This window comes from Fundulus heteroclitus, chromosome 24 (assembly GCF_011125445.2).
Source record: "Fundulus heteroclitus isolate FHET01 chromosome 24, MU-UCD_Fhet_4.1, whole genome shotgun sequence".
Classification (NCBI taxonomy): domain Eukaryota; kingdom Metazoa; phylum Chordata; class Actinopteri; order Cyprinodontiformes; family Fundulidae; genus Fundulus; species Fundulus heteroclitus.
Genome location: NC_046384.1, coordinates 23,643,821 through 23,715,909, shown reverse-complemented (window position 1 = coordinate 23,715,909; position 72,089 = coordinate 23,643,821). Strand labels below are relative to the sequence as shown.

Genomic DNA, 72,089 nt, shown 5'->3' with positions numbered 1-72,089 from the left:
CGTTACATTAACTGTGACTGTGAGTCAACCCAAAAAGCCTGATTCCAACCATGAGCTCCACAAGGGATTTCTCCAAAAATTTAATACAATAAATTTTGCACTTTTTATTTTTGAGGTATAAGATGAATGCATGGGTGAGTGGGAGGAAGTTTTAAAAGCCTGATTTCTGTAGTCTTTGGGGAGCAGGTATGACATTTCCTGTTATTTGGTATTTGGAAGTTTATACTGCAACCTTTAGATGCTGAAAAACTCACTGTCTGGTTGTAATAAACACTCTATCCATCTTATTTTAACACTGTAGACAAGGGAACACGTGCCAAACAATAGTGTAGCTTTATAGCAATGTCAAGATTGTGAATAAATGTTACAATCAAGGATAAAAGTGTCACCTTTGTGACCTGATGGGAACATTGATGGGAAAAAATAGTGTTGAACTCAACTAAGAGCCCTGTCCACCAATCAGACTGTGGCACAATCTGTATGTTTTAGAAAGTGAACTACTAAAGTGGCAGCACTGCGTAATGAGGATCTGGATCACCTGCTGTCATATGGGTCACAATGTAAGAATCGCGTAAATAACGAGGGCAGTTCTGTATCTGTCCCGTCGGTAATCTGCACACCAGTAGAGAAATCAGAGATGATATAAAATCCACAGTTTAACCGCACCAAAGAGCCCCTAAATACATTGAAACACCTCACTGTATAACTGGTGCAAAACTGAATTGGGTATATGGGTTCCTTCCGGCACTTTCATCTTTTTGTTGTGATCAGTCACATACCTTGGATCATGTTCCATGTTCAGTCGTGTTAGAGCTAGAAACCTAGTGTGGCGTTCTCAGTATGGGGATTGTCTGCCGTCATCCAGAGTAAAAGTAACTTCAGCTGAGGAACAAATGCAAATTAAAGACACAGGGAAAAAGTCAAACAGTCGTTCTTTGGTGCCCATAATGGTGCATAGCATTCTCCTGCTTTGGAGGCTAAAAGCTACGATGGCGTCTCCGAGTTACTTGTGAGGAATGTGGAAATTGTTTGTATTTAAGGGTCAATTTTAGACATTTAAATCACAATTTACTACAAAGAACAAATCCAACTGCTTACAGTAGGTGAACAACAATTTATTTGAATTTGAAATCTAAGCCAAAACATTTTGAGATGAAGAAATTTCTGAAATGCAAAGCAAATTTAAGGTTGTGTATAATCCAGTCCAATTTCCCGTAAAAAAGTGTTGCAACCATAAGTTGGCCAGTGAAGTTGAATTTTACTTTAAATTAACAACTTTGCTGTAAAGCACTTAAAATGTAGTTTTAATTAAACAAAAATATGAGCCATATGTTTATCTGAACTCTAATACTATTACATATATCATATTTTTAAAAGCTTTTCAAAGAATATAAAATATGTTTAAACAGTCAAGTTTGGCTCGAGTCAGATAATCATTGCCAAGCTTCAAGGAGGGAATCACACCACTAAATACAAATAGGCACAATCAAAAATCTGCTATGGATTTGTTCTGTCCTTCCTCTCATTAGGTGGATGAAAATCAAATTTTACACCAGATCCTTCCATTATGCCACCCACATCCACCGAGGGGAATTAAATCCTTTGTAAATATCAAACTAAGACCTCCCAGTCACAACAAGGACTCTCCTTGATGGCTGTCTCAAAAGCGCGAGCTATCAGATGAGACGGGTTGCTTGTTTGGGGGGGGCTGGTGAAAAGAGTGACTAGGATGAGAGGCAATTTTTCTTAGTGTCAGCGATAAAAATCCATCTGATTGAAATTGCAGGCCATTATGATATGAGGAGTAGAGTGCTAGAGAGACGGGCAGAAAGAGAGAGTGGCTGCACAATTGCTGAGCTGCTCCTTTCTTTTCATTTTCAGATGAAAGCTAATTACTCTGTGTGGCGAGAAGACAGGGCGGCGTGCACGTCGCAGGAAACGGGGAACCGAGGTGGTTAATTGGGGTATGTGATTACACAGAGCTGTAGTTAGAGGGAATTAGGCAACAACACACTCAGTGGCACAGCTCATCATGGCAAGAGTGAAAGGAGCAGGCAATAACTGGCTGATATCATCTGTACTCAGCAGACCTTGCCCTCAGCAGGCACTCCATGAGCCCTACAAACTGGGATTTGACTTGTAGATTTTAAAGGAACTATGAGCTTTGGAGATAATATCCACCTGCTTTGGCCTCCATTTTGTAATGTTCTCCATTTATACGAGATCTCGTGACTTAAGAGACAGTTGTCCAAAATGATGGACATCAAGATGCAAATGAAATGGTGAAGGTCTTTGTAATAGAGCGATGAACTGAGGATGCCAGTCATTTTGAAATTATATTGTAATTTTGTGTCCCCCCCCTCGATAAAACTCAGACAGTTAAGTAAAAATGCCATTGTAATCAAAAAAAAAAAAAAAAAGATTGATTAATGAAGGACTGGTAATTTTGGAACGGAATAATTGTGTTGATATACCGGCACTGCATCATGACAGAAAGGTGAGTCGTCTTGCGTCACATCAGTTCTAGCTGCTCATTTATCTTTAACATATTGAATCATAAGCAGCTGTCGAGATGCACGCTTCTACCACCGGAGAAAAAATTGCTTATTAGAAGCAAAAACATGGATGAGCAAAAAAAAAAAATTGAATGATTGTGTGTTTACTGATTAGAGCTGACTGTGTAGGTAAACAAGACGGTCAGAGACATGGCGTCAGGGAGCTGATTTATACTCAAGAACACGGGAAGAAGAAGAAGAATCAGAGATAACTAAAATATGGTAACAATCATCAGCTAATGCTGTTAGCTTAGTAGCTAAACACGTGTCAAGGCGTTGTTCCACAGCTGGTTCAAGGTAAAAGGTTGCAAAGAACTGACAAAATATCGCAGAGTTACATTAAATATGCTATATAGGTATTCGTCCCAACTTCAGTTGATTGTGGCTATGGCATCTATTAGATGAACAAAACTAGATGTTTTTATATTTGACTAAGTTTTAACTGATTCTAGACATCTAATCAAAACTGACATGTTGCTAAAGTGAAACAAGGTTAGTGGGAGCTTAATGTCTCATTAGAATTTCCTCATCTTTCCCTAAACGGAGAGTTGCTGTCCGGTGCAAGCACAATACTGAGTTTCCAATATATATATATATGTATATATATATATATATATATATATATATATATATATATATATATATATATATATATATATATATAGATATATATATATATATTGAAAAGTATAGTTCCAAGAGAGCTAGAGACTGTAGCAAAACAGACCCGCGCTCACTGTTGCACAGACTGTTTATTTAATGCGACTTTGGGCTTGTTTTTTTTCTAAAGGCGCTTGTACAGTCACGGGTTGCGTTTTTTTTTTGGGCACGTTTCTGAAAGTGAAATCGCTTATTTGGGCTCTAAAATAAGTGACGAAACAGCGGTTATTAAGAGACCTGCCTGCACTAGACACTTTGAGGGTATCCAGCTGAAATGTCCCTCCGCCATAGGAGCCGACGGTAGTAAAGGCAGACAGAGCAACTCTGCATGTATTTTCTGCAGTTTACGGTGCAATAACCGGTGATAACTGCTGAAAGTAGATTACTTGGTGCAGATCACCAATTTGAGCAAACATTGGTTCTGAAGATGAGTTTTTAACATGCTGATAACATTGCAGAAACCCAACCCATAAACCGTACTTTAATGCTTATTAATTTGTTTTGTCTGTATTTGACAAACTAAGGCTGAATTACGTTGCCAAACGAAGGACCTGGAGTTACTAAACAGTTGCTAAACAGTCTCATTCAAGGTATTAAGCTCCTGCCCAGTTGCAAGAAAAGTGTAAGACTGGAATGACCTGGAGATTTAAAACCTTTTTCCAGGCTTAAACTGTATGAATATGGATATAAACAGCAAGCAAAAATATTCAAAGAAGTTTGTTGGTGTGAAAGCTCAGAATTAGATGTGTGTGTGTGAGAGAGAGTGAAAAAGCGAACTATAAAACTTATGACTTTATTGAAATGTAAAATTTTTATTAATGCCTAATACCATGTTTTTCTTTGTTTAAGAGGCAAAAAAATATATCGGCATGGCATTTATTTACAAATTTATTTACACATTGTGTAAACATCAGGGCGTCATGATTAGTCATTTAGCCATCATAGTCCAGAGTTTAACATGGACTATCATGTATTTTATTAGTGTCATTTATTGCAAAATTGCATATTAAAATGCCCAAACAGGCTATTACACTTTCAGAAATAAAAGGATAAAACATACAATATATATATATATATATATATATATATATTATATATATATATATATATATATATATATATATTATATATATATATATATATATATATATATATATATATATATATATATATATTATAGTAACATCCATCCATCCATCCATCCATCCATCCATCCATCCATCCATCCATCCATCCATCCATCCATCCATCCATCCATCCACTGATCTACCTGGATGTCCCATGGAGGACTGAAACGCCTCAGTCAGAGACGTATGTGGGTCTGTCGGCAGTTAGAGAAGTTTCGTCTCCTCTCTCCGTTTCTGGGGCTCGACGTTTTCATGTTTTTTCACGTGCTTAGATAAATTTGTTGTGTTTCCACTGAAATGAACCGGCTTTTTACAAAACATACAGCTTGATTTCATTTACGGTATTAAAATAAAGCCAAACGGTGCTACTTCCCCGTTCATGTTTTTTCGCTGCTGCGGTCTCTCTCAGCTGTTTGTGTATTAAGTTTGTGTGAGAGCTGAGTGGGCGGGCCAGGCTGAGCCTGCGTGCTGATTGGCTGGCGCCGCTGAGCCATGTACGAGAGGGGAGGGGGAGCGCGCTGCAGTCAGCGCGCGTGCTGACTGACACTGACTATATATATATATATATATATATATATATATATATATATATATATATATAATATATATATATATATATATTTAAGCAAGGCTTTTTTAAGATAAAAAAAGATAAAACACCTGTATAACCAATTGTGGCACAAAATCTTGGCTATCTGCTCTTACAAATAGTTTAATGTCAAGGGTCTCTTCTACAGTGTGCAAAGGGAGGCTTGATTAACATCAACAGCAAAAGTAGCGGCTATGATAGGACTTTCCATCAACACTTTGGGCCGCTGTAGCTCTATTGGAAAAATAGTTGTTTTGCAATCATTATTATGTAGATTCCACCCTATGTTGATGTGTCCATGGGAGACTTGCTCGTCCTATAGTTGCCTGCCTATCCTTACATCGGTGTGTGAATACGGAGAGTGCGACTCAAATATAGAAGCTCTTTTAGTGATGACCATTTTTAACTGACAGGTTCAAACACTGATTCTTAAACATTTTGATGCTCAATGATAGTAAAAGCTTGGCCTGCCATAAGCCGTGGCTTGCTAAGTTTTTTTCCTAATTAGCCTACCATGATTCCAATTAGTAGATAGAAATATTCAACAGCATTAAGCATTTAACCCTGTTAGGTCACCTCAACAGCTGGCACTCTCCAGAGCCCTCTCCGTTTTAGATGGTTTCTATTGATTACCATGTTTGTCAATGTCTCCTTACCTCTTCATGTTGACTTCCTACCCTTTTATTTCTAAAAACAAAAGAACCGGCTTTGAAAAGACATTTGAGGAGTGAGTTAAAGGTAGTTACCAGTCTGGTACAAAAGGGAAAGGAGGTTTCGACCATGTGTCACTGGTTCAAAGATCAAAGCTCTGTCATGGACGTATATATAAAGGTGGAAGAGAACAAACCCTTACAGTAGGAACATTCGTCTTCCAAAGACTTTATTAATGTCTTCACAAGTGCTTTCTGGCATCATTCAGCCCTTGTCAATATGGATCACCTGTGAATGCTTTAAGTGGATAGAGTTTGAATGAAAAGGGACCTTTCTTTCATGTTAAATGAAGCAAAACTAGAGATCAATTACCTCTTTTTACCACCTCCGTCTGTGTGCATGTGTGAGTGTGTGGAACAGGTTCTAGAAGTCAATATTATTAGTCACCAAGGGGTTTGAAAGAAACTGTTAAAATGTTTATTTACAGTTTTGTTTTGCCATGAATCTTATAGTCAACTGATACTGAAGTTTATACCCCTGGAATGCCTTACAGAAATACATTTAGCATGTCCTCCATAAAGGTCTATATGCGTATCCCCTGAAGAGATCTACTTGGTGCACACTGACTTGCCACTTGACCAGGTACACCTTGCTGGTACTGGATTGAACCCCCTTTTGCCTTCAGAAGTTCCTTAATTCTTGATGGGACTCAGAGCTGGGGTCAGAGGAGATTGGGTCTAGTGTAGAGCAGGGTGCTCTCGTCTTAGGAAGGCTGGAAGTTTCCTGGTTTCAGCAGCCCACTGCTCCTTAAATGATGGGTTAAACACAGAAGACAAATTTCAGTGGAAAGTACAAAGTCCCAATGATAAATACAGACGACCATAGCTTCAACAAGGTGTCAAAACCAATCTCCAGAGATCTCAGTATTTATTACCGTGAGAGCATCATGCAGTTGCTTTGGATCTGCTTGTCCAGTTGCACTACTTCCCAATGATATGTCAGATTAAACTGTGGTGACATAGAAGACCGTTGGTGTACAGTAAACTAATCGTCATCTTCACGGAACCTGTTTAAATTAATTTGATTGTTTTGACATGTAGCGTTTTCCTGGTGGAAGAAGCCATCAGGTGATTGGTATGTTGTGGCCATAAGGGACAGTACATGGCCAGCAACAGTACTGGCATTTAAACAATACTTTACAGTTACTTAAGGACGCAATGTATGCCAAGACAAAATCCCATACTATCGTAACACCACAACCTGCCTGAATAGTTGATATATTGCAAGATAGATCCATATTTTTTGTTGTCTACACCAGATTTTGATCCTGCTATCTGAACATCAGAGGTGATACTGAGACCCATTGGACCAGGGAATATTTTTCCAGTCAGGTTTTAACAGTCGCCCCAGTTTTAATGACCTTAGCGGACATGTGAAGCATTCATTTTAGCCTTCTGTGGCTGTAGCCCATCTGCTCACCAATGTCCAACATTGAAAAAGAAAATGGGCCAGGACGGACTATAATGAATTTGTAGATGTTTTTCTTCAATTGGAAAAAACAACATTTTCCTGAAAAAAGCATTCCATTTAAATAATGACATGACTAGATGTCATTTTTAGATGTTTTGTGTTTTTTCATCACAGAGAGGTTATGGAAACCAGTATAAATTGCTCTAGGTTTGATTGAATGATTTTTATTGATTGATTTATTTCTGGCTTTTGGTTCAATCAGTATCCTCCCAATAAATGTGGTGACTTCCATTCCTTCTAGTGGTCATATTTTTGGCCAATGAAAGTGAAATAAATAAATAACAGTTATTTGTAAGTATAGCACAATTTCCAGCTAATATGCTTTGTATTATAAGTTTCATTTAAAAACAGAATTTAAGAGTAATATCCCTCATTACCTTCACTTTGGCTCGCTTAATCAAATCCCTATAATAGCTGCCGTATATTATATATATAATGTATATATATATATATATATATATATATATATATATATATATTATAGATATATATATATATATATAATATATAAAAATATATATAATATACATATAAATATAAATATATATATATATATATCTATATAATCTATCTATATATCTATATATATATATCTATATATCTATCTATATATATATATATATATATATATAAAGTTAATCAAAACTACTGAAACCCCCGTCAATTTCTTTTACAAGGAATGACAAAAGAGTCATGAGAGACTTTATGGTACATTTGAAAGGAATCCTATTCATTCTTTAAATTGATAATTTAACAATATTGTTCCCTTTGGGGCTTGTTTATGCCTCTAGGTCTGTCTCCTGTTCACTCAACAGTAAAGTCTGTTGAGCTCTTTTCTTCCAAGCCCGCTCAGCTTGGGTTTACAGGCATGGGGAGTGACGTCTCCAGGCCTTATTGCCTAAATAAGGTTTTGTGGGACCTTACCCTCCCCTCTGTCCCTATTGGAGGTGACTGAATATCCCCTCTGGATTGGGAATGCATAGGGTTCCCAAAGAATGAGCCTCGGTGGGTTTACTTGCTGTTATCGCCATACAATGTCAGATAAATGCAAACAGTGAATTAAAAGATAGAAACCTTTTTTCTTTTTTTCATTTTAAATTAAAAACCTCTTTTTCAAGGGAGTTACATATTGAACAGAGATACATCAGATTAAATGACAGGTGCATAAAAAACATATCAAGTAAAACAATTACAGATAATTGAGTCCTTCTCAAATCTGAGGGCATAAGAGGCCATGCTTTTCTGTGAAAGTAAGGTACAAATTTAAGAGAGCAGTAATCCAACAAGGGCCTTTTAAATAAAAGTGTAACAATGACACTGCCTCCTCGTAGAGAGGGAAGGCCAACCCACCTGAGAGTACAGGTCACAGTGACGTGTCATGGCTCTACAGTTTGTGATGAACCTCAATAAAGCATGGTAAACAGAGTCCAACATTTGATGACATGAAGAAGTAGCATTCTTAAAAAAAAAAGGTCTCCATAATTTAAAACCGATAAAAACGTGGCAGAGACGAGGCGCTTTTTTACTCCAAAAGAAAAACATGTCTTATTACGAAAGAAGAAACCCAATTTAAGTTTTCATTTCTTCACAAGTTTATCAATAAAAGGTTTTAAGGTGAGGGAGTCATAAATTCCAATTCCAAGGTATTTATATTCATATACCACTTCAATGACATTCCCCTGCAGAGTGGACACTACTGGCAGGGTTTGAGGCACCTTCTTATGATTTGAAAACATTAACTTTGTCATGTCAGCATTAAGAATAATTTAAGATTAATAAATGAATACTGTACAGCAACAAAGAGTTGCTGTAGGGAATTAACCGCCTGTCCAAGAGATGACCCAAAGCAATACATAGTAATGCTAGTATCATCAGCATAAAAATGCATATTAGCATCAGAGACATTTTGTTCAACATTGTTGATGTACAAGATAAATAAGAGGGGCCCCAAAACAGATCCTTGTGGAACACCCTTGTGAACAGTAACAAAGTCAGAACAAAGACCCTCACATTTTATACACTGGGACCTGCTTTCTAAATAGTTTGACAACCAAGCATCCGCATGCTCTGACAGTCCAGTCCAGAAGTAGCATGCGTTTTAAGATAGCATGGTCTGCAGTGTCAAAAGCTTTTGAAAGATCAATAAAGAGTGAAGTACAGTACTGTTTTTCATCAAGTGCTACAATTATGTAATTTATCACCTTCATAGTAGCAGTGATAGTGCTTTAGTTAAACTTGATATTTAGAAAGGATTTCATTTAAATAGAGGAACTCTTTCAAAGAGACTTGAGAATTTTGGATAAAACATATAAATTTGAAATTGGCCTATAATTCATAAGAACTGATAGATCACCTCCTTTTAATAAAGGAAGGACAAAAGCAGATTTCAAAATAGATGGGATGTCCTTGTTTTCAATTGAAAGATTAAAAAATGGACTCTGCTATAAAATCAGCTGCCAGTTTTAAGAAGGAAGGCTCAATCAAGTCAGGTCCTGGGAGCTTTCTGTGGTAATAAAGTAATATTTAGAGTAAAATAACTCTTACAAAAAATTCCAGCCTCCCCCACATTAACATAAGAAATGTGGAGCATCCTGTAAAGCTATAGTTTGATGTCTGTTTCACAAATAAGGAAATGCTAAATCTTTGTAGCACATCACCATCAAATCATCTCATGACCCTGCAAGAGGTGTTTCGTGACCTCCTACTTTTGGAACCCCTGATCTAAGTCTCTTACGCGCTATCCTCTTCCATATTTCCTGTGCTTACCTTGTGTCTCTTGGTCACTGGAATTTACATCAAGCCTCCATTGGATACCTAAGTTCGCATCCATCTTACCCAAACTATAACAGCTTAACTCAATCCACTGGAGCCAAACCCTACCTTGACTACATTCCACGGCTGTCGGCGTCTTTTTGTGTTTGGGTCCCACAACAAACCTTCCATCATGAAAAGTTTCCTGTTTCTAGAAGCTGCTTCTGAGTAATGTCTTTATTATGGAAAGGAAATGATAGAGTCAATATACCCCTGTGTTTACAGGGATCCCTGAGAATGAATATGAATCCCAGCCACTTCAGCACCCTTGTGTTCTTCCCTCTTGTCTCCTGTCATGTCCCAGCCTCTCCTCTTTCCCAGATACCGACTGTGTCCGCCAAGGCCTCTCCAACACCAATGCCGACCTCTTGTATCAAAGCCCCGCACGCAGAAGAAGCAGCCCACATCAAAGGTGGCGAGCCGTGTGTTGTCGCCGGACCCCCGCTAGCCTTTGAAGCTTCCCCGCCGCCGATCTACGTGACAAAGCTTCAATTAGGCGGCATCGAAACACAGGAAACGGCGGTACCGTGCTTCTGTTGCCTTGGTCTCTCATGGCGGGCCCTCTTGATTTACAGATGCTTTGTTTTTGGTGAATTATTCCTGCTCAGTCAGCTGCTGTTATTGTTAATCAATCCTAACCACCCACACGGCGATAGAGGTAACACACAGGCAAGAGCAAACAGAAGCAGATTAGGCAGAATCTATTAGAGGTGTGGAAGTGAATGTGCGGCTACGTTATGCTATATTCCTGGTATGTTCTTTTAAGTTTCTTTTTTGTTTGTTGGTTTTTTGCAGTAAAAAAATGAGGGCAAGATTTGATTCAAAAATGCACAACAGAAAATCTCTAGAGCTGTTTCAAGGAGTGGGAAATACAAAACAAACTAAAAGAGGTTTGTTCTAAAAATTTCTAAGATGTTAAATGCAAAGCATGATTAATATGAGAGAGAAAAATAGTTGGTTGTAAATATTCGGAAACAGGTTCCCCACTCTATATATTTAAAACCAATTTTTTAACTGTCATTTGAAAAAAGGGTATCCCTTTTAAGTAAAAAGAAAATAAAAAGATTTAGAAGAGGATGAAATTCATATGCTGTCACTTCACTAAACACATTACTTGATGTAAAATTACTTCCAAATTTTGTTTTGAGTTTTTTTTATACATAGTAGTTTACCTAATTAAGCTGTTGATAATAAAACCATCTTCCGCTTTGCAATAAAAAATATTTTGAAAATCTAGAACCAGTCTTACTGTTAAAGCCAGAGATGTTCCTAAATTTGATATATTTCCAGCTCAAATGGGGCTAGCAGAAAATCCTGAAGGAGAATGCCTGGCCGTCAGTTCAGCATGCACATTTGGATGGATATTTATTTCTGAATGACTCAAAACAAAACACAAAGAAGGTGTTGGAGTGTTCTAATCAAAGTCTGGGCTTGAATCTAATTGCAATGCAGTAGCATGACCCTAAACAGGCAGTTCATCCTGGAAAACCCTCCAATATGGCTTCATTAAAACAATTCTGCAATAAAGAGTGGGCCAACGGTCCCCCATAGGGATGTAAACAGTTCATCTATTGCAATTGCTTTTCACACTTGTGTCCAAGGGTGGCACAGCCAGTTTTTAGCTTTAGGGGGAAATTACTTTTTCAAATACTTTGATTGGGTTATTTTCCATCTAAAAATGGTTAAAAAAACACAAAACTACTGGACTTCTATTCTGAAGCTGAAGGCGTTTTGCTTCCCATCCAGGAAGCTTTCTTAATTGGAAATGCCTGGAGTAGTGTGGAGATCCAAGCTTTATAGAGCTTTATAGACCTGTTGTCTTTACTAAAGATATGGTAAAGCAGGCTGAAACCCAAACCACCACTGAACAACAGCCGTGAAACATCAAGACTGGGCCAAGAAATATCTAAAGACGTATTTTTTTAAAAGGATTTGTGGAGTGATGAGAGGAGAGTGACTCTTGAAAGGCCAGGCTGGATGGGAGCGATGCTGGACAAGTGATTGTCAGAGAGCTCTACTTCAGGTCTGACTCTAGCAAGGTGGAGGTTGGTATTATTGAAGAGGAGCTAGTTGGATCTTTTCGGGTTGAAGATGGGCTCAAAATCAACACCAAAACCTATTGGCAGTTTTAACTAGACACCCTCTTCAAGCAGACCAGGACTTTTGAGCAGGACGGTGCTCCACCACATATACCGAAGAGCTTCATTGCATGGTCAGCAAGTAAAGATAACATAACTAATATTTATGTAAACGTCCGTCAGATGTTGTGGATCTCTTTAGTGTATATAATTGGGTAGCCCAAATACAAACATGGAAGCTGTAAAAGCCAGAGATACTGAGGATGCAAGCAAAGACATTAAGGGAAAAGGGAGAGAGGACACAAAGAAAGAAAACAGCAGAAATAAGGAAATAATACATAGAGGGAGAAGGAACAAGCAAAGGAAGAAGAACTTAAATGAGGAAAGTACATGAGGAAAGAAGTGAGGAAGGGTAAGGAATGGAGGACATGAGGAAAAGACATGAGGAAACATAGAAAGGAGGGAGGAAGGACACAAGTAAGGAAAGAAGCACAGAAGAAGAAGGGCCTCAGAAAGGAATTAGAAGGAGAGATGAAGGATGTTCAAGGATGTCCTTATTTGGACATAAGGAAGGTAGGGTGGAAGGACACAAGGAAAGGAAGGAAGAGGGAGAGGGAAATAGGAAAGAAAACAAGAAAGAAAGGGAGGGAAAGAGAAAGGGATTGAAGGAATGGCATGAGTAAAGGAATGAAAAAAGGACACAATGAAGGACACAAAGAAGGAATGATCAAATAAATGACAGCTTTTAGACAGCGGAACAGGGAATAAAGTGTGGAAATATTTTTTTTCATACTCTTATGTTCTGTTTCCATACTAATCCAGAAGTACTAAAATCAAATTCCATACCACAGAGGAACCCAGTCAACTTGACGAGAATCTAAAGGTTCAATTAATGTTATTGTTTTTATTTAGCTTCTTTCAGAGTCTCTTAAACTGAGCATATCTGCAATTAGACTTGAAAAGAGCTACATAATGTAGAGTAGACGTTGGGTGCCGTTCCATCAGTGGCCACTAGATGTCAGTCTAAGATGAGAGAAAACTCAAAAGACCAGCCTGTTGAGCGAAGACTCCCTGCAGAAGTAATAATGTTTCCCTCAGAGAACAAGCAAAACACATATGAAAGGAAAGATATATATATATATATATATATATATATATATATATATATATATATATATATATATATATATATATATATATGTATATATATAACGGTGGTGAAAGTTAGGAAATAGTGATTGAAAAAAGTTAGGAAATAGTGATTGAAAAACGAGGGAAACATTTAATTGTCACCACTTGTAATGCTTTAGAACAAGTATTGAGAACTTGTTCCAAAAAATCTACTTCATACTGAAACTCAACAGAGAAAATATATTTACAGATGCTCCACTTGTGGCGTGGCTGAGGTATAACTTCTCACCTCTTGTTGTGAAAGCAGATGTCTTTTATTACCCCACTCAGACCTTTTCTTCAGCAGATTGCCATTCCTACTAATTTATGCAGGGTAACCTTTTGTAAAATGTCCATATGCCTGATATGCCTCCCCTCCGCGCAGGCGCTCACTAAGCAGCCCACTGTAAACACAGATGGACCCGGCTGCTGCAGAAACCGCTCCGAACATCTGCATGTGAACTCCAACGCTACCATATAACCTAAACAGTGGTTTAAGGGCTCATATTTGCTGTTTTATTTGAATAATTTAAATGGAAAGATATATATTTTTGTGGCGAACATCCTCCCCCACGATAGCTGACTGAAGACGTAGGCTACTAAGGGCACTTCGGAGCACCTTCAGGGGTCGCCACAGTCAAAACGCTCCTAAAGACTTGGGCACTGCGCGTTACACGACTGGGATTCGAACCCGCGTCATCCATATTAAAGGCTTTTTCGTCCATTCACACGTCGCATCTCTCTGAATGAAGATGATCGTGTTAGAATTTGCCAAAAAAAAAAAAAAGAAGGAAAGAAAAAAGGGCCCGCCGGGGTGAATGGCAGGAATTGCATTATCCGCTCTCTTTCTTTTTTTTTTTCTTCTTTCAAGAAGCTGCAGGTTTAAAACTGCCAGTTAATGACTGAATTATTTCAACAAAAATTAAATGATGTTTCATTGTAAAATAAAATAAATAAATAAAGAACCAATTCTTCAGGTGCCATATCAGCTCACAGAAAAAAAGGGGGGAAGGAAGCACTCGAAGCACCCCGGTTCAGGAGTCACCCAAATTGAACATAATAAATACGCTGTTTATAAAATGTGGATAAACCCGTGTGACATTTTAAGTGTAAATTCTCGTTTAAAGTGGGACACCCTGCCTCGGAGTAACGCAAACGTGTTGGAATAATGCGCATTCTGTTACAGCCGCGGAGCGCGTTTTACATAATTCCACTGACTGGCGGAGAAAATGAATAAACAAAGAATTATGTAAAATGTTGTGATCTGGATTGCCGGAATAATGCACATGATTAAGATGCGTGGAAAAGCGGAGAGGAGGGGAGAGGAGCAAGGGGAGGTGGAGTTGGAGAAGCAACGGAGGAAGGAGGCAGATGGGACACGGAAGGAAAAGTTTAGTGAGGTAATGAAACCAACACTTGTGCAAATTTAAAAAAACAAACAAAAAAAAAAACTTTAAGAGTCTCAAATATTACTCGATAAGTTATTTTTGTTTTAGATTTCCAATAACCTCCCTGGAAAGCAGAACCACAACCCCTTTGTAAGAAAAGTAGAAAAACTCCAGCTTTAGCTTAAGTTCATGTGTTTAGCAGCGGGGAAAAACACTCCACCATAAAATAAAACAATTATTTAAAATACAAATATCGGTGCCATAAATGGTGGGACTTAAAAAATGCCAATAAATTGAGTGTTGCATATATTTTCCATATGGAGGTTGATCAGATTGTCCTGTAAATTTGTAAATTTGGAAAGTTACATGAACCACCTGAGGACCCACGTCTTGTTTTTCAACATTCATTCAAGATCTATGTTGAATTATCAACCCACCGCAACAGACTTGGTGTCTCCTGCAATTATAAATGGCGTGTCTTTCACTCAGTCTTCAAGATGGGAAAGACAAGAGGACATGCCATTCAGGTAAAGTACTTGTGCATTGACAATTACAACACTACAGGAGAAATAACCTAGTGGCTCAACTACAGTCAGATAATAATTATATATGGTTTCAAACAACTTAAACCGTGAGAAACAAGGTTGGATTTGGACTTTATCCTCCTAGAATGAGGGTAAAAAAAACCTAAATGCAAATCTCCAGTCTCTTATTTATGACGAGGAAAAAACGAGTTGCTAGAACTGTTGTTCATTATCATAAATGTGCCCTCATTTCCATTTGAAATCCGGATTTTTTTGCCATAAAAGTTCAGCATCTGGTAAAATGCATTCTGAATGAAAATAATGCCAGCTGCAGTTGGGATAATTTGAGTTCTGCATCCCATTTTGAAGGTAAAAACATTTGGTTATAGAGTAATTACTTTTTTTTATTCTTGTGAATCAATGTTGCTAATTTAAGCATCGCCTTGTTTTAAATTTCATACTGTAAGTGATCTGCTAAAATCGGATCACTAATGGAGATTCCGAGAGAGTGCTGCGTGTAATTTTGTTAATGTTAAGCATTACCTGGTAATTTGGTCACAAATCTTTAGATAATAGTGTAAACAAGTCGTAATGCTCTAAAGTTTCTAGGTCTTTTTTTTTTATATACTTTGAAGGTAAAGAAAAACGGATTCATAGTTAAAAGTCGATGCAATGACCTATTTATTTATTCATTGCTGTTAACATTGTGAAATTTCACCATCCAAGCAGTTTTTATTTTTATTTTTTATATATTTATTTATTTTTGGCAAATGATTTGTGTATCTGGTAAAACACTAACAGGAATCTGCAAGCTTTTGATTTGTCTTTAAATGTGCAAACACTCTAAATGAGACCCACAGAACGTAAGCAAAGACGGTTTAATTAGCAAATGTTGTAAAACGTTATGAGGGTTCGGTGTCCCTGGTAAAACCTTGATGCTTAAGGGAGTCGGATTTCTAAGCTTTCCATCTTCTTCTGAGAGTAAAAACACTCCAAAACAAAGAAAAGTACCATTTTTGTTATGAACATCATTTCTGAGAGTTTTACCATCCTGTTTTTGGAATCACACCAAAAACAAGGGCATTTCATCGTCTGCTTTAAATGTCTTTTTCCTAAAATAAAAGTTTTTACCAATAGCCGTAATAAGCTACATTTGAATGCATTACGTTGTAACTAGAATATAATCAGGACGTATGTGACTGACTGTAAATCTGTCAGTATCACTGGGTTTATCTCATGGTATGCCTCTGAATATCAATTAGATCGGTCTATCCTGTAAAGTGCATTGAGGCAGTATTTGTTGTTAATTGGCACGCTGCTGCAAAGTCCTGTAATTGTTATAGAGATTTATGTCTTATTTGCAGGTAAAAACACTCATAAAGCAAAAGCTTTTGGTGGTTTTGTGCAAATTTTTCCATCGTATTTGAAAGGCAATTCTGCGTCCGCCTCACAAAACGCGGATATTACTTTATTTTTTTTTCCAAATCCACCTTTTATATTTCCGCTGTGACCGTTTTCTACCTGTGCAGCAGCTGGAGTCGGCGCTGAACTTTTCCGCTGTACATCAAGGCCTGTATCCAAAACAAGATGATTGAACTTTGCCACTGGCCCCCGCTGTTGTTTTTAATGGTGATGCATGGATTTTCTTTAACGTGCTGCCAAGCGGCTCGCATTAGCATGCCATTTAGGAACCCGCGATCTTGCCTAAAATAACACTCATTGCATAATATCCCCGACGAACAAGCTCCGGTAATACGCCACAATTAAGCCGGAAAGCGTTTTGCATCTGCCAACCCTTCTACTAGCTGCCATTATTTGGCAGTAGGTACACAAAAGGGTTATGGGCAGTCGTTTGATGGACACACAGGGCTTTTGATTTTTAATTGTAATTGTAATCCTCTCCACTTGAGGACTTGGAAATCGTTTGAACCCCCCACCACCACCACCACCACAGCCCCCCGCCGCCGCCTCCTCCCTGCTCTTCTGGTGGGGATGTAGAACATTCACCGGCTGCCTACTTCTCAACCCGCGCGTAGCTCTAAAAGGTGTAATCCCGATGAAATGTAAATCACAGTTCTTGAAAACAAATTACGCCCAAAGATAACAGGGCCAGCACTCCATCCATAAAGCATCAAAAATAGCCAAAGAAGCTTCTCGGTGGTTTTCTTTTTAATATATATTTTCTTTCAGGGTCCAAATTGTGGCAGACCTGTTATCAAGGGGTAATGGTGAGCTGTCAACCAAGCCAGGTTGATTACAAGGTTATATAGTAAACAATCCTGTCTAATTGTGGTGGCCAAACATCACATTCATCAAGCAGATATAAAGAAACGGCAGAATCAACTGATGCCATCAGCGGCAGCCCCCTTTTCGCTAAGTCGGGATAACTGCCTCTATTTCCAACGCTGCTGGTTTTCCTCTCTCTGCAAACGCGTCACTCTGTTAGGAAGCAGCTCCATCAAGCCATAGAGAGAAGAAGTTCGGCCTGAAAATGATAAAAAGACAGTTAGTGCGACGCTGCCGGTTGACTTCCAAGACGTGAAATGGACCTCTGGTACTGAGACGGCGCTTTTGTTGAGCTCAATCAGCTCCTTGTTAGTGGCAAAGTCGGTCAATTAAAGAGAGCTGGGGGAGCAAATTTGCTACAAATGGAGCCCGTTGATGTCCCTCGGTGCCGGGGGCGGGAGGTGACGATGTGGGGGGGGGGGGGGGGGGGGTGGGGGTTCACTTTGCTGAGGTCTGCCCTCCGTTTCGAGTCGTAGCCCCGATAGAAAAGATACACAGGCAGCAAGGGGTAAGAAGCCAGGTTTTCTTGGGCCTTCTCCATTAGGCGGGCGGTTGGAACAATCGGCTCCGTTGTTCAGACCGGGGGAAAGTGATGAGGTTGCAAATGGATTCCTGCGGAGGGAAACAAAAGATGAGGAGATCGTTTAGTGTAACCGGACTCTCCGGTAGGTGCCCCTCTTGGACACGTTAATTGATCTCATTTGTTACCTATACCTGCCCGATCAAGCTCCTATCATTGGCGGGGAGAGGGGGGTAGCGGGGCAGCTGAGTGTCAATGTCCTGTGCAACAGAAAGAAAAGTAAATTATAAATGCTAAAGCAGGCAAAAACAGAGAAGTGGAAATAGAAAAATGAAGGCAGTAAAGAGGAATGAAGCAAAGAGGTAAGACAAAGGGTCTTTGCCGCTCTAATCTTACAGGCTTCATTTCCCCGCTGCTCAGATGGGGCCTGAAACTAAACCCTCCCAAATATCCCAATTACACCTGCACGTCTTGTCCTTTTGTAACAGGAATTCCTGCCTCTTCCCTCTCTGCCCTCCGAATCTTGGCAAACACAAAGCGAACGATTGTCTGGCGGCGGGGCTGAGACGACCCCGCTCAAACATCCGTGTCTGTTTTTACTCGAGGCGTCCGGATCAAATTTACATTTAATGGCCCTAATTGGACACTGTATTGGTCTGGCATTCAGGAAAAATGATGGGCTTTCAGCTCTCTCATTGTGTACTTCATTTTTGTTAATTTCCCACACCTTTGGTGAGATTCTAAAGAAGTGCAAAGAACGTCAAATTCCCAAAGGTAAGACAACGAACAGAGTTAGATAGATAGATAGATAGATAGATAGATAGATAGATAGATAGATAGATAGATAGATAGATAGATAGATAGATAGATAGATAGATAGATAGATAGATAGATAGATAGATAGATAGATAGATAGATAGATCGATCGATCGATCGATCGATCGATCAAAGGATAAATAAAATGATAGATGGGTCGAGAGACAGATGGATGAATGGATGGACAAAAAGGTGAATAAATGAATAGATGGATGGACAGATTAACAGAAAGATGGACCTATACGCAAAAAGATGATTCGATGAACTCATGAATAAATAAATGGAAAGACCAACTGATCACTGGAGGATGCTTAAACTGACAAATAGATGAATGAAAGGATAAATAAGTGAAAGCTAGCTGGTTAGACGTAGGCCTCAATAGACAGACAGTTAAATGGATGGTTAGCAGGCTTGATGGATGGATGGATGGATGGATGGATGGGCAAACAGATGACTGCAACTTTCAGGATTGAGAAAGAAACTCTGGAATTGCAAATATTTTTTCATGCTTTATTTTGTCTCCACATTCACCAAGTGCAGGAAAAAACAACCAAATTCCATACTTTTCCACACTTTGTATGGAATCCTGAATCAGGGTTATTGAGCTTTTGCTAGCTAAGAATATGCTGCTTTGGTATTAGTTTTACACTCCCACTCTCCACTGTTGATATGTTCCCCTAAAACCGATGCAGCGAGTTGCTCCTCCCTGACTGAAGCAACGACGGACACAACTTCTTGCCCTCGGCGACACAAAGTGCAAGTTTGTTTGTTCAAGGTCCCTGAAAAGTGAGCGCCCAATCTCTAGCTGTGCTCTTTTGTCTCAGCGTGTCTTTCGCAACTTTCGCCCCCCTCCTGCCGGCGTGTCTTCTGATTCTGGCATGGCAGGGTGAGAGCTCTCCAAGCTGCCCGCAGCTTCTCATGCATCCTGCTTGGCTGTCACAAGACGAGATGGGCGCCATTCAACCCAATTAGTGAGATCCACTCTGATGTTGGGAAGAAAAGGGAAAAAAAAAAAAAACGAGGAAGAAATCACGTTTTTATTTTGCCCCTGTCTATCATCTGCCAATTTCACTGGAAGTAAGCGAGTGGCATCAATTAATGACCGTGGGCCGGAGGCGGCAACGGCACTGGCACAGACGCAGCATGTTTCAGGCGTCGGGTGGCATCTTGTGTATCCCGCGTCTTTGCCGAAGCTAAAGCAAATGAAATGAGACTAATAGGGAGCTCGTTTCCAGCCACTGATTAAAAGGCCCTGGAGCTCCTGAGGCATCGCCCAGGTCCAGGTCCTGGCCTGGTGTCACGTTGCTCCTGTAATGTCATTTTGGACATCCCAACGTCTGTCTCCCCGAGGTCATCTTTCTTCAGACTCTGGTTTTTTTGTGCTTATTCTGCAGCAAAGCTGGGTTAGGAAATCTACTTTCTCCTTTGGGGGTGTTAATTAAGGGAAGCATCAGAAATTAATCAACAAATTCACTAGGGCGAAGGACGATGTGTCTGAAGGCCTGGAAACGGACTCCACGGAGCGCCCACGGAGAAAGAGGCCCTCGGCTATGGCCGGGCAGATAAACAAGTGCACAGACGGTGATCTGACACAAAAATTCATGTAAGTATAAAATTTTACACTCATTTTCCCTGTCAGCTTGTCACAATGAATTATAAAGGTTGATTCGATTATCTGGCTAAGGGACATCATCCACGGCCGGTCATCTGAACACCGTCATATGGTCAATGTCTGCTGGTAGAGGCCTGTGATAGAACCAGCACTGCATCTGCAGGAGCGCGGGAGTTGGGCGACCACTTTGGTTTGCTCATCGCCCACCGAGGATCTAACTCATTCAGTAAACTTAAAAAAAGGCAATATTCCATGCAACTTCTATTGTTTGAGTCTCCCTTTGATGGGTCTGCCCACTTCCCTTTCCCTTTTATTCACTTCATCGCCACCTTCATTAAGTTAGTACTCTTAGATAACTCTCCAGTTTTGTCTTTCAATTTATCTTTGGAGTTTTTTTTTGCCACATTCTCTAATTAGCACAGTGCCTGCAGGCTATTTGTGACCTTTCCATATGTAAATAGACGAATGCTTCCCTCCCCTCTCCCTTCTTCTTCTTCTTCTTCCTCTTCCTCTCTATGACTTGCAGTGACAGGATAGTGACCCCGCGCTTTCTGTACGCGAGCCGGATGAATGACACCACCGAAGGCGCGTTTTGGCGGGGGCCCCTGCGATATCAGGGACGTGAGGTGTTTTTTTTCTTCTTGCACCAGCGCGGTGATTGACAGCTGCCAGGTGTGACACCACCAGCTTGCCGCAGTGTGCAGCAACTGTCTGCTGTCACTTCCCCTCTTCTCAGCACCGCTTGCGCCCAAGCGGTGCGTCACTCATGCCGTTCTTTAAGTCCTCTCGCCCGCGGTGCTTCAGCAGCTGGAGAGCACTAACTGCGGAGTGCATTTTGGAGAGGTCTGTCTACTGCTATCTTTGTCTCAACCCAGGGTTTGTTTTATACTTGCATTAAAACTGGAAATCGACTGTCTTAAAAGTTCTGTCGGATCATTTCCGTCTCAACCATTGAAGACAATCATGTCATATCACAATGCTGCTACAGTAGAGGTCTCCTGCTTCTAGTTTGGATCTTATTCAAACTTGCTAATAAATTACCTAAAAACTCTCCAGAGCAGAACCACTTTTCTTTGAAGGACACACTACTATTGCTCAGTTTGCCCAGTTGTGCTGGCTGAATGGGATAGATCACACCCACATGAACTAGAAATACAAAACAAATGCCATACCTTCCATTGCAACTTTCCATTAAAATGTTGTATTTTATTCAAGTTTATGATTTATACATTTCAACAATCAATGATACTACAGCTAAGGGCCACCTTACAGATATGCTTTTAGTGGCACAGTAGTTGTAAGACATGGGAAGCAACCATTTCAGTGCTGGCTGCTTTGATCTCATTTTAAACGGACAGTCCTTTGGCTTTCATAGTGATACGCACCTCTAGAAAAACAGCATTTTTGTGACGGAATAAATATGAAAGCATGTTCAATCACTTCCAAACTTTTTCTGTCTTATATGTGGCCAAGGGTCTGTTCAATTCAATTGCAAAACAAGGCAATATGTTAGGAACTAATGTAATAAAAACTGAAATGCTGCAATAACCTGGTTGGATCATTGTGCACCACCTTAAATAAATCCTTTGTTGAAACTTGTTTCAGCTCCATTTGGCAGTGATTCATCTTTGGTACACACCTACCATCAATTTCATAGCATTTAATTAACCAGAAATACAGTTCAGCTCTCCTGGTTGAATGTCACTGACATTTGCTGATGTGAAACCTTTAGCTAAAGCCACAAACCGATAGTGTGCAAAAGAAAACCATACCCAAAGTGAAAAAAGGTACTGGCAGCACCATGCTGTGGGGTGACCTTTCTTCAGACTGAACAGGGTTTTTGTCAAGATAAATGAAATCCTCAACAGTTCTAAATATAGTCGTTTAGAAAAAAAAAAAAAAAGCAAACAGCTAATGAAGGAACAAATTCTAAAATGAAATAATATGCCTAAAAGTTTCCATTAAACATTTGTTGTTCCGACAATCCTAAATGTTTTACTTGCAGGCGCAGTACAGATATGATCCTACATCTATGGCTTGAACAGTGTTGAGTTAGACAACTGCTGCCAGGATTGTGTAAAAAACTTCAAAGGCAATGTTTTATCATAATTAACTAATGTCACACAGAAAAATATACAACTCTTAATTTGCTATAATTGATTCAATGTAGAAAAAACACTCATGTTGAGAAACCTTTTTAACATAAAATCACATGTACCATACTTGATACCCTTCCAGTTAATAACTTTTGCCACAAGTCATGACAGCGCAACAGTTGTTTAGTGCGTTTCACAATGTTGGTTCATAAAAAGGGAGCATCTAATACACAGCATTAAAACTCTGACCAGTTTCCCTGTCCATGTTAAACCATCCACCACAGCATGATGCTACCACCACCATGTTTCATTATGGTGATGATGTATTTAAGCTGGTATACATTGGTAGTGTTCCACCACAAGTTAGCTTTTGCTTGGAGGTTGAAAGTTCAGTTTTCTTCTCACCTGATTAGACCGCCAGAATTTTTGTAAACCATTTTTATTTTATCTTCCCCCTCCCAACTACTAACTTCCCCTACCCACACTACTCAGTGTTGTTTCAGGTCTTCAGCAGGTTTTTCTTCAAGGATTACGTGATCCATCTTCTCATCAACTGTGACCAGCCTCCATTTTTTTTTTTTTTTACTTTTTTTCCTCATAACATGATGCTGCCACCACCATGTTTCACCATAGGGTTTTTTTTTTTAATGGGGTGAATACAAATCCATCCAATAGTTTTCAGATTTCTATGTAAATGCCACTTTGTCTTGATCTTCTGAAAGTCTAATAAAATGTGTTTACATTTGAAATTGTGATGAGACAAATGGGTAAGAGCTCTATGGTTATGAATATTTTCCGCCATGCCAATGTCTCTTGTACTCACAGGTCTTCACTCAGGGAAGGAAAACGTGAGGAAATCATACAAATAGAATGCATTACAAAATTAGTGAGACAAACTGGATGCTGAAGAAGTTTTCTCAGTTGCATAAAAGGAACATGCCGCCAGCACGGGGGCGGTATAGATTCTTATTCCTCAGAGACGATCCGCAGTGTTTTAACTCACATTAGCATACATTAGAGAGGAGGCGGCTGGATTGCCAAACCGGATCACTTTAAAAGACAAATGCATACAGTGCATATGAAAGTGAAGCCAGTGATTATGGCATATTAATTGATGATAATGTTTTGTGCCAGCTCACCACTTAGAAATGGGTAAGCTCTGACCTGTGCTAATTATAAATATAGAAAAAGATAAACATGAATGGGCCCACACACATATTTACAGCTAATAACTTTGAAGAGTTGTCATCTTCTTTGCACACAAAAAGTAAAGCTGAAATCCACGTGACATAATTGCTTTGCGTTCAATGCTTGGAGGATGTCTAGAAATGGCAGGTCCCCTTGTTTTACTCAGCATAGGGAAGTGTATTTATGGACTGCCGGTGGTCCCCTGAGGCCCCCGTTTTCTCCTCTCAGCAGTATTTAATACCTCTAAAGTGCATAATTGCTGATCAGAGAGTCTGCAATGCTCTGTTTGGTGTGTAAAGGACTTCTTTCAACAAGGGGAGGAGAAGGAATGCTACACCTCTGGTATCATGTGCCGTGCTTGTCCACAGCGGCAGGTAGTGGCAGGGACAAGCACAACAGCGGAGTGGCGGTCTCAATAGCTGGCTGGTGTCTCTTTACCAGCTTCTATTTGTGCGGGAGAGCAGGTTTAGTTGACGTGTAACGCTGGCTGACCACTGGGTGCACAGAAAGCCACTTAATAAGTAAAGGCCCAGTGTGATTGTGATCTGGCACAGTGACCTCTAGAGAGGCACACCCACAGGCTCTCTGTGTCCCTCGGTGTCCATGTACCCCCCACCAACCCAACCCCCACCCACCCACAATGGTTGGCAAGGGGCGTTACATCAACATTATTTTCCCCCTTGCTCCCTAACTGAGCACCTGCTCAGACAAGCACCACCACAACTGCAACCTCATCCCCCCCCTCCCCTCCTTCAACCCCCTGAGTGGTGTCCCTCGACCGGGGCCGGGGCCACGGCACATTCCAGCCGAACATTGATGCGAGGTGACCGAAATGGCCGGTTCACACGGCCCCTCCAGTGGCGATGGGGCTGCAGCCAGAGTCATAATGCAGACAGCTGGAGGACACGGGAGAAGAGGAGGAGGATGAAGGAGGACGCAGGGCACAAACAGCCACAAGAGGGAACAAGTGGAGTTAAACTTGACAGGTTCAGTAGAGCAGCTGAATGTCAGTAACTGCAGCCAAAGCAGAGCTCAAGAATAAACAGACAAAACGTATTAAAAGTCCTCACCCTGGGTGTCGATTTGTTCTTATTCGAAGAAAACAATCTGGTACCAAGTTTTTGTGCTTCAAATGAAAAATGGTTAAACATGTGACACATTGTTTCTTTTATTATCAGTTTAATGGCTAATATCAATTCTTATAAATGGCACCTGATAATCTTGGCCAATGTATTTGTCATTTTTGTATTTCTTTTTTTTTTTTACAAAATTGCAAAAGCCACTGTTAGATAGTTAAAACAAAAACTTAATATGTCAATATTTGTTATTCTACATCTAAACTGTTAACACGTCGAAGCTAACGCTCATGTTAGTTAAGTAAATAAAAAGTAAAAATAAAAGCCTGCTAATACAAGCTTCAGCAGCAGCATTCTATAGCTCAAATCCACTAATGAATATGTACATATACATATATATATATATATATATATATATATATATATATATATATATATATATATATATATACACACACACATATACATATAGATAGATAGATAGATAGATAGATAGATAGATAGATAGATAGATAGATAGATAGATAGATAGATAGATAGATAGATAGATGTGCTAAAATATATAAGTGTTTTTAGTGTTTAGAGTTAAGATTTGAGTTATTTTTTGAAAAAAAAAAATAGTATACTATGTCTACATAGCTAAGCCTAGTAATCACCGCTATAAGCTTACACTATAAAACCATTGAGAGATTATTGTGAGGTAAATAAACGTATTCTACAACCCAGCAGCTGAACTGTTTCTACGTCAGAGCTAAAGCACATGTTAGTATGGTGTAAAACAGCAATTTAACACAAACTTTAGCTTTTTTTACGAAAGAAATCTAATAATGGCTTTTACTTATACGTTTTAATTTAACAAGTAAATACATAGATAATTATTATTCTATAACACACAGTGAGAATATGGGAGCTAACTCTGATGGATTGTTCAGTATTTTTAAGTTAAAAAAGCAAGCTAAAACTAAATTCCCTTCATCTTCTAAACTTTTTATGTCAATAAATTTCATTCAATGAAGTAAACAGATGAATAATTGTTTGTATTCGTTGCATAAAGTATTCTTTTCTGCAAAGGTTAGAACTATTTGTACTTTGAAAAAACTTGCAATCCATATTTTAATTTAAAAATCTGCTTATGTCAGATTTTTATTTTCAATAAAATGTAATAAAAAAAAGGCTTGTCAAAAATTATTTATACCCTTCTCAGTGATCAATTGACAGATCTTTATTAGCCGTACACCAATCAAACTGTTCAGAATTTTCCAATTTTTTTTGTCATATTTCTATGAGTTTTTTTTTCTTAAGATTTGTAAACTAATCTTTTACTTCAGGTCAGTAATCTGAATACGAAACATTCATTTTACTTTCAGTCAGAAGAAGAAACCTGTTAAAATTAAAAGATTACTTTAAACTTCAATCTTCAGTAAGTATCTTGTTATTTATGCTTTAAAGCTAAAACAAGCTAATTTACAAAATATTTTTGTTAAACTGTTTATCAACTAAAAATAAAGCAAGAAATAGAATAAAGTTTTATTGCGAATAAAACCAATCTAATTGTAAAATGGCATAAAAAATCCTCAAGTTAAACACAAAAACAGAAAAATTGTAGTTTGCTTCAAGCATCCACAAAAATGTCAAGCAAGAGCAAACAAATTGACAAACGATCAACCGCACTTATTCAGTGACCTATATAAAAAATGTAACAAAGAAGCTATTAAATAACAGAAAAAAAAAAACATCTGTTTACTTTGGTTTGGTGTTGGAGTCACAGTCAGGTTTATTCTTAAAAAAACAACAAATTAACCATTAAGAAAGCTGCAGCTTTGTTATTTACACACCTCTACAGCAACAACAAAAGGAGCAATTTACTGTACTTTTTTATAAACTAAACTAATGAATAATAATGCAAATATAAAAGAAATCCGACGCTGTGTCTTAATTAAATATGTCTGCTTGAAGGCAAATTTTGTCGACCCGACGAAAAATTTCGATCCTCCTTGAATGCAAAGATCAGTAGCATTGAGGAAGTGTTAATTAACGAGAGACAAACCTTCCCCGGCTTTGTGCACATATGCAGGCGGAACCCCTGCTCCTTCTCTCCGGCAGCCGCTCACAAACCCACAGACGCAACCCTATTAGCCGCCTTCCTTATGTGGACCAACTGTTTGTTGGTGAGCCGTCGCACCACGTTTTTTTTTTTTTTCTTTTTTTTGTGAAGTATAAAATGAATCAAGAGAAGAGAGGCATGAAATAATTTGTTTAATTTGGAGCAGTTCCAACTCAGCAGGTGAGAAGAAGATGGGTGGGGTGGGGGTGCATGGGGGGTATTTGTGTTGCTTTTTGTTATTGTTCGTGTCCTCTCAATGTGTATTCGACCACTGTGGTGGGTGGTGGGGGTGTTTTGGACAGCAGGTCAGGGTCTTACTTCACTTGCCTCAGCTGCAAAACCTTCTATTTGTTGGGTTGGGTCAGGAAGACATGAGGAAATCCCCCCCACACCCCCACCCCACCCCCACAAATACTCTTCCTCTGCCCTCCAACCTCCCCCACCCCCTTCCTTACCACCGCGTCCCCACCACCACAAACCAGCTCCTAATTATCTCTGAATAGCAATTTTATTGAACCCTAATTTGTGGTAATGAATTGTGATAGGTGGCACGGCTGACTAAAGAAAAGAAAAACTTCAACACGGGCTCACACCCTCACCCACGGCCCATGGTGATAATCACCGTTATTGTTCACGCTTGACCCTCGCTGACCAGATAAGACGTTCACGTGTTGTTCAGTTCGGGTTTGCTTACATTGGAACAAAAGGAAGCGGATGTGGTGGATGCAGGATCGATAAACAGAAAAATCAGGGGGCCCCCCGCAGTAAACGACACATCTCCAAATGTAGCATTTTTGATTCAAGAATTTCGGAAACCTCAAAAACCTGTGTGTAGAGTCAACAACTGCATTACACGTTCTCTATAAGAAAAACAAAAACAAAAGCCCCATGTGTACCTACACGGACAAGCCAGTGTGAATGGATGGCAAGATCCTATTGTCTCAGTTACAAAATGAAAATAAAACTGTTTATAGCATTTTATGAAGAATTATTTTTATGTATTTCTGGTAATTACTACTTTTAGAAGGCTTTGAAGGACCCACAGCAAAGCCAACTCCCTTCTGCCCATGTGGACGAAGCTTTGATCCAGAGGAAGTGGTGACATTTTGTCTTATTGTCTAGATTGTCCTATTGTCTAGATTGTCAAATTTGTAATAAAAGATACACATTTAATATGTATTTTATTTTCACCAGGTAGCAGATTTTCAATATAAAGTTGGTATCATAACAAAATGTCTCAAGAGTCTCTCACCATTATGCCCTAACCTAAACCAAGACGTTTTTTATTGGCTTAACCTAACCAGAAACATATGTGTCTCATGGTTTAACCCTACATTTCTGTTTTAGAGTATCAGAGTATCAGAAATTAATTTAGCAAATAGTGGTCACTTGACATATTTTTTATTTAGAGCCACTTAAAAATGGATTATAATCATTTTCATCCACATGAATAAGACAGGAACCCTAACCCGGAACACTGGTCTCAAATCTAATCAAGATATGTTGGCAAACTTAAATTAGCCAAAAAGCAACAGAAAGCAATAGAGCTGCAGAAATAATCTCGAAAAAATATTAAGAAATTTGTGCTTTCTTGAAATCTGACCAAAATATTTAGGGTATTGAAGCAAAGGTGTGGTGTTGACTACTTCTCTATATTTCAAATAAAGGAAGAACTTTGCCCTTAGAATTGGGAAAAACATTGACATTGGCTCCAAATCTGCTCTGTTGCTTACAGTACCAAAAAACATATCAAATAAAACTGAAGGCCAAAGTGAACAGAGAAATCAAACGTCCAATTTTTGACCAAATGAAATAAACAGTAAAAAGTACTGAATTCAAAGGAAGGCTAAATGTTAGCCTCTCCTTCAACTCCAAAACTGGTGAAGGGAATCATTATTTACCCGAGATCGCCTCAAGATGTTTTGGTATGAAGATGTAATAAGAAGTGTGGAAAGCACCTCCCATACTGGATGACCAGATGCTGCCTATAGTCTTTCATCCTGAAACTTTCAAATTTGGGAAAAAATATTATTAATTCCTAACAGCCCTTAATTATTATTATTTGTTTAATATATCTAAGCGTAGCCATAAATGGACAATCAACATGTTGATGCCTCTATTTCCACAGATAACAGGGAGTATCTTTACAGTAAAAAGTTGTAATATAATAATGATAATAATAATAATATTAAGTAATATTAATATTAGTAATATTAAGGTAGTGACCTTAAAACTGATAAAAATGTTTGATGGTGTTAACTTGAAAAAGTACTGAATCCACCAGAAAAACCTCCATCTTGAGAAAAAGTTGAAGTAGTGTGTATTTGAACCACATGTGAACACATTTTCTAGGTTTCCAGACTTATTAAGAAGTGTGGAAAGTACTAGATCTAATGGTAGAGTAATCCATCTCTAAAAATACAACTGAAAAAAATCCCATTAAAACTTAAGATTGAATATTTATTAGCTTTAAATTCTATTTCATTTGTTTGAATGTCTAAATGCATCCAGAGGTGCAGAAATATTGATTCCAACTGGAGAAAACCATCAACCCAGACACCGTCCACCAGAAGCTCACCCAGCCCCACTACCGCTGTCCACCTGTCAATTGAAAACAGGGTTCCTGACTAACCGGCAGCAGCGGGGGGATGCTGGGGAGCATCTTCTCTCTCACAAGAACTATCAGCACCGGTGCCCCCAGGGTTGGTATCTCTCCCCACTCCCCTCCTCTCTGTACACATGAGTGCACCTCAGCGCTCCCATCTGTGAAACTCCTGAAACTTCTTAAACACCCACCCTCACAAACACTGCCTCCCCTCACCATCTTTAACAACACTGTTTCTGATGTGAATCACTTCCGGGTCCCCACGAACCACCCAGATCTGGGACCTGAGATGGTCCTCATGCATGGACACTGCTTGCAAGAAGCCCCAACAGAGATTGGACTTCCGGCAACTCAAGAAGTCCATCCTTCCACAGGAGCTGCTACTCATCTTTTCCACTGCCCTCATTCAGCCTGTCCTGTGTTCGTCCATCTCTGTGTGGTGTGGCTCATCCACAAAACAGGACAGGTCCAAACTGTAGCGAACAATCAGGTGTGCAGAATGGATCATCAGGTCTGGCCTTCCCTGCATCCACAACTTGTAATGGTCTAGAGTCAAGAAAAGGGTAGCTAACATCTCGGGAGACCTCACACATCATGCTCTAAAGAGCCCTATTTACAAAAAAACAGCCACCACAGAGACAGTGGCTGCATCCATAAAAAGGTCTAATGGGTAAGGACTCTTTAGCCAAAGTGGAAGTGTGTCAGCAGTTGCCATGATAAGTGCTGTCTGAATAGTGCTGTGAGTAGAGAAGGATATAGGAGGAGGAGCCTGTATGCTTCCTTTCATAGCTCCTTTAGCATAGGAACCTTGCTGTGTCCCTTAGCGGTGCTAAGGAATCCCACAATCCTTTGCGTGACATGACGTATAAGCATATCCCACCTCACGGAAATTAACAAAAAATGTCCGGTGAGAAGAAAGCGTGCACTTGTAGTAAATCTTCGGAAAGGCTGTAGGCCCGGATTTCACTACGATCACTCATGTGCGTTTCTGTCGCATAATAACCTATGAATTAAAGGCTGTAGTAAATCGTCATAGCAGTCCGAAGCTCCTTTTCCCCCCAAAAGAGTTCTTACTGTTGACCTCATGAAAGGTCAGTGAACAGGAGCTAGGAGCTACAATTAGAACATTTCAGATGCAGCCAGAGTACCCAGATTGATACCATGCGTATTTACATCAATCCAGCCATGTTTTCCTTTTTTGTAGAAACATGCACATATATATATATATAAAGATCTGCAAAAACTCTTTATTTTCCTTTTTGTATAGTTGTACTTCAAATAGCAGTACTGAGAGCAAAGTGGAACTGAAGTCGCATTCCTTGTTTGTGTGCAAAAAACTTGCCGGTTCAAGTTGATTCAGATTCTGAACAGTAATTTTCCAGAACTTCACCTTCAAAAATCAATATTTAACTTTAAATCCAATCAATTTAATTTTCTAAACACCAGACCAGTAGAAACAACTAAACCCAACAATACTTCTGTTGGACGTCACTGATTTATCTTAATAAATACAAGCAGAACATTTATTCAACTAAAAAAAGAACAAAAAAACTAATGAAAATATTTTCATCAAGCTTATATTTTTCAGAAATAAAGGGGACACTATAAACCTTGAAATAGAAAGGAAATGGTATTAACCATGGATCTGATAAATTGATCAAATGTTCTGGGAATGTTCAGGATTAGGGAAAGTTTAAATTAGCATAAAGCCAGTTTTGAGCAGGAGAAGAAGGTAACTGTCCATATCCAGTAGCCGGCTATATGCATACACTGGTCAAAATTATAATAATGTTAATAAAAACTACACTTTTTCTAGTTGGTTCTTGATAGTGAAAACACTGTAAAAACAGAAATGAAGCCAATCTCAAAGGACATTATCTTGGGCTATAGCGTCTGAAAGCAGAGCAGAGAGTGAATGTAATTGGGGCTTAAAGAATAACGTATAAACGGTGAAATATCTGAAAGTCTGGCTTTGTTTCATTTTTCCCCTACTCAGAGTGGACAAAGCCCCGACACAGCCGCATGATTGCAACGGATCTCCAGCCTATATCTGGTCATACAGACACTGTTTGCTCTGGGCTTCCTGTCTGTGGGCTTACATTACAATGTGTAGATTTAGAGATTGGGGAACTAAAGTCGTCGGGCTTTTCAGCTGGATAAGGTTTTTCTCTCTGCCTCTCAGACCCCGCCGTGCCGCCTCCTCCTCCTCTTTCCGCAGCCCCCTGTCTGTCACACTGTCGTCCAATACCAGATGGTAGGCGTTCAACACGGAGAGCTGAGCTAAAATACCTGATTACAATTCACCAATACAATTCAAATATCATGGGCAGGCTTAGGGATAATTCCTCTGTAACAATATCATTTATTTCCCCCCCTGTTTCGTTTATCCTTGTTTTACCCGGAGAGGAGACAGCAAAGCCCTTCCTCAAACAGATAAAAGAAAAGATAGCCTATTTTCTTCTGTACTCTTCCTCTGATTCTGACCGTTGCAATAACTATAAAACCACTAAGAAAATCACACAGCAGTTTCTCACTTCTGCTATATTTAAAAGAAATGAACGTAATTAAGATGAAAATATTTATAGGATGCAAATCGTGCCCTCGCTGACATTTTGGAGCCATGACAATAATGAATGAAAATTTTATTCCAAATTCATATTTATGTGGTTTATTCATATTTGACGAATATATTCAGCTCCAGAGCAGTCATACATATACATTGTAGTCTTGTAAATGCATGAAGTACACCATAATAATTAAAGCTCACATTAGTTGTGACACACTGAAGGAAACCCATGGGCATTTTGCCTTTTATTGAGATGATAATACATTGTATTATCATGTAATAATGTTGTTGAATATTCGGATATACCCTGAGATCATACACTCTGGGTAGAAGGGCATTTACATTTTAAGGATGTTTTATTCAATAGTAAAAGGTTTTGTTTGTGAGGCTAAAGATCACAAAATGATAAATAATTTGACTTTACTTGCTGCGTTAAGTATAAAACACAAGTGAAAAGCTTGCTTGTATTGGTTTTGTTTTGCCTATATAGTTTTTATTCAATGGACTTGAAGCAAAGTGAAGAATAATTAATTAACCTAAAATTCCTCCGAGATGCCAGATTATTCACAATGTTGCCGCTGCATTTACTGGAACAAACATGGGCAATGATGGGCCTGAAATGCACTGGGTTTATTGGCTTTGGTCAAAGTTTCTATACTCTTCAACTGGAGCTTATTAGCAGTATCTTACCTAGTTTCAGTTTACAGAGACACTTGAGCTGGGATACAAACTCACAAAATGTTTATATATCATATCAAACATATACACATTTAATAGAAATGCTCCTCTTAATGAATCTACGTCTTGCATTTACCAACAATAAATAAAAAACTGCTAGAATTTAATTTAAGCTTAGTCAAATTTGTTCTATATTCGTTTGATTGAAATATATATGTATTTTGAGCAAACAAATGTCATTTTGTGTTGTAAAGGACTTCAGCGTTAGAGCCTCCTCTTGTGACTGTCTTCATATTTCCTGACCCCTACGTGATTTCATCGGGATCGGTGTTTTTAAGTTTTTCCAGCTGTTTTTTTTTTTTTTTTTTTTTGAAAAAGGGCTGCAGAAATCTCCCATTTCCTGGAGGAACGTGTGCGCCTTCAACCAAACACATGAACCCCTCCCAAACGTGGAGTCTGCCCCGCTCCCTCTCTCTCTTTTCTCTCCCTCTACCGCGAAGCTCCGGTTGTTCGCTGTTTTCAGGCGAGTGTTATTCTTTCATGGCCAGAGTGTGTTTTTTCTCTCTCCGAGTGTGATCTCTGGTGTGGGCAGAGGTGCGTCTTAGCCGCCCACACCGTTGGCACTCCTGCCCAAGTAGCACCCATAACACCGACCCATTAGTGGCGTGACAGTCTACCCACATCTCAACCACCTTCATTAGTCATTCAGCTCCTTATTTTTGTTTGGTTTCCCCTCTGGCTCCTAATTAATGCTTAATCGAAACTGCTGAACTGAGCTAGTAGAAAATTCATGAATATTAAAATCGACCCTGACGTTTTTTCTCACTTTCTTCATTTTTTTTTCCTTCCCTTTTTGTCTTTGGGTTGTCAACGTTGGTAGCCAGGCACCATTAATTTCTGTTGCTGTCAGAGATTTAAAGCATCACACTTATCAGTAATGGAACAATGATGGAGGATATGAGGCAGTGGGGTTGTGTTGGGCTTTTGTTGTCGCTTTAATGCATGTTTTTTTTTCTTCCCCATTTTAGACCATTAGAATCCCACTACAGGTGAAACAACCAGGGGTGGGAAAAATCCAAGTAAGGATAAGCCAGAAAGTCCAACTCCTAAATGTAGTTTAGATCCATTTTAACCTTACAGAAGAAACAGATTAAAATCCCAGAAAATAGATTTTTATTGACCCGTGCTGACAGCCCAAACAGAACCAAACCTTATATGTTCTTATATGCCTCAAACTGCATGCTCAGCTTCCTCTTTAATCCCATCAAACACAGTTTTCCACACTGATCAAGTTTCAAAACCCTCTCCAAGGCCGTTTTTTTTCTTTCTTTCTTTCTTTTTTGCCAGGAGATTAAACAATTTCTATATATATATATATATATATATAAAGCGTTCTCCAGGCTCACAGAGGCGATGTCCGGAGGATACTTCCTGTAATGCAAAACAGAATGTTTTCAAAAGCTGCAATTGGGATTTCATTGTTCGGCGCTTGCTCGGGTGTCGATTCGATTTTTTATTCATAAACTTTGTTGGTTTGTCGATTTGCAACAGAAGCCTGCAGGAAAACGCTAAAATTAAAAACCCAACAACTATTCCAAAATCACGAAGCAATACAGGAGCTTACTTTTAAACGAGTTATCTTGTTACCCCTAATGGAAAACCGTTATTAATATTTCCTCAGAGGACGGCTCATCAACTCCCATCAAAGTTTGTGCAGAGAAGCATTTGAGAATATACACCGACGTCGTCTCTTTGTCATATTTTAGTTGCAAAATTTGCATCTGGAACAACTTTACTTTGACTTTTCTACGTTGTTATTATTGTTTCTTTTCAAAAACCTACCGCACGCGGGACTTATATAATAATGTGATTGTGGAAAAGGCTTCCCACAGCAGCACAATCATGTTACTCTTTGTAAAGAAATAAACAGATGTCCGCGTTCATTCAGACTAAATTGATGGTGGCATCGCGGGCAAACCAAATTGAAATCTTCATGACAATTTCTCTGAAGTTGCTCAAATACAATTTGACTTCTGACAAGGGGAGATGCAATTTATAAAAACAGAACATGCCATCAGTGGAGGCCAGCATTTGCATAATGAGGATACTTCCATTTCTGCCAGCAATGTTTTTGACAGCTTCTAACTAAAAGCTGCGTTGGAGAGGAGTGAGAGATGTCGATACGAATAATCCAGAGGAGTGGGAGATCGGGGAAGCGCTCCGATCCATCAAGGCAAACAAATGCAGTTTGGCAAATTTAAAGCAAATCGAGTGATGCTAGGTGACCCTGGCAGGAAAGCAACTGAAGGGGCCTTCTGCCCTGAGCTACAGCCGTGACTTTGAATGCACCGGCGTGGAGTTAGACCGCAGGAAAAACTCCAGAGGTTCTTCTGATTGGTTGACAAATGTGACTGAGCTGACGCTAATTCCATGTAGCTCTTTTGCTCTAATTGTTGATTCAATTTGCTAATGACTAATTTGATTTAAGTGGCAGGCACATCTCCATGTGAGCAGGACAAGGAGAGAAGGAACAAAAAAAAAAAAAAATGGACTGGAGGTGGCGTGATGGCTTGTCATGCAAAGGCTGCTCGCCAATGAATATTCCATGAGAGTTCACACTTAATTGTTTCTGATTTGTTTATTTTTTTCAATACAGTGCTTTAGCGCACACTCCATCAGTCCTGGTGTTGACACACCGTGTATCACCCCACCCTTTCCCCCGGCACCCCCTCCGCGTCATCCCCCACGCTTTCACAAGTGGTGCTCAGATGTCCATCAAACGCAGCAATGAAGGATCACTATAAGTTGTTTGAGCCTGTCAACTAAAGCACTCCAACACTTTGGTCCCCTTCATGTTTTCCCTTGTTGAGCCCGCCGGAGCTCTCTGATGTGAAGGACTAGATGAATTTCTAAACAGACATCCGGGGCCCCCGTTGAGAGCCGCTACCTGTTGCCAATGCAAATCGGCTCCTAAGATCCTGAGGAAGCGTATTGTTCCACCGCCGAGTGTCTGAGTCCACTTGCAAGTTGTTTGCCTCTGGGAGAGGACGTGTTTCTCAAAAAAACAAAAAAAAAAAGGTTGAGCGTGACCTCTTGGATGAGTTTGGGGGTTGGGTGGGGGGGTGGGGGGGCAACATGGCAGTTCAAAGTCTCTCCAGTTTTTCAACAGCGCAGAAGAAAATGACAAAAAGCAGTTCAAACTGCTCTAAAAGTGCAGCAGCGGAGGATCCAACAGGAGTAGACTACGAACGGTACTCACCCGCATGAAAGCCACGAGAGACAACCCCAAAACCGAGCTCTTTACCTCCTGCTTCCTGGAAACATTGGCATCCATCCGTTTGTCTTTTGTAGCAGCTCCAAGCCTATCCAGAGTATGTTTCTGTATTATTTTTTTGTAATCCCCCCTTTGCCTCTCCCGTTGTGCACGGGTACATTTTGTTTTCCCCTTGTACTGGACAGACTTGGAAGGAAGCAAATCCCAATCCTTTTATGCCTTTTATCCTCTCCCTTGACGGGTCTTTCTCACTGCATGACTTGCAAATCATGCTGTGATACTGAATGGGATTGACATTGTCAGATGTAAATACATAGAATATTTCCTATTTTGTAATGGGCGATGGAAAGGAAGTCTAATTATTGTATAATGATATTTTTCCCTCTCTCACGACTGTCTGGCCCAACAAATGAGTTGCATTGGAGATTACGCATAAATACATCCATGTATTTATGTATTAATTCAACTGCGTGGATTATTATTTAGCATTATACTACGCAGGCTAATTTATTCATTTATACATGTGGGTCATTGCTGCAATTGGGCAAACAGGGCTGGAGTTATGTGAGGAGCTCAGACCAGATTTTTAATGGTGTTGCAGAAAACCAGAGAAAAAAAAAATAGGTGTTATTTTAGACAAACATTGATGAACATTGTACGATCATTTTATTTATTTATTTTAAAATGGAAGTTTCTATGAGTTGTGAGCGTAGCAGTTTGGGACAGTTTTCAGTATCATTACATAAACATGAGCTCGTCCCTGATTCCCACCGGTGTTGATGGAAACTGGGCAGATCCAAGCAGTAATTCTCTTCTTTCTCTTATTTTTACTTTTAGATGAGAAGAAAGCCAAAGACGATTGCCAGTTTGGCTTCGCAGAATAAACATGAGGACCTGGTCTCTGGTTTTCAGTTGCTGCTTCTAACTGGTCAAAAGCTGCTAACTCGCTTCCAGGAGCACTGATAAAAAAACTATGTTAACTTTGTCAAGTCTGTATGTTTCCACGTTTGGATGACAGAAACCTGAGGAGGAGGGAGGGTTTTTGATGGTTTTGCATTGTACGTTAGGAACTGAAATGTAGTTTTTTTTGTTTTCCAGAGTTGCTTCAAACTGAGCAAAAACAGCTCCCAGGTCAGTCTTCCAAAGCCTTTGTGATTCTCAGTCCTTCTTTTTTGTTTTAAATTGTGTTAATATTAAAACCAAAGAGAATTGACAGCATGGATGACCCTCTGTTTGTGTCATAGCTTTCATTTTTCTGGAGGTGCGCTGGTGTAGATTCTCGGTCAGCAGGAAAAGGACATTCTGAAGCACAACCTGCTTTCTGCTCTTGGTTCCTGAAGACGTTTCACCTCCCACCCAAAAGGCGTCTTCAGTTCTTTTGGGTAAAGATTCTTTTTGTGGTGATGTGGTCACCATTATCTGGAGAGAAAAAAATAATGGCTAATAAATTCTCAATAGAAGAGAGGCATACTTTGCGTAACTCGGTCCACTTATATTGGCTGTATAGGCAAGGCAAGGCGAGTTCATTCATAAAGCACTTTTCAGTAATAAGACAATTCAAAGTGCTGTACAGGAACTAAACTAAAAACAAGCAGAGGAAATACAGAGAAAAACATTACAGAGGCAAGAACATTGCATTGGAGCAGCAGCAGCAGGTCTGATACGGAATTAGACAAGTTGCATTACAAACTTCAACATTAAGAGTTAAAGGTGATTCTAATCAATAAAGGTTTTCCACCTTGAGCCTGAGTTCCTTTAAAGCCTTAAAGGAACTCAGGCTTTCAGCATTATTACAGTTTTCTGGATGTTTGTTCCAGATAAGTGGAGCATAGGAACTAAATGCTGCTTCTCCGTGTTTGGTTCTGGTTTTGGTTCTGCAGAGCAGGCTGGAGCCAGAAGACCTGAGTGGTCTGGATGGTTGATGCCCTGATAACAAGTCTGTGATGTATTTAGGTGCTAAGCCATTTAGGGATTTATAGACTAACAGGAGGATTTTAAAGTCTATTCTCTGAGATACAGGGAGCCAGTGTAAGGACTTTAGAACTGGGGTTATGTGCTCTACTTTCTTAGTCTTAGTGAGGACGCGGGCAGCAGCGTTCTGGATCAGCTGCAGCTGTCTGATCCACTTTTTAGGCAGACCTGTGAAAACACTGTTGCAGTAATCAATTCTACTAAAACTTCTAACTTCTGATTTCTCTTCTATTTGTCCAAAAATTATTACTTTAGTTTTGTTTTTATTCAATTCAAGTAAGAAGCTCATACTGTTTTTTTTACCAGAGCCTAAAACAGTAAAAAAAAAAAAAAATACAAAAAAAAAAACAGCCTATCAATTCCTAGAAGCACCAATGTTGGTCCTTTTTTTCAGTTCTGGTGTGTTTGGAGGACACGCATACCCGTTGTTTTTAAATCAGCGTTGAAAGAGACTATGTGAACGGGCCAAATCAGATTCCACAAATTAATTTTTGTGTTTCTTTCCCTGTTAATGTTGTATTTTTGTTTTTTGTCATTTTGAAATGGAGTTAGCCCAAGGAAGAATAACATGTCAACTTTATTTTTGTTTTGTTCATTAAGGGGGTCATAGCTACATTTTTTTCACCCATAACTGGGGATGGGGGGAATTCATACATATACGTGTGACATCAGATGTCACTCGTATGGAGTTACAGAAGACTGCTTCCAGAACTTTGTTCGTCTTCTGTGTTGCTTCTTTTTTTCCCCAAACTTTTTTAAGGGCTAAAACCTAATGAAATCCGAGAGGTTTGAACATCTGATATTTGTGCAATTTCAAGGAGCAGATACTGAAACTTTAACTTTTGCATCTTTTTAAATTTCTTTTAGTGTGACTAATTTTATTGTTTGATTAATTTTATAGTCCAAGAGGACTGCATAGCTTATTGGTTTTTTCTTGTCACCATAGACTTGGTAAAATGTTAATTTTTCACAAATATATTTAAGGAAACATCCATCTAGTAAGTTCAATTATTCCTCCTTGACTTCTTTAACTTTAGGATGCGATTAAGTCTGAAGAAAAGTGACAGTTTTGTTGTTTTTCTTTGACTTTATCCGGTTCAGGATGCTCCTGTTGTTTATTGGAGTTGCTGGAAACTGTGGGGAAAAAAACAAAAAACTAAAGGAAACTTACTTTTCTCAGTCTAATTGTTTTCTCTTGTTCTTTTTCACTTGCGGGAACTTCCCAGAAGAGTGACAGTTTTTGGCGCTTTGTGTTAGTATTGATAAATAAACATTATTTAAAACATCTGTCAGGCCTGGTTAAATATCTTTGGCGTGGTTCAGTAGCTTCACCGACCCACGGCATCGAATATTTAATTATTACACTAACTGCATAATGAAAAAGTCAATTTCCACACCGGCGCCCCCCGTGCGCAGAAGACAATTGCAATTTTAATATCTGCATCTGAAATCTTCCTGGTGCAACCACCCCCCCCCCCCCCCCCCCGCGTCCCATCTCGATGCCTCGCAGGGCTGCAAAGTCTCCCGCATTACCATAGCCCTCTTCCTGACTTAAGTCTGCTCCTTGTACTTGCTTGTCGTGGCTAATTACGTGTTTAACCCTGTGCTGGGGAGCTTGTTTTACATTCAAATTTATGGGGACCTCGCTGATCTGTAGAATGAGCAGGGAACATGACGACGTCGTCTTCTGGTAATTGATTATCCTCTTAGAAAAAAGAACCAGCTTCCAGAAGAGTGCCGTATTGAAGTTATTGACCTTTGATCTCTGGCGTGTTAAAATATCAACTCGAAGGGGTGGGGGTTGGGGGGGGGGGGAGGTTATCAAGCATGCTTTTAAAAGAAATCGCCGCTTACAGTGTTGAGCTTTTTTTAAAATGTTACATTTGTATTGTGTCCACAATATTACTGTTTATTATTTGTGTTTATTCTCAAAGTGATTTGCATTTTTATTGCAGGAAAATGGAAGCCTTTCCCTGCTCATGACGTCCCGATGCTGCAGCAACAATTTCCCGATCTGGTTGCTTGTGTGGAATAAATAATTACGCATATGTTGTCAATATTTACATTTCCACTGTTTAATTTCATTCTAATGGAGGTCCCTGGGCGATAGGAGCAGCAGCTAATAGAAGAGGAATGATTAAAGCTTTCTCTGTAATAAACCAACTTGCTCCACTGTAATCTAATGTAGCATATCAGTGTTTACAGACTACAGTGACTTTGATCGCTTTCATTGTCAAATTAATTTCTGTATGCGCTTCTCCTCTTGCCGTTTTTGAGAAGAAATGAAAGAAAAAATAGTCTGTGTGTGTTTGGTGTTGCGTTCCACGGCTTCAACCCGCCTTTTAGTCATTATCACACGCCCTCCTGGTAGGCACAGTGGTTCAATTGTGCTGCCAGCGGTGTGTGTTTGTGTGCGTTTGGCACGCAGTACCAGGCCGGGTCAAAGCAGCTTAGTTCCGATCTGTTGGGTGACCTGCCCGTGCCACGCTGGCCTCGCTGACCCGCGTGATTTCATTATAGCGAGGTGAGATGCCGTCGCTCTGCGTGCACACACACACACACACACACACACACACACACACACACACACACACACACACACACACACACACACACACACACACACACAGGGGCTCGCACACCGCACACCTACACGCACATACTTTGAAGAAATTCACAAAGTATCTTTAAAAAAAAAAAAAAGCATTAAATGCTTAAGACCATTCTGATTTGGATTTACAGGGCCCCCACGCCCAAAATGTCTGAAAAGTAAGGTATAAAAGTGGAAATTGATTAGGGAAAAAAACATTTGACTTTCCAGACTATTTTCCTGCTGCTCTAAAAAAAAAACAGATATCTATTAATGCTTAATCCATGAAGTAGTTTTATATTGATTTATATCACATTTACAGACTCCATTTTATGATTTGCAAGGTCACAGACTGATTTTAACATTTTATCCATTAGCATTTAGCTTTTTTTTATGTACTGTCAGAATGCACACTCATTCAAAAATAAAAAAATGCTCATTTTAGAACCCTTTGGTTCTCCAAACAACCTTAAATGTATGTTAAACTTCACCTTTGGTTTTTAAACTAAGTTCAAATGCCAAGCAAAACAAACCATTAGAATGGCTACTTTTAATAACATTTATAAATAAGATGAAGGTACTCACAAATTTGGTGTATAGAATCTGAATTTTTTTCCAAAATGCTTCATTCTTTAGTTGACAAGTCCAGGAGTGGTGGATTTTAAAATACAGCAGATCTGAGTTCCTCCGAAGCCACAAAAGCAGCTACCCCTGCGCCACTCTCCCAATCCTGAAACAGTTCACATCATTATTTATGAAACTCACAAACAGTACGACTTCTGCAGGTTGATAGTTCATCCCTGTACTGAAATTTATATTCCATGAGTTAATATATAGTGCTGATATTTTTATTTAAAATTGTAATGTGTCAAAAAAAAATCTTGCAACTTAGATTATTTTAAGACAGCGCCATGAAACATACATATTTTAAATGCATATAAGCTAAAAAAGCAGTAGCTCAGCTAAAATGTAAATGCCAAAATCAGGCGACATCTATAAAATATACGCAGCTCTCTTTAAAAGATGTCTTAAAAAAGCAGATGTGTGCAATCTGCTTTAAAACAAAATCATTAGTGATTCAACTCTCATTTAACAGAAGCAATGACAACATATTGATCCTAACAGCAACTTAGCTCCTCATTATCATGTCAGAGCACAAGCAAATTTATTCTATTAAGCTCAGACACAGTCAGAGGCTGGATGTGGAGGAACCCGTATGAAATCTGATCACTAGATGGCGATCAAGGTTAAAGCAGAGTGCTTCCAGACAGCCTTCCTGTCAGCAGCCTGCTGCTTTATGATGCTGAGGTATCCTCCTCGCTGCACCACCAACACGCAGAGCTGGGGAAATGAATTGATCCCTTTCATTGTCATTTTGTGTGTTTGTTTTAATGTGTTATCTATCCTGTGTGAGGTCATATCATCGCCAATATTTCATTCACAATGTTATTGAAAGTTTTTAAATGCAGCTTGCTTAGTTTGGCCGTTAAAGTGAACTTACTGAATGCTGGCTGTGGTGGGAAGGAGAAGCTGTCCTGATCAGAGCCAAACTAAATGAAGGCGCAGCTTAAGAAGTTCATCTGTTTGGGTCGTACACTGGCTAGGCTGAAGTTGGACGCTGCTAAGAACAATCCTGCGCTTTTCTCCTTTAAAAATAACAAGGCCAGTTTCAAAAATGGTGACAGGTATCAAGGTTTGAAAAAAATGTTTGCTTCCTTAAAAAAACACCCCACAACGTTCTGTCATACCGATGCTTCAGCTTCTTTTTGAAGAGATAACGGAGAAAGCTCCAGAGTGACTCTTGTTTCTCAGGCTGTATGGAGCATAGGTTAATGGAGCATTGCCCCTCCCCGACATGTTGCTGTGCACTACTGATCAGTTGGCTGAAAGAAGACTGAAGACAAATTAATCTCTTTACAAATACTGTAAGTCTGGTCATGACAAACACCCTGTCCAAGGGTTTAACATTCTGCACTGGCAAACTATTACTAAACCTAGTGGCTATTCTTTATTTCTGCTTAAGTCTATGTCTGCCAAAAATGGTAACAATACCTTTGTTATGACAGAGGTGTTACAAATGTGATATAAACAGATGCATTATACAATCATTATGTTACATACAAACTGATACTAATATTAAAATATATGACACAGTTTCTTACGTTGAACTTTGAGCAACATACATCAAAGGAAATTATTATCGTGTTATAATGAATGATAACAATAATGTTAATTGATAAAATAATATAGATTTCAAAGGAATAGTTGTTGCTTTTTCTGTTTTAATTTAAAGTATCTCAATGTGGCAATAATATGTTTATCCAGGTTTATCATATCATCATCAGTATAAGAAAGTCATACCGACCCATTTATCTTCCAAATATGATAGCACTAAACCGTACAATGTGTTCATCCTTTCTACAACAAGGAACATTTTGGCCACTAATTTACACCTTGGCATGTTTCTTGGGCGATAAAATAATAATTTTCCTCAGAATTGTAATGTCACTTTTGTTTTTTAGATTTTTTTTCACCGGTAGTTCCAGAACCAAAACACTTCATAAAACCTCAGGGAAATGCTCCATTTACCACTGAGAGACTTTTAGTTTTACGTTTAGTTTTGGTTCAGTTATTCCTTACTGTCGCTGCATTGAAATCAGGCATTGTAAAGGTAAAGAGAGATGACAACTGTCGAAAACCAGATAAGTGTATCTGCATTTAGGATTTATGAATCCTAAATGGAGGGGGGGGGGGGAGTACAGGTTTGTGTTAACACAGTGCCGGGGCAGAAAGACGTCAGCATTAATTGTAATTGTTGCTGCAAATCAATCTGGTAAGACTTAAATGACAATGTTCAAAGTCGTTGAATTCAGACATTCTACAGTGAAAAATATTATTCACAAGCAGAAAACACTGAAAAAGGGCTCCACCATGCCATTTTAAAGGTTATGACACAATGCCAAATGAGTGCTTATTTGGAAAGACTGCGGGTTAAATTCACTTCTCCTGACATAGTTTTGCTACGTTGCATCTGAGTGAACATTTAAACTTCTACAAAAGTCTCCTCTGAACAGAAATAATCCATTTTATATGAACACCTCATTTCAACTGTCAAGCTGTAGTGGAGGTGTGATGACATGGGATATTCTGCTGACATCCAGTATCGTAAAGTATTCAAGAGTCAAAAACTTGGAGTAACTTGAACCAAATTGGGTCATCGTGTGCATGGTGATCACACAATGGCTTAAAAAAGAAAAGACTCAAATTGTTGCAATGGTCTAGTCCAAGTCCGCTTCCCTACATTATTGAAAAACCTTAGGAAAGGGGAATTGGTTTTACTGGTAAGTTGGGCATAGTGAGTTTTTATGGTTCATTATATACACTAACATTGCCTGGACCAATTGTTCTGGTTGTTGACAAAGTAGAAAGAAGGCGGGCTTACGGTCGGCGCTACCGCCCCCGAATGTTGCGGCATGAATCTTTCAGCGATTCTGCAAACATTCCCGCTTATTCTACAGCTAAGTGTTTTGTAAAAAGTCAAACAAATATTAAAGTAAACAGAGTCTAACTCAAAAAGCATTCCAAGAATAGAAGAACTCAAAGGTTTGTCTGCAGCCTGCCAGATTAGTAGGTTTTGGATACCAAATTTAAAGCATGTATGGTGACAATAAAACTAGTCAAATTAATTGACTACTTTTTCCGATATTTTTATATTTTTTTCTTGTTCTTTGGGTTAAACTAAGCAGTTAATTAGAGCAAGATCTCATTATGGACTTCAGTGTCCTGAAAAAAATAAAGCTCAGCCTTAGAGCAAGTTTCAGCAGAAACATTCTCCTGATGTGATTCTAGAGCAAAGAAGCTGAATCAGAGGGGAAAGGAAAAGAATAGGAGGAAGACTATGTTTAAGGTCGGCCATCAAAGCGCTTTCATTTGCATAACCTGCATGCAAGCTTTATTACAATCCACACATGCATATACCCTGCCACCATCACTTCTACCTCCGCCTCTTTCCAATCGTCCTTGCCTTCTTTACATCAACTTTTTTTTCATCCTTTTCTTGTATTTTCTCCTGCTCTCTGCTTGTGCAAGTTGTCATTCTCTCACCATAATGGCACTCGCGTGCCTTCATGTTGCCGGTTGTTTGCTTGAAACGTAATCTGCAGATGTAACAGAGGACGAAATTGAGTCTAACAAATGGCTTGAAAGGCTCACGCGGCATATCGAGCTCAGGCCCGACAAAGGCAGACAAAACGCCCGTCTTTTCTTCCTCCCCTCAGCATCTGAAGTTGATATTTTCAACAGAATGGCTCTGTGGCTGACGCTCCCTGAATAAAGGATTGGGTGCTGTTGTGTTGTGCGCTGTCATTTCGACTTGAATAGAGGAGAGTTGAGGCCCGTTTACTTTGGCTGTTGAAGAGAAATTGTTTGTTTGATTAACATTTGCTTGTGAATGTCAGCTCTTTCCGACGTCATTCAAAATATCTATCTATCTATCTATCTATCTATCTATCTATCTATCTATCTATCTATCTATCTATCTATCTATCTATCTATCTATCTATCTATCTATCTATCTATCTATCTATCTATCTATCTATCTATCTATATCTAACATCATTGCTGCTCATACCGTTTTGTTATTCGGACATATTGCTGATATCTGCGTCGAAAGAGGAAGTCTCAGCTTTCTACAAGGTGTGCGGTAACATAACTTTTGCTTGTAAACTTGCATCTGAACGAGAACCCAAGGATTAGGATAGAACAATGTACTATGGAGGCATGAGTTGAACTTAGAAACGTTTAGTTAAACCAAACACACCATATCAGCAGAAGCACCTCGTCTAGTGCGGTGGCGGAGCTGTAATGATACGGATCCGCTACCTGGGCTGTGCAAAGCATGAAAGGGAGTTGCTCTGTTTTTTTTTTTTTTTTTTACTGTTTCTCAGAAGATTGCATGGTTTATCATGAATTTTCTGGGTACACTGAAAGATGGCTTAAATGTCTCCAATTATGGGAGAGACGGATGCTTAATTATTTACCCCAAATTTCTTGAACATGGCCAAACGAGCCTCTCCGAACTGATAAACAGTAACAGGTGCCTGTCTGAGATCCTTGCTGATGTATTTCCAACCTTTCATTAGATGTCCACACACTTGGTACTTTCCATCTTAAATGGGGAAAGTATCTTTCCAACTTTGGTTTATCGTAGGGTGCCCTCAAAAAAGATTCCCTCAAAAATGGCCTAATAGATGTCATTGCTGTTGTCTTTCCCTCATATCGATGTTTTTCTATACACTCCAGCTGAAATGGTGTACATGTGTGTCTTTGCATTTCTTTTACTTTGCCTCACTATGTTTTAGCACAAATTGCCCATGAATGTCATTGCTGTTGTCCGTTCATCTTGTTTTTCCACAAACATGTAAGGCTGCAAAGCAGGAAACCGCCAAAACTCCTGCTGGTGGTTACACAAATGATAATTAGATAAGCAGTGAATTGGAACAGAAACTGGCTACTACTTTTCTTCTAAACCTACTGAGGGTGTTCTTTGGTTTGGTTTTGTTTTAAGTAGCATTGACAGTGTTCTATGAGTTATCTTTTGGACATTTAAAGTTACATTTATTGTAGAATTTGGCGAAAAAAAGAAAACAAAAGATACATTATTGTATTGTGATTATCCAGAGCCTAGGACGGAAAGAGGGTTTACTTTCTATTTACAATGATTGAATCTGCCTGTCTGTCATCTATCTGAAAGGAGCACTGTGATTATAGTTAATAATCCATGACCCGAACATTACTAGGCATTACTAGACAATGCCTCTTTCTGTGTGTCAGTGAATGTGCAAAGCAACCCACCTATAGGCCGTGCTGCGGCAGGTGTGACCCCTAATCTGCAGTGATATAATGCTGTGTTTGAAACCTCCAAATTGGACTCCCAGTACACCAAAAATTACATTATGCCTGCTTTGTAGAGCAACGGTTCTATGACTCCCTGCAAGGCCAGGACCTACCTTAAATCAGCTGTAATGCACAATGATGGAGGATGCCTTTAAAGGGGGGGTTTTGCTGTTAAATATGTATACTATTTATAGGTGAAAAATGAATCTCTTTGACAAATGTTTTTCTTTTTTGAGCTGTGAGATAGATACTTATCTTCATGAATACATTTTAGAGCAGCAAATGTATTAAATCATAAGACTTTATGAGCTTTTAAACTAAATTAGATACATCTTCTAGGCCTTCGCCATCAGTATGGCAAACTGTTGTCGAACAATCTACCACTGAAATAAATTTATAAAATTTGACTTTCAATGTAAGCACAATTCACTCGGGGAAAAAGAATGATTCAACAATTATTTCAGTATAACTTAATAAGTGAAAAGAAAGCACAGATATCATACTCAAATCCTTTTTGCTATTTCACAGTATTTAATTTCAAGTAGAAATTAAGTGGTAGTTTTTTTCTGGATGTCTTGTAACACAGTTTTGCTTTACCCTGGTTGCCACTGCTGAACATGAACTAATACCAAGCTTATGCTCAGTGGCTAAGTATTTAAAAGTCCACCAAGGTAGCATTAACAGATATATAAAAACTTGAATCGATGATTCAGAGATGCTGCTTATACTTTGTAGCCTTTATAAATTAAGTCTGTTTATTTAAAAGACACCGATTTACTATAAATGTCATTCCAAGACAAAAGAAAAACCTGACCAAATTTATATGCTGAAATATAAAGTAAGACGGATCCCAGATCAATAGCATACAATTCAATTTGATCCTATTTATATTAGAATGTTGTCATGTTTAGTTTATTATAGTAGTTGGTAAAAATGTTCTCCATCTAAGGAAACTGCATCTACTTTGCAGCAATCCCTCCACCAGACCAAGCATGTGACAACAGTGGAAGGTAAAGACTCCCTTTTAACAAGAAGTAACCACCAGTAGAACAGGGCTCAGCGTAAGCCCAAATCCACCTGGGGGTTTGGTAAAACAAAGCAGATATGTAAAAAAAACCAAAAACTTAGTTAAACAGAAAAGCTGTGAGCCAGTAGTACAATTTTGAGGATAAAAAAGAGTAGCTATACAGTTAGAAGTGTCAGCCATAGCTGCTTTGATTGCTTTATCTAAGAGAGAAATATTGCAAAGTTGTTGGACCGCTCCAGGAAGTAGAGTTAGCTTAACAAAACACTAGGCCATTTGTATGACATGCTTTTAGATGTATTGGTTGAAATATAAGCAACATTAGCATACTTATCCTAATTAGTTACAATGAATTAAATGTTATAGTTAACCAGCAAAAAACACACATTTGAAAGTTATTTTGTCCAGTTTTAACAAAGCTTGTTGTTGAACTTTCAGAGTTTTGACTGCAACCAAACATGTAGCCTTTTTTTGACCATCATGGAGGTAATCGTAGGTAACTGTAATCTCTGAAGACCAAGGACCGAATCCTTCACGCTGCAATACGCTTTTTTGTGACATACCGGCTGCGTAGAGGGTCCCTCTATGGGCAACTGGACTTGTGAGAACGAGTATTCATGTGGGAGTATGTAACGTAAATACCGTCATTCAATCACTGTGTGCTGACTTCTTATAAGCCAGGAAATGTCTACAGGAAAACTGCTACTCATACAAAATGAACCATAGCTACAGTTTAAAAGTTTATCCAGTTTAAAACCACCAGTACCTTTTTAATAGAATATTTCTGGCAATTCAAATGGGACTGTATATATATATATATATATATATTGCTCTTAATGACATCCTTGGGCAAGACACTTGGGCATTGCCTAGTGGCGGTGGTCTGAGGGTCTGGTGGCCCCGATGTATGGCAGCCTCACCTCTGTCAGTCTGCCCCATGGCTGCCGTGCCTACTAACATAACATAGCTCACCTCCGTCAGGATGTGAATGTGTGTAAATGGGTAAATGACTGATTGTAGTGTAAAGCGCTTTGGGGTCATTGGACTTGATAATGCGCTATACAACTACAAGCCATTTACCTTTCACCATTACCATTACCTAACAGGAAAAGACAACCTAAGTAAAGAAAATAATGATATTTCTAATGATGATTTCATTTATTAAGGGTACAAAGTTATCCAAACCAATCTGGAACCAAGTTAAATTATGATGTCACTTTGTTAAATAATGAATTGACTGTAGACGACATGTGGCTTGGGAAAACTGACTCCAAATGGATTACCCACTCTTAGGCATATTTACCACCAGAAACTTAAGAGATTGATTAGATGGAACCTGTATGACAACATGAAGTACGCTGAAAAATCTTAAAAAGCAACAAACCATACTCCAGTCTAAACAAAGTCAAGAACAGCAAAACGGTTCAAAAACTGTCTCAAAGTTTTTGAGACCAGAAGTGGCTGACATACCAACATTAACTCATCCAGGAGGTCAAAAAGTAGCCAGGACAACATCTTAAGCACTGCAGGAAAGTTTGAAAATGAAAAAAGACTGGGCAATAATGGCATCCAGAAGCAGAATCAAGTTTATTGCCAAGTAGGTTTGTTATTACAAGGAATTTGACTTGGTGTTGATGGTGCAGATAAAATATATATATATATATATATATATATATATACAGAATCTAGAGCTATGTACACAGTAGACTGTGCATTAATGTAACGCAGAAGGTCTGGAGATGCTACGTTGGTGTAGCTTGTAGGTCCTGAACGGGGGAGGGAGAGAGGCAGTTTTAAGTGTCACGGGCGGCTCTTGGCCTTGTTCATAAGGCCGGTAGCAGATGGGAAGAAACTGATCTTGTGGCGTGAGGTTTTGGTCCTGATGGACCGCAGCCTCCTGCCAGAGGGAAGTGACTGAAATAGTTTGTGACTGGGGTGTGAGGGATCAGCCTCAATCTTCCTGCACGCCTCAGAGTCCTGAAGGTGTGCAGGTCCTGGAGAGACGGAAGATTGCAGCCAATCACCTTCTCTGCAGAGCGGATGACATGGAAGCATTTCACCAAGAAAACCATTGCTGATCAAAACATACCAAAAGGCCTTTCTTCATTTTTACTAACTACTCTTTGAAAAAGTTTCTATCCTTACACCTCATTGCAGAAAACAAATATTACACTGTCAGTCAAACCTGGTGATGGTAGTGTGATGAATATGCTCTCCTGATGGAAAATGTTCATGCATCAGTTTGTGGTTTTATTATCAAGAGCATTTGGACCCGCAATAGTGCATCTGAAAGCCTAAAAAATAAAAATAAAAAAGAAGGCTTTTGAGTGTCCTAGCAAAAGTCAGTACTTAAATCCAACTGAGATACTATGGTGTGATCTTAGAAAGGCCTTTCATGCTTCAAACACCTCCAGTGTGCCTGAAGTAAAAGGGTTCTATAAACAATGAGTGGGCTGCATGATTAAAGTTCCTGCCAGGGGTGGCACAACTACTTACTTTTCTACTAGGTTTAAGGGGCAATTGCTTTTCCACATTGAGGTGGAAAGTGAATTCACCATTTGAAAGCTGATTTTTCTATTTACTCTGGTTATCTGTCTAATTCATCAATTTGTTTAAGGTTCAAAAAATATGTCAGATGAAATTAGGTAAAAATGTTGCAAATATCTATAAAGTGCTGTATGCTGGAGAATGTTCAATACCCTGGGCTATTTTCTCTTCTTATAAGGCTCTGGGAATGTGGTATTGAGTCAATGTCTTCAAAGACCTGTTTAAAAAAACGGGACACTTTAAATTAAAATTTGATGGACTCTGCAAATGGATTTTCAGCGGATATTTCAGCAGGCAAATGACCCAAAAGATGTGGCCAACACTGAAATAGTCCAGTCAGACACAAAATCAGCCTTCTTAAACTCCCTTTTCAGTCCCCAAACCGGAAGAAAAGAGAAAACTGGTAGGCAGAGACACAGAAAAGATAGAATAAGAGAAAGCTTAAAATAACCTAAAGAGATTGAATAAGTCACAGACCAAGGTTGTGAAAGGTTAAAAGAGATGATAATAAACTTTTATTTTGTAAAAATAGACTTTAGTTTATCTTTAATCCTCATTAGGTGCATACAAACACTTTGTTCCTGTTCTCTTTTAACAGCATCAGCAAACCTAATATTGACTTGAATGATTTTGTATTGGTTTCTTTGCATGGGAATGTTTAGCTCTGGCATGGAATAGAACTTCCTTTTCTCCAGTACAGAAGTATGTATACAACTCAAATGAAATGAGTTCCCTTTGCCCCAAAGACCCCTTGACCGCCTTCTCTGCTTGTGCCACAGCACAGTGGGGATCAACGGCAGGCCTCTTTTACTCATTAACCTCGTCTAATTAGATGGCAGGGAAGTCCATTGTTTGCCCTAATGAAGCCTCAATGGAAAGACAGGGCCTCGGCTGGATCTTCTGACACTGCTGTGAAATTACAATCCCCCTCTCCCTACCTCCCTCCTTCCCCTCTGCCGCCCTGCCCCTCTCAGTCTCATCTTTCTGGGTTTGGGTTTCTTGGTGTCTGTCAGGAACGTGGATAGATTGAGCGAGGCAGATAATCCGTGTGATAGCTTTACACATTCCCATACTGCTAATTTAGCTCCAGTAGCAGAGCCAAGGGTAGCATTAGCTCTGCTTAGCGCCCCCAGTATGGATCCCATCCACTAATTACTTGAGCTGCCGTGGTTCGCTGAGATTTAAGTACCACCTCAATCCCATTATCTTTCATCCCTACAGCTAGCCCCTGTCGCCGGGCCCTTTGTAGTGGAGGAGCGGAGGCTGCAGGGTTATTGATACAGGACTCCCTTGCGAGATAAGATCTAGGGTGGTTTGATAAAGGATAGCAGGGGAGGTGAAGGAAAACATAAGAGGGAGAAACTTAGGTGGGAAAAGGAGCACCAAGGTGATGATTGGGGGTTAAAAATTGGATTGAAAATATTTCTTGCCCTCGAGTGTTTCTTTTCCCTTTATTTTTAAAATTTTTTTTTGGTGGGGGGGCTGAATCGGGTCTCTCTCTTTGCTCACCCCCAGAGCGACTAATTACAATTCACATGTCAGACTCTCCACACATAATAAGAGTTCGGAAACAGAATTAAAATATTCCAAAGGACTGCAGGGGGTGTCATCTCGGGAGAACCAGGGGAAAGTGTGTCTCTTTTTTGCACGGGGTGAGGAGCGAGGGGAGAGAATAGACTGTGCATGTGTTTATGTGCCAGTGCATGTGGCGTGGTGTTTCCGAGGGAGAGGTGGGTGGCTTGGGGGCAGGCGATGGAGGGAGTGCGAAAAATCGGCAGCAAACCCACACTGTGCTTTCCTGCCCTCCCTCACTCTCTCTACTTCTCTCTCTCTCTCTCCATTTTCACACATCGGGTGTCGCCTGCTTGGCACGTCGACACTGCTGCCTGTTAGGGTGGCAGCGGCGGTGGGTAGGGGGTGATGGAGTTTTTAGGGGGAGGTGGAGGGCATTTGAGTGACATCTGCTCTGCTGAGACGAGGGGCAGGCAGGCTATTGGCACAGGCGGCCGCAGTGTCGGAAGCATTGGCATGAGGCTGGCGCCGGCAGCAGGAGGCGGATGGCCTTAACGAAGAACCGTTTGCTCAAGCAGCATGACATCTCCTGGAATGAAAGCACCCCCCCCACCACCCCCACCACCACCCCAACCTCACCCTCCAATCACATACACACACTCCTGGCAGTTGTCTTTTGCCTCCATGCAGACAAAACTGGCACTCCGTCCTTCTCTTGCTCTGTCACTTCCCACTACTTGACAATTTCTCACCTCGCACTTCAGGTTTTCCAGAACCAAGCCCATCCTACGTCCAAGCACACATTTGCGGCTGATGGACAGTTTTGGCAAAACGGACACCAGGGTTCACTGACGTCGCCAGTTACTTTGCCCAATTCTTCTTCTTTTATCCTCTTTCTCCTTCTCAAGCACTGTTGATGAACCATGAAGCGAACATCTGCAAAAAAAAGTGAGATCCACATCCCAGAGCTTTTCCTCATCGCCTGCCATTTGACAGAAAGAAAAGGGTCGTCACTAAAGCTCTATGTTAAAATTCCATACTTTTATGGTTCCAATTAAATTATTCAACAGAACATGACATTAACAGTGCTAATAGTGGACTTGGAGCTAATCTGTATTTATTTAAATTTTTTTTTGTAAATGCTAATTACCTGGTGAATGGTGGAATCTAATTTGTTTAAATTTTTTGTAAAATATTGGTAACATTTCAGGAAAATAGCCAAAAATTAAATGGGAAACTTTAAAAAATTTGCAGTTTGGTAATCAACAGTCTAACAGTGGCTAAATGAATAGATGCATACTTTAGGTGTCGCAGTTCTTTTCCTAAATAGGCATTTCCAGTAGAGAACGAACAAACAGGCATTTATGTAAATTGGACAAAAGGCAGATAGAAAACTTTAAATAAATGAGTGGTTTAGAAATGTAAATGCTAACCTTGACTAACGTGGCAAACACTGGGACTGAAACTTTGGTATTTTATACTTTTTTTAATATGATTAGTGAATAGTGATTTTCTGTATTGAATAAAAGACTACAGGCATACAAAAAGTGTAAGTAAGTTTAACAAAAACAAGATGGAAATTTTGTGATGAAAACTAGAAATGAGCGCTAACCATGGCTAACAGGGCACATGGTGGACTTGGAATGCAGCTGTTTTACAGTTTTTCTGAAATCATGAGTGAAATTTGTGTATTGAACAAAAGAATAGAGGCATAAAGTACATTAAACTGGACAAAAACATGATAGAAAACTTTAAATAAATGTGAGGTGCAGAAATGTAGTGTGCTAACCGTGGCCATGGGCGAAAATCCTGGGGTGGACGCAGGGGATGTGTCCCCCAACTCCCCCCACTTCCAAAAAGATGTCATCACCAAAAATCATTGTAGACACAAAAAAATTGTTAAATACTGCTGCATTAATGTTAAATAAAACTACAACTCAAAATATCCACATTATAAGCACACAATTAGTTTCCTAATTATTAAAAGATCTTGACACCCGTATCCCACAAAGTGGTTTGGTCCACAGGCCGTTCCCGAGGGGCGGGGCTCCCAGCAGCTACTCTCAGCATCTCTGTTTCAGAGACAGAGAGCGACACCGTACTCATCGATGCGAAGTGTAAAAGTCAGTAAGTCATTTATCGAAGGACTTGTTCAACGAGCACAAGAATGCAACACAAAATGTGACATTCCCCCCACTTTGTGCAAAGTCATCCTCTTTCTAGTTAAGCAAACAGCCTAGCTTATGATGGTTAACAAGCTCAAACGACAGTAGCGGCAGTGACGGGACAGATGGGTGAGGAGGGAAAATAGAGGAAGACAGGAAGGAAAGATAGAAAGATCACTGAGGACTGAGAGGGAAATAAATGAGGGAAAAGAAGAGAAGAAATAAAGAGGGCAGATTTTACAAAATGGTAATGTCAGATATAAGCCTCATTTATATTTTACTGACATTTTAGATTTGTTCGTAGAGATCCAGATAAAGTTTTCTTAATTTAAGTTTAAAGTCAAAAATTTGATTATGTTTTGATTGGTTAAAAACAACAACAACAACTAAGTACTAGTTATAGCATGATCACATGTTTGGTGTGACACATCTCTAATTTAAAGTCAAAGATTCTTTAGTTTTGAAAATTATTAATTATATTGTTTTTCCCTTTTGGGGAAAATAAATATCTGATTATTGATTTAATTTGTGAGGAAAGCAGTGGACCACTACAGGGTGGAGTTTTTGAAAGTGTCGGCTACATGGACGTTCAGTTTGGTGAACCAGGAAAGTCTGAAGATTCTGCAAAAGTAGAGATTGCCCTCCTTCACTAGATCCCTGAACAGAGTTTCCCCCCCTCCCCTCCTTCACAATAAATATGCATGTGTGGAAGCAGCAGTGTGGTGATGGAAACAGTACTTTAGTTTTTCACAGCCAGATAACGTGCAGTAGATAAACTGATGAATGGGTGGTTAAAACATTTTATTTACAGACCTACTGTTACAATCTATAACTGCAAAGAGCTGTGCATGTATAAGTTTCCGTATGTTGTGGGATAGTTGTAATATTGAAGTTTTGTTTGTGAATACTAAAGTTATGCTACAACTACTATTATTACTTTTAATAGCGTTTTTTTAACATGCTGAAGGCTCAACCCCACAAGAAAAGTTGCAAAGGTGCAGAGAAAGAGAGCGAAAGCGAACTCCCCCCCCCCCCCCCCAGTAATCACTCCAGGGAATTTAGCTGTTTATTGCTCTCTCCACCCCCCCCCCCCCCCCCCCCCCCCCAAAAAAAAAAAGAAATGGGAAAGAAATGGGACTTTCACGTGACATGTGGCTGACTTGAAACTGTTTCCACACTTTTTTGAATTATCAGTGAATAGTGATTTATCAGTAAATTATCAGTGAATAAAGGGAACAAAACAACAGAGGCATGGAGCAAGTGCACTAAAAAAAAAACAACTAAATTGAGAACCTTAAAAAGCACGAGATTTGATAATTATTAATGCTAACAGTGGCTAATGGTGGACTCGAAGCCGAGCCGTTTTTCACACAATTTATTTTTTTACTTCATATTTGTTGTTGTTGATGTTGTAAATAGTAATTTCCAGTAGAGGACATAAGAAAAGAGGCAACCTTTGGGTGCAAAAAAATAAGATGAGTGACGTTTATTAGATTCTATCTAAACGAATCTACCACTGTCCTCTGTCTTCCTCTCAGAAGTTGTTTCCCTCGTCTTTCATATCACCGCTGTTGTCAAGGCACTGTGACGCTGACGCGGTGTAAATTGATTTCCCCGCTAGATGCGATGGATGAATAGAGAATGAACATCTTCATCGCTGACCCTGGCGCCGATTGCTTCAGCCCCCCCACCCCCCACCACCACCACCACCTCCCCCTGCCCGCTCTGGTGATTGACAAGGCTGCTAACGAGTGCCGTCGCTGGTCGTGTTATAATTCCGCTGTGCTGAAAAACAGCCGAGGCTTCGGTCCCGGAGTAATGAGCTCCTGGAAGAGAGGGAGGAGAAAGACAGAGGGGAAGAGGGGAGGCTCACCCCCTCCACAGAGGGGTGAAATAAAAGAGTGAGAGTAAATAAGAAAAAAAGAGGAGACAAAGCACATGAAAGTAGATTAGAAAGTAGTTGAGGTTATCATCCACTTGAGAGGCGCCGATTCATTGTTTATCCGCCGCCCTGATGGATGTCTTTCAAGCTGGGCTTTTCTTATATTTATTTCTTAGTCACTTAAAGCGCAGGCATTTCAAAAGACGCCTTAAAACGCTGCATTAGCATGAAAAGATTGCACGTCTGCGCGCGCACACAAACGCGTGGGCACCCATGTTTTTGCAAATTGCAAATCTCCGATGTCATGCGTGTGCACATGTAATTTATTCCTCCACATGGGGGCTGAGGGCAGGTCTCCCTCTCTGTTTATTTGGATGATTAGGAGGTGACAATATGTTGCTGATGATCAGGTTTATAATCAGCTAGCATTGCAGATTATTCTAACCTTGATTAAAGACCTGCGGTCTCCCTATCATCTCTCAGCTCAGCCTAACAAGATAGGACGACGCGCTGATTAATGCCAGAGAGCGACTAGTCATGACACAAAGGACAGGCCTGCATCACCGCAGGAGGACTGTCACGCATCATACTTTGTTGACTCTCTGATTCGTCTCCTTGATGCAGGACCTTTGTCTTAATTATTTTTCCTTTACAAATGAATCTGTGTGAGACTGATTCAGTTTCATTACTGCGATAATAAGGGCGACGTTGTTGATGTCTGCCATGATTAGACATCAGGAAGAGGCGATGTTCTTCTACGCTGCCGCTGTGCGACCGGTTCAGCGACCGTTGTCAAAGACTCGTCGGCGAACTTTTCGCTGTCTGTGCCGACGGTTGTTTGCGCGTGGGTTTGTGTTTGATTCATGACGCCGCGAGGTGTTGCTGAGGTCCTGGAGGTGTGTGTGAGAGGGCTGAGCGGATGAGTCGTCCTCAGCGGCCGTCAGATGATGACAGCTCACATCCAGCGTTTTTCTGCCAGTGAACTGGCCGCCGGACGCTACCAACAATCCCCATGATTGGGGATTGTTGGCCTATGATTGGGTACAACACCTGGCAGCACAGTCCAGCTCACTTTATTCCCATGTGTGGGATTTCTGCTCAGTGCTGGCCAAAAACAAGCCCACCGACAGGTCGGCCCACCGACGGGTCGGCCCACCGACAGGCCGCAGGGTCGTCATTGCTGAGGAGGAGGTCCTCTGATCTAAAATCACTCAGCATAGGCTTATTAGTTTGCTAGAATAAACAGTATTGAGTTTTAACAGCAGGAAAGAGATCTTATAGCTGAATGGAATATTTTAACGTTATTGTGAAGAATATTTACATTAACCATTTTATAAGTTTGTTAGTAAACCTAAATGATATGTTCTTTTGTAGCCACCTTCAAGCTACACAACTGTTATCTATGTTTCCTGTTCCTCAGGCTTTTAAGATGGAGCCTGGAGAAAATAGACATGTAAGGGGCATGGACGGGATATGACTGGACAAACAGATGGATGGATGGATGGATAGATTATAAGCAATTGCTGGCTGTGGTTCACTAAGAATAGTAATGGCCCTGCAATCATAAAGTTGTGGGTTTAATTCCAATTTTGTCTCCCAACCCATGTTGATGTGCCCCTGGGCATGATATTTGAGTCACTTTTCTGACAAGAAACAAGCTAGTTCAGGACATTTGACAGTGGTACCAGGAATAATGTTGTATCTCTCTCTCTCTCTCTTCATATATATATATATATATATATATATATATATATATATATATATATATATATATATATATATATATATGTATATATATATATATATATATATATATATGACATACATACATACATTTATTAAAAAAATCTGTTCTTCTTCTATGAAAAGTTTATTTTATTTGTTTGTATGCTCCTTTTTTTAAAATAGGTAAAACCCCATTCAGATCCAGATCTCATGTGCCAGAGGGACCTGTACAGAAGATAGGCAACACAAATCAAGAAATCTACACGAGGTTAAAACAAGTTAAAAAAACAGCTTAAAAGCAATGGTACAGAATGACTGAATCACGTCGCTTGCTTTTAAGAATTGCTCGAAATAATTCCAAAGAAATAAAATGCGACATCTTCACTTCAGACTGAAACTGATTCCATGCTATCGGAGCCAAAGCACTGAAAGCTTGTTTTGCTATTTCTGTTCGAACACGTGGAACTCGCAAAAGAAAGATGTTGGAGCGTAACGAATGGGCAGAAATAGATCGATGTAGTAGAGATTTTAAGTAATCTGGAGCTAATCCAAGTAGAGTTTTATAAATCAAGATCAACAAATCATTGAGGAAGGCCACTCAGCTGCCTGTTACAAACCTTAAAGCACAGTATCCAAAGACCGAAGACATTGGATTGAAGCATTCATGTATAAGACATCTCCATAATACGGGAGTGGTAAGAAAGCTGCTGATACCAATTTTCTTCTAGATTTGAGAGTAAAACAGGATCAATTACGGTAATTAAATCCAATCTTCATTCTCAGTGTTCATAACACATTTTCTATGTGCTTTTTTAACTGAAAGTTCTTTATCCAATATAAAACCAAGGTATTTATAGCTACTGACAAAGTCAATTTGAGCCCCTAGAGCTTTCACAGGATCAAAAGCACATATCTTACGTAGTGATACACAGATAATATTAAAAACAATTAATAATATCTACTCCTGCATCCTTTGCACACTGCTCATTGCACCATTTGTCTGCTAGTTTATAGTGTGTTCATATGTTTTCTGTACTCCAGACAGTGCTTGATTTTATTACTACATTATTGTGTTATTGCATTAAAGTATAATTAAGCATATTGTGCACATTGTACAATGTAGAGTCAAATTCATCGTATGTGTGCCTGGCAAATAAAGCTGATTCGGATGTCCTTTGTCATGTTTAATGTATTTGCTTTATTTAGCCTTTTGGTCATGTGGAAACCTGAACTGTCGGGATAGTCCACAGGCAGATTATCATCCAAGCCTAAAACATGTTTATTTACGGACAAGAGTTAGATTGAATTTGTCTGAATTGTTCTGGTGTCCAGGTGTGTGGTGTGTTGTCCCGCTGAGCTGTGGGACAGCCTAAATGGAGGTCCAGCCTCGCATTGTCCTGTTCTCTCTTTGGCATCAAGGCATTCTGCTGAGGATAATTTGTGTTTAGTGGCCTGCTGCGGTGAGAGCCGACCTGTTTGACCAGCGAAGCTGACCTAATTCCTCCTCTCCGGCAGCCTGCGAATGTGTGCGTCTCTGCGTCTGTGCTGAATGCAGAATGGCTGCTGTGACTAGCTGGGTGCACACCGGGCCTTGTTGCTGCTTATTTGTGTTTGAGGGCCACTGCGCCAGTGACCTCTCCTCCAGTGTCTCCACAGCAGCAGCTCAGCGGGCGGGTGATTCATGCCGAGGCCCGGCCACTCAGCTGCGTGCAGCACGTGTGCTCCTGGGGCGCCCCCTGACCTGCGTCTCCATGGCGATAGGATGTCCCGTCACGGGGAGCACCTGGCCGCCCCCCCCCCATCCCTTCTTTGTTTTCTCCCCTCTCTTAGGCCACACTGAAACGTTTCACCGTAGGGGGCTTAAACTTTTGCAGCTTTTTCTGCCGTACTTTACAGAAGCATCTAAACGCCTTGAACTTTTTCACAGTATTAGAAAACTACTACAAACCTCTAGGATGGAAAATGGTGGTGGCAGCATCATAATGTGGGAATCGTGTATATTCAAGGGTTTCAATGCAGCTGTCAAAATCCTAATTACATCGCCCTGAACACACCATCCACCGTGAACCATGGCGATGGCAGCATCATGCTGTGGGAATTGTGTATTAGTGTGTTAGAATGCTGCAGTCAAATACCTCATTCCACCACCCTATACACACCAATGTGCGTACATATGCTTGAGTGGCCCAGTCAAAGCCTAAACCTACATCCGACTGAGGATCTGTGGCAAGAGTTGAAGATTGCTGCACGCAGTCACACACCATGCATTCAGACGATCTGCAAAGAAGGACAGGAAGAATTCAGTTGCTAGATGTTTAAAGCAGATGGACTTGCAGGTTTAATTGCAGTGATTTGTAAACAAAAACACAATAAACCACAAACAAAGCAATTATGCACACTGTGTGGTGGTATAGTTTTTAAAGTCTGAGGAAAAGCTTTGGAAGTCCTTCAAAAATCCAGGAGAACTACGTTACGCTATGTTTGTCCTGGAAGAAATATGTAATGAATTTAGAAATAATTTTATGCTATACTGTATGTAACAAGAAATGCAAAATATCCCTACTTACAATTTAGCTTCACTGCACAGATATCGCTGATTCAGCAGACTTTAGGTTTTCACAAAACAGATTCCTACGAAAAGGTGTCTAATTCAATTACTCTAGTCAGGACACTTTAATAGTTTGCCGCAACTCAGAGACATACGTGGCAGCCAACCGGTGACATTAAATCCTTAATCAGCCTGTCATGCCTGCCTGTTATTTCAGCACTTTGACTTTTATTAACAAACATACTGGGATTGATTGTTGGTTGCTGAGGATTCGACTGGTGTCTGGGGCATTTCTTAATAATATGCGTAAAGGATTAAAACATGTTGTTGCTTCGTTTGTATGGCTCATACATAGGCATCATCTTTCAGGCCCTTTGCTATATGTTCTGGTGAAGATTCTCAATCATCCAGGTCATGATCAATCCAGAAAAAAGGTTAAAAAACTAAATTCCTGCCAATCTTCACCCCAATTCACACCACCATACTTGTGACCACAGCATTCCTCCTGTGAGCCAGGCAACGATGAGCCCGACTCTCCGTTGTACGGGGCGATCAGTTCCAGGTTAAGCTACATAATCCAATGACACCTCCTAGGCAGGTCTATAAAGTTTGGATCTCACTACTCCAGACATTTTGAACTGAGAAAGCTTCCTGGATGGGAAGCTGTGAGTGGACGTCACGGCGCATTGCATGCTGGGTAGTGGCGGCCATACTTTTTGACACGACGACAACGGGCCGTGGCAAAACCAAGTGCCTAATAAAAAAGAAGCTAAGCAGCACTACGCTGAAAAATAAAGTTAATGAATGGGCTTGATCCGTTCGAGCATATTGAGAGGACGAGCAACCTAAACGAGCTAGCACAGCCAGCGACATTTGCAGATGCCTTTGGCTTCCTTGTTCGTGGAGTGAGCTCCCGCACAAACGAGCGGTTCAGAAATGGTAATGACTATCTTCTGATGTAATTGCTGTTATTATCAGAGTCACCATTCATTACATTATTGCAATTATAGTATTAACGTTAAACATTTTTTGCCTTATAGCTTTTGGACTCAGCGCCTCAGTGAACCTCCCTTCAAACCCTGGGTTATCATCTGGTCCCCTGGCCAAGTGCACTGTGCACACGTCGGTCTGGCATCGCAGAGTCATGTACCCATGTTGAGGCTCTCCTGTTTAAAACTGAAGCTGCTGTCCGGATATGGGGGACCAAAACAGTGACTGATGCTGCGGCCTTCACTTTATGCCTCAGTGTTTTGCAGCAATGATGTTGTAGCTGCTTGGATTTATACCCTTGTGGCCATTTGTATTTTAAGCGTGGTTGATAACTGTGCTTCTGTTGTTTACCTGTTCAATTTATTTTGTCCTGAAATTTGTCCTTTTGTTGCTTTTTAAATGTACAAGGCTGTGGCCTTTTGCATTATTTTGGTTGGTGTCCCATATTTTCACTTCCTGTATCCCTGTATTTGACACAGTAAGGGTTTTGCAGCTGCTTAGCTTTTTTTAATTTTATTTTCTAAGTTTATTATGGTGCCACTTTTTACCTGTTCACTCTATGCTTCAGAGTATTTAAAACGGAGATGTTGTTGTAGCTGCTTGAATTCATGCACCTGTGAGCCGTTCGTGTTACCTTGAAGTTTTGATGTTCACGTCTACGGCCATATTAAAGTCTTCTTTTGCATTCCTCATGTTTACATTTCTTATTACGTGTTTAGATCCTGTTACTGTTACATTTCTTTGTACCAAGCATTAAATGACTTCACTAAGTAAATATGTCCAAAACAAGTAAGATTTCTGTAATTTATTCTCAGTGATTTTGTAGTTTAGAGCAGCTGCTCCAATGCCTGGTCCTCAGGTGACCATGTCCTGCATGTTTCAGACATCTCCTTGCTGCCACACACCTGACTTAGGCTTCGTAGAGGCTTCTGCATCCCTTGGTGGTTGCTGACGATGTCATGCAATCATTTGAATCAGGTGTACTGCAACAAACATGCAGGGCTGGTTAACTTGAGGATCAGAGTGTGGAACCACTGGTTTACAGTTTCAAAACAACAATGGGGCACATCTCCACATGGATGGATGGGAAGATTCAGCCTTAGAGTTAGGAGGAGCATCTGGAAGGGAGAAGGTTTTCATCCAGTCTGTGGTAAACAGGAAGAAGTTGAGACAGCACACCCATCAGAATAGCCAAACATGGAAGCCCCGTGTTATACCTGACCATAGCATTATCTTTTAAGAATTTGGTGCAGTTTTATCCATGTCTGCTATCTGAGCAGGTAGACCCAGAGAGGCTGCAGATGCAGAGCTGTCTCCTCTGGTCACTTTTTGTCTGTTTCTCCTATGTTAAATCGCTCAGGGAGTTGTTGCTTTGACTTCTGTGTGCTCAAGATATAAAGGTACCCAGTCAGGATCGCACTGCAGAAATTCATAGGCTGGCTTCTCCGTAATGGAAAGAGATGCATGGTTAGATGTATGGTTGTGCAACTTGTGAAGAGTTTTAGTAACCACATAGTATTTAAATATGATTTTATTAAACCTTTCCTCCATGGAAATGCCGTGAACACACAAACATGTGTTGGGAAATATTGGAGAAGGTGTTTTTTTTTGTCTTAAAAACACACACTCCCTTTGCAATACTGTTACTCCTCTGGGGATGAGAACCTGCTGATAACACATTGAGGACTCACAATGTAGTCGTATTTTATGATGAATTACTAAAAAAGCAAAAAACAGAAAACCTCTCTGCACTACCTACTGGCCTGTACTGATACTTTCGTATTCAAATTTTCATCAATGTTAGAGGGTCTGAAACTTCAATGTGTGACAAAAAAAAGCAAAAACAGAAGAAATCTGTAGTATCTGCTGGATTTTAGGTGCTTAAAGATGCTATAGAGCTATAGAAGAAGAACAGTTTTTCATTGCAATTGTTCCAACGAAATTTGTTTTCTGCATTTAACCATTCCATTAGGGAACAGTGAGCAATGCCCGGGGAGCAAACTGGGGCTAAGGAACTTGCTCAGGAACCCATAGGTGGTCAAACCGGGTACTTACAACCTTATCAGAGCGCACGCTCAGTGACTTAACCACCACTCACCCTAAAACTTACTTACTTAAATTACTTAGTTAAGTTGCTGCCTTATTCCGCAGCAGGCACTAGAATTGGGCACGGTCACAAGGGTTTTTTCCAAGTTAAAGAATAGAATTTTTTTTTCTTTGTGATAGCCAATACTAAAGAAGAGGGTTTGGGCCATTAAAAAATGTCTATTCAATTCTGAAATTAATCTCATAACCTTGACTTTATTCTCAGAATTTCTCAAAAGGTTAAAGTCAGAATTGATTAAACTTTTTTTTGAATTGTCATACTAATCTTCCGTAATATTATTATATGTTTAATATTTCTTGCAGCATCAATTTTGTTATGTGTTGACAGTGATATTCTTGCAAAGATTGAACATTTCTGTCATGTCCATATTGCAAGACAGTCTACTTGATGCTTAAACCTTGATGCTTTACAGGTGATTTAAATCTAACAAAGACAATATTCCTATATTTCCAGAGAAGGCATATCTTTAGGTGTGACCTTACTTTTTGTTTTTTTCTTTGAGACCAGTACTGTCTCATTTTAAAATCACTTTATTATGTGATGAATCAGTAATAATGATATTGATAATAATCTTAAAAGTGAACATCAAGATGTTGAAGAAGCCTCTAAAATGCCATGATACTGCATCCACTGTCTGCTGATCTTTAAAGTAGGTTGCTGAGGAGCGGCTATGGGTTTGACCTTACAAGCTTGAATGTGCAAATAGGAAGACCCTCAGAAATTAGGCTGAGTTTTGTAACTTTGTCTAGCAGCATAGAATTGTGAATAATGTGCTTCTACTGAACATTTTAATTAAACGAACACCAGTGTATGGCGATTCAAAGAAACATGCTGCCGTTGTCTCATCCTCCTCCTCCTCTTTCCTTCCTGCCTTCCTGCAAAGCCAAGTAATTCCACTGCAATGCCACGATGCCTCCATTCCCTTCAAGGAGATCACTGAGAGTGGTATTAATCATTGTCTGCTGCCGTCCCACCCTTCCCCGGGATGTTTTGCATCCTGCGACATCACTTTCAAAGGCTACCTCCGAACTGGGGAGGGTGACAAAGTGGTTCTAAAAGACGAGCGGCGCCGAGCATATGGTGAGGTGGGGACGATGACGGGGCGGAGGAGGAGGAGTGGTGGTGGGGGGGATGCATCCACACCATCATGCAAGGCAGATGAAGAAAAAGAGGACGAAAAGGATGCAGATTTTTTCCTCAACAACTTTCCCGTAACTTGTCTGACTTGGTGAATCCTTCATCTTAAAACTTGCGACTGCAAAGAAAACCAAAACAAACACCAGTTAAAGCCTTATATACAGTTTTTAGGTGACAGGACATAGAGCTGACCACAGATCAGGCTTCATACACAATTGGTATGTTAAAAAAATACACAACTTTCCAGAGGTCTTAGTCCTTTATGTTCATCTTAAAATATAAAATACCAAGGTTTGCCGTGATTTAAGGACATGTGTCTATTTAATTGGCTTTAAAGGGACAGTGTGTAACTAATTTGGCTTTGAATAAGCAAAAATCAAGTATTGCTTTTATAAATACATATTCTGGCAAAGTCTAACAACATCACATCAAAAACGAAAGCATTCTCATAACTTAGAATTAGTAGTATATAAATACATAGGTCTCGGTGCCCCAACTGAGAGGCGCCATGTCGTGTCGCCATGTTGCATCACCATTTCTGATTTCAGTAGCAGAAAGGAGACAAACTTGTCAGCCTTATGTGTTCCCTATCTGTCTTCTATATGAAAATATGCTGTCAGTGGAGGAGGATTCTAACACAAGCAAAGACGACCGTAGATCATTCTATTTGCCGTTTCTGTTGAAATGGAAGAGCATCTATACTCTTTGCCCAGCAAAAGGGTGGAGAAAGTAACAAAGAAAAGACAATGAATTACTAACCGGGAGAAAACAAGAGTGTATATTAGCGCAGCTATTATTACCGGTGGAGTGGTGATAATTCATGAGGGAGTGGGGATTGAAAACGGATGCAGAGTTTGCAGGCTTTCTGCTGGACAGGTGAGTTAATTCAATATAACAGTGAAGTTTATTTCTGGCATTATGTTGGAAAAAGGGCATGTGTAGAGCAGCAACGACTCTGTCCTCCTGGCAGAGACGGCTAGTTTGCTCATCTTCTCTCCTTCCCAGTGAATATGTGTGCGCGGAGGGATATAATCCGGCCGGTTCACTGTCTGTAGTGCTCGATCAGACCTGGTCTCTTTACTCGTCTTTATAGTTGCTCTTTTAGAGCCCAAATAAGCGACTGCATGTTCAGAAACAAGCCCAAAAACCGCAACTCATGGAATTTACAAGCGACTTTAGAAAAAACAAGTGGACTTGACAACAGTGAACAAAACCATTTCACACAATGACGTAACGATTAGCAGCAGCTAATATGTGTAGTAGTTATTGCGTGCTTAACGGCGAGGTTGTTTGTGATTAATTTAGTTTACCACTGGATGGTGCGCCAGTGTGAAAGTCCTACACACTGGGCCTTTAAAAATGGAAGCTAGGAAAACCTGAGTCTGGGAGGAAGTAAGAACACAAGGAAGGAAGGAAATACATTAAGAAGGATGTACTGGGAAAGGACGGATTAAGGGCAGAAAGGAGGGCAAAGATTTGACAAGAGATGAAGGACCAAACATGACAGAAAAGAACAAAAGAAGAAAGGAGACAAGGAAGAAGAGTAGGAAGAACACAAGGATGGTAGAGAGGGAGACAGTACACAATGAAGGAAGGAAGAATAGAGTAATCCTTTATTGTCCCATAGAGGGAATATTCAGGTGTTTCAGAAAAAAACTTAATGAGAAAGTCTACAACAGTAGAACCAAAAACGGGGAAGTAAGGAATGACACAATAAAAAACAAGAGAAAAAGAAAGGAATGAAAGAAGGAGGGACTCCTAGACAAAAGGAAGAAAAGAAGGCCACAATGAAGCAAAGAGACAAGGAAGAAAAACAATTTAAAAGGAAACACACATGAATGATGGAGGAAGGCCACAAGGAAGGAGACAAGATTACAAGAAAGAAAAGAAGGAAAAGCAAAAAAGGAAACAAAGAGATAAGAAAGAGCGCAAGAGATATGGACAAGGGAGAGGGATGAATAACAGTAGGAAAAAATGACAAGGTAGAAACAAAGCAACAAATAAAGGATGTACGTCATGAAGAAAAAAAAGGCAGAACACAACATTTAGTCAACATGATATCAGAATCAGAATGGAATAAAGCCTGAAATACAATTATTTTTCCATACTTCTATTTTCTTTTTTCATACTTATTGAGACCTGTAAAATCCTGAAATGATGTTCCACACTCTCCCACACTTCTGCAGACTGCACAGGAACCCTGTGGACATTAATAAATGCAACACGGATACCTCCGTGTCTCTGCCACGCAAACAACCCAACGCCTCGGCGTGCTCCCGTTTCGCTGCTGCCTCTGATTGGTTCTGACAGATATTCAGGGTTTTGGTGAAGTAATTAAAGAGCCTCGGGGTGGGAGCTGTGGAGAGGCCTTCAGTGCTGGGTAACATCACAGCCTTCCTTCTCTCCCTCTCAGGTAATTGCTTGCAGCTGCACTGCCAGAGAGGCATCGATTCCCCCCTCGCTGCCTCCCCCTTTGTGCCTCAGATCCTGCAGACCACTCTGATGTACCTGACGCTGCAACAAGCCAGAGCCACTGCTGAGGAGTACCCAGGTGAATGCGGCCAAGTAAACATCACAAATTGTGTTTGCTTACAGTGTCCTAAAGGGGTAAAGCCATAGAGCTTGAGAGCAAAGCGGAAGGAATAAACAGTTTTATGTTTTTTAAGGAAAATGCATCTCCACATCCTCCTCTCTGGAGGCATTTAAAGAGCATGTCCAAGCAAGTGTTCTCCACCCCCTGCAGGACCACTCAGGTCTTTTTGGACCCCTAGGCCAATCCTAATACCTTTTTTGCTTCTCTGCATTCACCTCAGCGCACAAGCAGCAGTTCATGTTAGTAGTAGCTAGCCAGTGGACGTGCACAAGCAAGCAGAGAAGCTGAAGTTTTTAAAAAGTCAAAATAAAAGTTTTAACTTGAAGTTGCGGCTGAAATGTAGTCAAGGTTAGACTGAATATTGAAAACGAGCTAAAACTTTCCTTCTTGTAGCTTGGAGTTCGCCCAAGGTTGGTGCATCGGTTGAACCAACCACCAACAGCACCTCCGCAGCCACTTCCATCTATTTGTTTCTTCCAATCTTTATTCATTCATTCCTTGTGGGTGTGCAACTGGTGATTCACCTCAGATACGCTCTGTATTCCCTGGCGGATGCTTTGAATATGTTAATTTCAAAGTTAAGGTTTGGCAATAGCATGGAGGAGAGGATATTTTGCGGCTAGTAATTAAGAAACGCAAACAGAAATATGCACTGTAATGCTTAAAATTTAGTTTGCAAAGGTTACTGTCAACTTAGAAGCTAATGTTACTGTCAGTCATTTGCATGAATCAGTTTAAGCCCTGGAGTTGTTTCTGTCTTTTTAGTTTAGCTATGAAATTAAGTCTGGGTGAATGACTTAGAGGGGAAAACAACTGTTACATTTCTACATCAACATGATGAAGTATCAAGATTTTGACCAGGATTATCTGCATAATTGACATATCAAAAGCCAAACAGTACAGGGGTGGAAATCTTTGAGAACTTCACGACTGGAAGTTAATTGCGATTCAGAAGGCTACGACACAATGGAGTCTTGACGAGCCCAGCGCCTTTGAGGTCAACAGAAAAATTATTTGAATATCCCAGATCAAGTTAAAAACTAAACAACAGAATACATTAAAACATCTTGTAACACCGGCTCTCAAACATTCTTTGAGACCGCAGCCAGCTGACCTTATTCACAGAGAAATAATAGTTCTGTCACTAATACGAAATTCTTCGTAATAATCTCCCAGATTAACAATGTTATCAAAGGCCATATGAGCTCAACATTATAAACGCAGATAGCCAGAGCCTGCTGTCCCTCGTCTGTGACCATTTAGTCCGTTATCAGGGAGATCAGTTCATTCAACTAAATTCCTTTAGTTCCCATCCATCCCCTGTCACACACAGTGTGCCTCAAGGCTATGTCCTGGTACCCCTTCTTTTCATTATTTACCTTCTTCCCCTGGCAAGGTCTTCTGGAAATGTAACATCCATTTTCACTGATACGCAGATGGCACCCAGCTGTAATCTACTAATCCAAATTCTATATTCCCACCCTATTCCCTCACCTCCTGCCTATCCAAAATAAAATCTTGGTTCAGCACTAACTTCTTAACACTAATCAGTGACAAAACTGAGATCTTCCTTGTAGGAATCAAATATGTACATCCAAAGTTGATGGTTTCTCTCTCTCAGTAGACAGCTCCACAGTCTCCCCTTTACCTCAGGTCAAAAGTCTCGTTGTCATCCTTCATAGCACTCTATCACTCTGCATCAGTTCTTTTCCATAGCCTTGTCATATCCCACATCGACTGCTGCAGGAGTACCTAAACTTTTTTAGCCGCACACCCCCTTCTGTGTCCCAACCAAGGCAGTCCCAATCTTCAAAAAAAAAAAAAAAAAAGAAAATTGCAGTTGCAGTTACAGTTACAACAACACAATCATCATAATGAAGGTTATGAAAATAAAATTAGAACATGATTTGAATTAAATTGCAATAAAGTTTAAACACAGCATCCACAACAGAATCTGGAGGATTTTCAGGAGCATCAGTGGCTGAGCCTGGAACCAGAGAAAAAAAGAGACGCTCAGATCGGTCACACCTCCACAGACAACCTAAAACGTCTCTGAAGCAGAGACCATCCAGGTGGATTCACGGACTAAACTCTGATAATCTACCTGTGTGTGTTCTCACTTTATTTTATATACCAGCTTCTAAATCTGAGTCTGACTCACAATTTACACCACAAAATAGAAATACGAAGAAGTTTAATCTGATACGTGTCCGATGATGAGAGAGAGAACGAGACAGAGAGAAAGAGATAGAGACTTTGGCAGAGTGGCACAGAGTAACAATAACAGTGCGCTCCATAAATCTGTTATTAATCAGAAAAATAAAAAGTTATTTCCTGATTGTTTCACAGCAGGTAAACACGCCCATGACAACACACCTCAGCTCCCCTCACCCCCACCACCGGTTTCCAGGTTCCAGTCTGAATATGCATTAAAATCACATCTTTAAAATGAACTGCACCTGTCTGAATCACAATGAAAAGTATTACAGCTCTGTGAGCATAGTCAAGAAACCACGTCTACCACCAATTACTCCCCGGGTGCAGCGGGGCATATCACTGGTTCAGTTACGGCACCATGAGCAGCGCTGTTTGTAGGTGCTGTGTGATCCATAGAGAGACCGAGTCACTCAATTTAATCTCGTAAATAAATCTTTCGGCCCTAATTAAATTTTCCCTCTACTGACGTAAATGACGTAATGTCAGGAGAGAGAAAGAGACATTTTCTGATTCTCGCTCGTTTTCTTCTCCCAGATCCACTGCAATTCTCTCCTCTGTTTCCTCCAGTTCCTCTCTCTCTCTCTCTCTCTCTCTCTCTCTCTCTCTCTCTCTCTCTCTCTCTCTCTCTCCTCTTTCATCACCAACTTTGACCTTAGATGTCTCACATGCATGACTGTTTCCCTGGTTTCAGCCAATTGAGTATATTTGATAGAATGAATGAAGTAGAGGCCACAAGCTAGGTGCGCATATACAGCACAATGCATAGAAGAAGTTAACTTCTTCTATATTTCATCTTAAAATGAAGCATAGAAGAAGGAAAAAAATAGATTTCCGTGTGAATAAATTTTATTTATTAAATTTACAGTTTTTGATTTTAATCTTTACAAACAAAATGTTTAATTACACGTCTTTATGGTGTGGGGAAAAAACACTGTCAGACCGGCATTATATTTTTCAGCTCACGCACCCCCTAGCGGCAGCTCTCGCGCCCCACTTTGGGAATCAAAACCAAAACCCGCTCATTTCACCACATTACCCCTGTCTTATAGCTGCTCCACTGGCTCCCTGTTAGATTTAGACTAGAATTCCAAATTCTTCCTCTACATCCACAACCTCACACCTCCTTTGATCCTTCACTGTCCGTCCTTCTCACCTCAGCCTCCATCTGTTCATGAATGCCTTCTCACTGTAAATGCCTGTTCATTCCTGTGCAAATTCTCAGTTTTCCGGGTCATCGCAACAGCAAGCAGGCTTAAATCAGATGCAACTGGACTTTCGCTCAGTTCTTTCTGAAAACGTTTCAATACCTATCCAAGAGTCTTTGTCAATTCTGGTGGCTCTCACTTGAGCAACCTGCAGTTGGTGCACTGCTGTTTTTAAACAACATGGAGCCCCCCCCCCCCCAAGTGCCTTCTAAGTCAGAGACAAATTAATGACCTACCCATCACTGTCCTGGGTTGTTAGAAGATTTAGGGATAGGTGTCAAAACGTTTTCAGAAAGAACTGAGTGAAGGTTGCCTCCAATTTAAGCCTGTTTGCTGTTGCCTGTTCATTGTAACTTTTTAATGTGTTAATTTTACCAGGATTTATTGTTGTTACCCCATTGGATTTTTACAGGTTCCTTGAGTGCTTTGAAATGCACTTTTAAATAACATTTACTATTATTATTATTATTATTATTATTATTATTATTATTATTATTATTATTATTATTATTATTGTGGATGTGACCCAAACAGAACAACTCCATCACAAATTGCACGACAGTGACAGGAATGGCTCCCCTCCACCTGCTTCAATGTGTTTATTGTCCACATAGTACACTTCCGTCAACTACAGGGCCCTTATACATATGTCTCTTTCTGAGATTGCAAGCTTTAGAGTGGCCTAGTCAAAGACTGTATATTGAGATATAGTGACATGACACGGAAAAGTCTGTTCATGCTTAGACAACCTCCCAAATTGCTAAATTAAAATCAAAACAACCCTGCAAAGAAGACTGGGACAGATTTTGCTTTCACAGTGACATAAATGACTGACAGTTATCTCGAAAGCTTGATGGTATTTGTTATCCCCAAGGGTGGAACAACCAGTTGTAAGGCTTAACAGCTTTTGATAAGTTTTGAGGTTGGTTCGTTTCATACTGTATCTCACTCTGTTCTCTGATCCCAAGTACTCTAGAAAAAAGTAGAAATACCCTCCAAGTCTGATAAATATACTCTCACAACTCCTCACAACGTTGTTGTCCAGTGATTCCTCTGCCTGGTAGAATGATCTTGGGCATATAAAACAATTCTGCATGATTTTTTTTTTATTCTAGGTGGAGAAATGAAGAACAGGAGGAACAAGGAAAATGTGTGTCTTGGGACACCTAATCTCCACATTTGAAAGCATTTCCAAACAAACACCACAAAAAACAAACAAAAAAGGACTTGAATTTTCTTAGTATCTCCGATCATTTAAGTTCTGTGGCTTTTCTATAGCAGAATATACTGCTAGTCTGATCAAAGCATCACTGTTTGACTGTTTTGACTGTTTCATTCATCCTGACTGTGACAACATGATACAAAATGACACAAAAATCATGTCAGACATGCGGCAGCATTGTTTACATTTGCTTATATTATTTCCATACCTGGTGAAGGAGCACATCAAACAAGAGGCTTCTTTCCGGTGACGTTGAAGAAAACAATCCCTAAGGGCCTGTAAAAAAGTCACACATCGTCTCTCAGAAAAAAGGATGACAAGGGAAGACAAAAGCTGAGATGAACATCAGAGAATTAAATGACAAGAAAACCTAAAGCGCTGTGATATACTGTACACATAACAAAATACCTAAATGATGAGCAAAGGTAGTAAACAACAGCCTCCTTCAGCCATTGCAAAACTGAGAACTTAATGTTGGCTTTTAAACAAGTTGCCTTCTTTCAAGTAGCTTATCCGACATCCTGACAGCACCGATTATTGGACGTCTGTCCTGATGCACAAATGTATTGTTTTAGAACTAATACAACATAAAAGCTTATTTTTTATTAGATGTTTCTCGCCATCGAATCTGAATCGGACTACAGCAATCCAGCTTTTTGCATGTTTCTACTGGTATTTTGATGTTTTCTCTTTAGTGAATTTTTAGTGATAAGTCTTTGAGACTTATCTCTCGCCATCACCCTTATCTTAGCTCCATCTCTATCGGGTTCAATCAGGACTCTTTCCAAAACATAAAAAATTTCTATTAATTTTGATTCAATTCAGTGTAGTTTATTTAACAACACATTTAATATT

At 39.8% G+C, this 72,089-nt stretch overlaps 2 long non-coding RNA genes across 2 annotated transcripts; both read right to left on the bottom strand.

The window, feature by feature from the left end:
• Positions 1–17,234: 17,234 nt before the first annotated feature.
• LOC118557992 lies at positions 17,235–36,126 on the bottom strand. The gene is made up of 3 exons (XR_004928151.1): positions 35,890–36,126; positions 18,084–18,149; positions 17,235–17,981 (listed from the first exon to the last, which is right to left on the bottom strand). It is a non-coding gene; the product is annotated as an uncharacterized LOC118557992 (long non-coding RNA).
• A 1,027-nt stretch (positions 36,127–37,153) lies between these two features.
• Positions 37,154–41,991, bottom strand: LOC118557797. Its single transcript, XR_004928016.1, has 3 exons — positions 41,967–41,991; positions 41,051–41,195; positions 37,154–37,323 (listed from the first exon to the last, which is right to left on the bottom strand). It is a non-coding gene; the product is annotated as an uncharacterized LOC118557797 (long non-coding RNA).
• Positions 41,992–72,089: the final 30,098 nt, after the last annotated feature.